The sequence below is a fragment of the Coloeus monedula genome, assembly GCF_965178545.1.
Source record: "Coloeus monedula genome assembly, chromosome: 5".
In the NCBI taxonomy this organism is placed as follows: Eukaryota; Metazoa; Chordata; class Aves; order Passeriformes; family Corvidae; genus Coloeus; species Coloeus monedula.
The window spans coordinates 39,689,527-39,761,615 of NC_138785.1; the positions used below are offsets into that span (position 1 = coordinate 39,689,527).

General features: G+C 37.6%; 2 protein-coding genes across 2 annotated transcripts; one reads left to right on the forward strand and one right to left on the reverse strand.

Annotated features, from left to right (window-relative positions):
* Positions 1-20,120: 20,120 nt before the first annotated feature.
* NEIL3 (nei like DNA glycosylase 3) lies at positions 20,121-47,633 on the forward strand (the record flags this gene model as incomplete). Its single annotated transcript, XM_082281640.1, has 11 exons — positions 20,121-20,216; positions 23,500-23,615; positions 25,589-25,723; positions 26,985-27,198; positions 28,294-28,368; positions 30,846-31,012; positions 33,949-34,121; positions 36,460-36,862; positions 38,696-38,870; positions 39,699-39,855; positions 47,574-47,633. The coding sequence occupies 11 exons, from the start codon at positions 20,121-20,123 to the stop codon at positions 47,585-47,587; spliced, it is 1,725 nt and encodes a 574-aa protein (XP_082137766.1). The 3' UTR covers positions 47,588-47,633.
* An 8,028-nt stretch (positions 47,634-55,661) lies between these two features.
* AGA (aspartylglucosaminidase) lies at positions 55,662-70,833 on the reverse strand (the record flags this gene model as incomplete). The annotated part of the gene is made up of 9 exons (XM_082281985.1): positions 55,662-56,672; positions 57,480-57,613; positions 59,691-59,798; positions 60,521-60,596; positions 62,535-62,649; positions 63,432-63,544; positions 67,908-68,020; positions 68,647-68,800; positions 70,689-70,833. The coding sequence occupies 9 exons, from the start codon at positions 70,831-70,833 to the stop codon at positions 56,572-56,574; spliced, it is 1,059 nt and encodes a 352-aa protein (XP_082138111.1). The 3' UTR covers positions 55,662-56,571.
* Positions 70,834-72,089: the final 1,256 nt, after the last annotated feature.

Consider the following 72,089-nt stretch of genomic DNA (forward strand, 5'->3'; position numbering starts at 1 on the left):
TTGAAGTTTGTGTCAGTTTTATTTTAAATTTAATGTGCTCTGGGATAGATACGATTAATGTGAAAAGTAAGTAAGATGTTAACAGCATTAAAGTCTTACTGTTCATTTTGAGGTTTCCTCCTCTTCTCCTCAGCAGCCAGGTTGACAAGTATTTTGCACAGAGAAAGGAGAACAATGAGTGCTGGTAGCATACTGACTTCACAAATTCTTTTCTCATACCCTGAGGAAAGAACAAATTTTCTTTAACTTCAGAATCAGTTGTTATCTGGCAGAAATACTTATTGCCTGTCTGTCAAAACTTCCATCAGAATGTGTCACTTTGACCAGAACACTCTTTTCTTGTCAAACTATGCTGTTGAGACAATTGCAACCTAATTGCTGAAGACATCAACCAAGACAACCCTAAGAATTTTCAGACACAGGCCAGCCTAAGAAAGCTGCTTTACGAGTCTTACAATTTATTCATAAGAATGATGGTAACCAGCCAGAATATATGATTAGAGATTTCTGCCATGGTTGCATTTTTTGTACAGTACATTCCTCTCCTAAAGAATACATTGTAAGAGGCTTGGTGCCTCTAGAATTAACAAACTTACTCGGATCTTCACAGCAGAAGTTTACTGCTGGGGTAGTAATGAATCTCTAATTTATACTCTGGCTTTGTGCAACTCTTTATGTTGACACGTCCCCAGCACTGGATGTTGGTACTGTCCATCTGAACAACCTACTCTAAAACACCACTGGAGTGGGGTTTCTGGACAATTAGAAATGTGTCATAAGAATTCAGACTTTATGGCATGGAAGGTACTTCTCTAGATGTTACTAATGACTCCAGAGTTTTAATACCAATGAATTAGATTTCAAATATATATGTAATGATCTGGTTATGATTACAGGGCAGGCAGGCATATTTTTGATAACTGTAATCTGCCCAGCATTACCAATTTGCTGGAAATCACAGTATCAGACCTCTGGCAATTCTTTGCATGTTTTCTGGCTTCCTCAGCCTGTATAGTAGTAACTTCACTGCCTTTGTGAGATTAACTACACTAAATTTACTTGTGATGTGATCATACAGTTATTTGGGCTGACAGACCTAGTAAAATAATATCAGTCTTCCCAACCAATGGCAGAAACAGCATGAGGAGGGACAGCCAACATAGCTGAATCTTCCTTGGCTGCCAGAATGGTGGGAGGTAGACCACTGGCACCTGCTGCCTGTTAGAGGAAGTAGCTTTTAATTTTGAGTCAAAGAATAACAATTTACTCCAGGATCTAAAAGTGTATACTGAGATATTCTATTCAATAATGAAACTTTTGGGAGAAGTCTATTGTGTTGATTTATCTCTTCTGATAAAGGACATCTTAATACTGAATTGTATCTTTTGTTAATATTTAAAGTGAGTCAGGCAACACCAGTGTGAATTTGCATTCATAATTCCTTTCTGAAAAGATAATTTGACATGCCCTCCTTTTTCACTTTGCTAGGTATTCAGCTTTAGCTGCAAAGATCATTTACTGTGCTAATGCCTTTCCCCTTCAAAACTGTCTGTGCTTGCCATGTCTCATGATGAATACCCATTTGTAAACAAAGTAGTGATTCATTATTATAGCTGAAGGGCATTGTTTTACCTGGATGTAAATTCATCATTTTTTAATGCATCGCAGCTTGATGCTTGATATCTCATCAAGCACTCTGAAAGCTTTGTTGACACAGATTGATGATCCAAACAATTAACTTAATAATGGCATCAGCAACTGGAGGTTAGTATTAACCAGAGAAAGAGCAGATCAAGTTCTTCCCTAGTATATGCCTAATATATCCAAATGAGATATGTTTGGGAGCTATTTATTGCAAACAATTTATTTGATCCCTTTTCTTCATTTTCTGAGATAATTTTAAGAGTCTAGCTATACTGCACTAAGTACTCTGTGGACAACAAATGGAAGCATTTTTTTTTAACAGGCTAGGGATTGTTACACATTATAAATAATTTTCCTTTCGCAGAGTAGTTTCAGAAAAGCTAATAATTTGTGAATATTTTGTTAGAGCTCAGCTGGAGATAGCTACTTCCCAGCTGTTAACTACTACACCTCACTTGAGACATGGTGTATGTATGGAGATGCGCTAACTACCATGTACGTACTTCTGGTTTGCTCTAATGTATAGTAAAATGACATTCAGTAAAACCTTTGTTCTTTGTTGTTTTTATAACTTGTCCAACTAGAAAAGCTTTCCTGTTTTGTTCTAGCACCATCTATCTCAATGTGTATCTCTATACGACCTGGGAATCCACTGATGAATATATGGCATAATTTATATTCAGACTGAACAAGTAATAATTGTCTTAATGACGATCTTCTGCTATGGATTTGATGGATTCTAGAAGACTGCAACCTCAGTATTACATCCTTTGTTATCAGTCTTTCTGACAACAACCTATCTGAAAACTCAGCATCTAACAGAATTCAAAGTAGTAACTCTTAAAACTAGGGAACTTAGTTCTGTGGTGGTTTAACAGGGAGTCTAATGTCTTGTGCCAACTGATGTAATTGTACCTGGCAAACAGTGCATGGGAACTGCCAGTTTCAAGCTGAAGACTGACAGATGAGTAGCTTTTCTTTCTGAAGTGAGCCAGGTGCTTGGAATTAGATGTAAAGGGCTTAGGTACTGCCTTGAAGCTAAGCTTTTTCATCCTCTCTTTGATAGTAATAAATGAGAGAAATTCATGAGTCAGAGGACTATAAAAGTACCCTGGATCCAAAGATGACACCTGTCACCATCTGTCTGCCTCTTTTTTTTTTTTTTTTCACTTTTTTGAAGTTTTTTACACTTTTTATAGCATGGATAATTTCTACATCCTCATCACTCCCTTCCTCTACCAGAGTTTTTTAACTCAGATTTGGAACAAATTCTTCAGATATTTCACAGCAGTTGATATGTCTTTAATGGTACAGCTAGTGGTCCCATGTTAACACAAATCCTTTTCCACTTGTACATCTGGCACCACACAAAAAGTGTGAGTGCTTAGCTAAGTAATCTTCGTACCCGTAAGAATTCAGGCGTGACTACACACAGACAACAACTTGTATTTGCCGGGTCTGTTGCATGCATCAATGATCTTGCAGTTTTATTTACTTGCAGAAGCAAAAAAACCTTATATGTTAGATGTGAAGGTACTTTTCACTGCCTTAAAAACCCCTGATTTTAATACAGTTATTAACAAATTAAACAAGCACTGGTAACTGTTTCTTGGATTAAGGTGCTGGGTATGCTCAATATAGGCTTGTTTTTGAGAGAGGCAAAAATCAGATTAAAGTAATTCTAAAGAAACAGACTGTTAGTGATGATACAAAATGCAAATAAAAATGATGATACTTCATATAGTATGCATTTTTTTTGCTTAAGTCTAATGCATTAAAAAAAAAAAAAAAATAAGCTGAGAAACGGAGGATGGTGACCAGTAAAGATCAGGGATAAAAGAAGAGGAACTACCAGAGAGCTGCATTCAGCCAGGTAAACTGGAGGTCTAGTAGTGGACCTGAAGTATGATAAACTTCAGGGAAAACAAGAATGCATACACAAGCTTGTATTTTAAATTAATTTTTCTGAAATCTTTCAGTTCTAGATTAAATTCTTTTCTACTGCTCATAGCTTCTGAAAAGCAGTGAATCTAAGTTGAATCTGAAGAGGTAAATGGGAACAAATCTTTATCCTCTTTTATAATCTAAGAGTAAGAATTAATTCAAGAAAACAGGCTTGAAGTTAAAAGAGAATATTTTTATGAAGCACATAATTAATGTGTTGAACTCCCCACCACAAGATAACGATGTGATAGCAGCAGACAGGAAAAGCATGTATTTAATGAATGTTGTTGCACTAGACAGAATATTAAAATGTATTTTCATAGACGTAAAGCAATTAGAGAATTGCTAGTCATATCTGATGTTTTGACAAAGCAAAAAAAGCAAGTAAATGAGAGTGAAATAATACTTTATCCCCTTATTCAAACATCACTGTTACTACAGCTGTTATGCAAAACAGATCATGCACCACAACTCAGATTCTGAGAACTTGAACTTTTATTGTGCATCTCTTAGTTAAGATCTCCCCTTCAACTCTACTCCTCTTCTAAGACAAATGTGTACATCTTGGATTTTATCCAGTCAGATCTACTGTGTATAGTAGTCTGGTGAAGAAGATTTGTAAATAGTGAATGGATAAGATAAAGTGGTGTCTTTGACAGGCAAAATTAATGTGATGCATGGTCTGAAATACACAACTGTTCTAAACATCAAAAAAGTACTTTCTTCAAACATTGCTCAAATTGGATTAAACAGATGTAGGACAGCTAAATATTTTGTTCACTAGCTAAATATTTTTTTCCACTAGCATATGCACATGAACCTTTTCCTTTAGTTTGAGGAAAATGCATAGTCCCTTTTAAAGAAGGTTAAGTGTGTACACAGGTGTGTGCCCAGCCCTCATCCAGCAGCCTAAGTACTGCCAATTGGGAAGATATGCTTTACAGCCTGTGCTGTAAAAAATCTCCTTTGTCCCTGAGATTTGTGTAGAAAACTGTAGATCATCTTAAAATGTTCTAAAGATATAGTGATGTCAAAGTCCCCCCCAAAAAAACCAAAGAAATTATCAATGCTATAACATTCTTAAGTCTGAGTATTCTAGCATTGACACTTGTAAAGAGATGTCAGGCAATGTGAAAAGTTAGTTAGTTTCAGCCTAATTGAAAAATCTTTCTTTTGATTTTTTTAAATGGATGTGCAATTTGTTTCAACTTTGCTGGAGTATTTGATGTTGGCCACCATCAGTTCCTTTAGAATAATAGATAAATAGACTACTTATTTGGTTTGGCATACCAATTCTTATGACAGACTAGCCTATTTTACTTCTGTAGCTTGCCCTTCTAAGATTAGTGTAGGTGGGATCATGAACTTCTCAGTAGATGCCCATTAGGAAACCTGTCTCCATCTCGGTAGATGCTCATTAGGAAACCTACCTTCTTCATTTTATAAGTAACTAGGTCTAAACAGAGATAGATGTGTCACTCATAGATTATATATAGGTTATTTTCATACTCAGTGATTTCTATTAGCACAGAAATTGAAATTTTCAATATAGGACTTCGCAGATGCAAAGCACTACATTATTTTATGCAATATATTGTTACAACTTTTAACAAGAAGTTGGAATTAAAATGTCTGCTACTAGTTTACACTGAGAAGACAGAAAATACCACTAGTACAAAACATATTATGCCATTTTATAGACAGAGCTCTAATGAAAACATTGCTAAAGCAGTAAGAGTTGCCAACTACTGATGAGACTCAGGAGAAATTCTTTAACAGATGTTTCCCACATCAAACAGATACTTATCCCTCTCTGATTACCATGATCTTGAGAATTCATGGCTTGATTCAATGATCAACACCTCTTCATCAGTCCCATAAAAATAAAAAAAAAAAATCTTGCAATAGGTTTTCCTTTCCACACAGCAGCTGATAAAATATATTATGGCTGTAAGTCCCTTACGGTGAAGTTGTACTACAGCATTCTTGTGCGCATGACATAATCAGGATCCTGTCAGCACATCGGTCATACACTGATGAATACACATCTCCTTTGCCATTTAAAAACCTACTATCCTAACAGTGACTAGTGACTACTGTACTACAAGCTGACATTATCATGCATACTTCTTTAAAATTTCAACTGCTGTCCTCCAGATTATTTATTATTATTTACTGCAAATTTAGTTCAGCAAGCTTCCCTTGACAGCTATTATTTATTATTTTTAAATGTCCCTAACATACAACACACTGAATAACATTCCATCTGGATAGCCTCTTTCTTTAGCTGGAAGTTTCATCATTAAACAATGTTTAGACAACAAGTACAGATATCAAACTCTTTCTAGAGGAGGAAGTCATCACCTAAAGGAAAAGCTTTAGCAGCTTATACCCTGACTGCAAATAGCAAGAAAACAAGCCTGGAAATATGGAGGGTCAAATGAACACTGTTTGAACACAACAGCCAGTTCTATTTGTTTCATCTTCTTTAATGTATAGAAATCTTCAAACCTAGGTCACACTAATAATATTTTGTATCTATAACATACACTTCATTCGTAAAATAACTTGCTCAGTTCACAGAACATACATCGTACATATAACACCAGTGTACAGTGAACTACACTCATTCTTACACACAGAATACCTTGAAATGAGCTGTAGCAAACAGACACTGAAAAGAAATTCTTGCCAAGGCAATGTGAGAGGTCCCTTGATTTTCCACATTATTAGAAATTTTTAGAATTACGTTTTAGCTTTTTGTCACATTTTATACTTTTTCAGTTTTCACTGATTTTCATAAGGAAAATAACACAGCTCAATTTAAGTGTTCTACTGCTTTTCATTTCCTTTAATATTTATCCTGGTAGTATGAATAATAACTCAGGTACCTGGAATGGCATGATTTATTTTTGCTATATGGCCCATGCTATAGTTTCTTGTGAATGGGATGAAAGTAACAGGCATCTTGGGCCAAGACAAATTACTTCTTAAATAGAAATAAAATCTTTATAATAATTATTTTTAACTCAATTAAAGTCTTTTGTTACTTTTCATAGGTGAGCCAGGAGTAATAATTCAATTGAAAATTGAATTTTTCAGCATAGATGTGGCATAAAAAAACCAAACCTCTTGATTATCAATAAATATTTTTTTTATAGTAAGTAATCTCACTTAGTCTGGAACACAAGAGAGAGCAAATCACTGAATAATCAGATAAATCCAGCTAAACTGTTTTTTATAATTACATCCTGGGCAACAGTGAAATTGAACATCTGAACTTAGCCCAGCAGCTTAAAACATACATTTCAAAAAACATCACCTTGCCTACGTCTTGCACATAAATCATAGAGTACCACCTTGCCTGTGCAGCCCTTACTTTCTCAATTGCTAAAAATTGCTGGCATCATTAACTGACTTCATATTATGCTATTTCTCTTTCTGCCGAACCTGTCATCACCTCATTTTCTCCTGCATCCCCTGGTTTGACAGATGCACTTGCAGTAATACTTTTCTAGTGTTTGACTTATTCAGATTCTGCTATATTGCCAGCTTCCTCCTGAGAGCGCTGCTGGATCAGGAGCCTGCTTCCTGTGCTTGCACATAGAACTGAAGCAGAGTTCCAAGCACCACAAGAACTGCAATCTTGTGTCCTACAGTTAGGCTGCTTATTTCCAACTTAACACATGCTGTGCAGATTTATCCATGATCCAACAGAAACAAATGACTTTTCCAAAGGAAATTCATGCAGCCCACATTACTGTGGTCTAGACATCTCTGTCTCATTGACAGGGACAAGGAACACGCCTTACCTATACACAGTCCACACAGAACATTGAAGTGCATTCATCACTTCCAGAAAATCAAGCAGGTTTTTATTCTGTGTTGTTTGCATGTGCCTGATTTTTAGAGCTGGTGATTATAGCTATTCTTTTGGGTACTTTACAGACCATGTATAAAATTGGCATGTAACAAATAATGAGTTTCATTTTTCTTTTAAAAATAACTTTTAAACAGGAAACTATAGTGGTGATTGCAGCATGGATAGATTGATATGGAGCCCTATCAAAATCATGCAACTGCTGATACAACATTATTTCAGTAGGGAATTTAAGGAGAATTAATCAAAAACCACCCCACTTTTCTAGAAAATCTTACAATCAAATAAGTTTTGTGACATTGTTAGATCAAACACCATTTTGTTTGAAAGCTACTCATAAAAATGTGAAGTAAATTAATCCACCTAAAAAATCTAAAAAAGTAGTCACCAGTATCAAGTTGGGGTGCCTGTAGAGGGGTCTGTCAAATGCTAGTCAGCTTTTTTAACTTCAGTACTTACTATAATTACAATTACTGTACTGATAAAAGGTATACTGATATTGAAGGGAAAATGTGCAGGCTTTGTGTCTGAAGAGTACTGCAGTTCACTCTTTTGCACAGGTAAGAACCAAACCACACTGTTTTTACTATCTTACCCCTTACCCCTTCTATAAAGGAAACCCTGTATCTCATGTAGCTGTTACTTCCCTCAAGCTGCTGAGTGTTTCATTGCAACACAAACAGTGTTTCTATGTGTGGCTCATACAAAGCATGTGCAACCACAACCCATAAAATAACCCAAACATGGCTGCAGACAAAGAGAAACCGTTCTCACAAATTACTCTTATCTTCTTAATATTTGTCTTTATTTTTAGTCTGCTTTTATTTCTAGCCTAGCTAGGATCCTAGAGTTATTTCTGTGTAATAGCTGCCAATTCAATTAATGGTCTGTCTACTCCCTCTTCCAGATCATTAATGAAGATGTTAAATAAAACCAGTTCTAACACTAATCCCAGGGTGCCTTGGCAGACATTTCTTCTCACAACATAATTCATCATACCCTTTGTTTGGAGATTGCTTGGATGATACAGCTGATGTAAAAGAATGCTGCCCACCTGCTCGGCTATGTTATCCACAGGGAACATATTACACCAATTACAAGAAAACTTCACTGACTTTATTTGCTTCTTGCTGCAATCCAGAAAATGAAGAGTGTTGAAAAGGTTCTAGAGAAGAGCTCTAAACTTTTTGATACCTGAGAGACAGTTCAGCAACCAGATCACTGGGAATGCTCTTCCTAGAAGCACATTTCTACTTTTTGAAAAGAAGACCTGATAAATTACCAGAGATAGAGATGCAAACTCTCAGGTTAAAGAAAAAAAAAAATAAGGCTCAAAACCATCAATTCCTAAAAGAAAGCAACCTATTTGATGATAGTGCTCCCAAACCAGAGTATATCAAGCTGAAAATCAGCTTCCTCTGAATCTTTGATAGCAAAATCTATTTACCTGAAGTTAAGCTGTATTTAAATTACTTTGTAGTTTGTACTTCTACAGATGGAGAATTCTCTGGATAATTTTGCACCCCAGATAATGATCTATGTAATGTTGTTACATGGTATCACCAACTTAGTGGTGGTTTTTTTAGTGGTTGAAACTCCTGGCGTAATCTCCTTACTCCTTACTGGCAAATCAGCATATAGATGGTCAAAGCAAGGTCTTTCCCCCTTTGAATAAATAAATAAAAATAAGACATTATGTGATCATTGTGAGTTTCAACAGTTTTTATTCTATTTGTATAAATAGTTTTTATAATCTCGATAGTGGAAGTTTCCCACTATTACAAAAAGATACCGGGGCCCTACATTTTAAAACAGCAGTCAGCTTAAACCCAAGATTACTGCAGCTGGTATTCTTAATGGGTAATTTCATGATTCAGATATTATTCATATTGTTTGTGGATATAAATGGCTTTATTTTATTAAGTTCTTTCAGTTTTCTTCATCAGATTCTATATAGTATTAACCAACATTAATCTTTCCCTAGTTACTCCAGTGTCTAAAACCTTTTACAGTGATGACACTTTTATTCACTGATTTATACAGCCTCTTTTTTTTTTTTTTTTTTTTAAATCAGATCTGACGTAAGATGGGCAGTAGAACAGTCTACAACTACTTATCGACAAACCTCTTTTGTCTGTGACGGGCCACACTCTAAATAAAAAAATCTCACCATTATCACCATAAATCTGCATGATGAAACTAAAGCCAAAGGCTGAAATATAGTAGAGAGAGTTCAAAATACCTGAAAGCAAAAGGAATAAATCATTCATAGTATTGCAGTGTTGCCAACACTTACACTGAAAAAGTGCATCCTAAAGCAAGGTTTTGTCCTTTTTGAACTTTCTGGTACTCCTGTCAAACCTTTGTCTCCTCATGTTCTATCAGGTTATACTCTGCCAAAGCAACCTTCTCTCCACTTCACAAATCACAGGAAACTTTTTTGCACAGAAGCCCACCTCTTACTGCTGTAGCAGTTTAATCAGCAACTGTTTTTGACAGTCCCCTGACAACAGCTCTTAGATACAGTATTTCATTATCAGGAGGGGAAAAAATAAATAAAGCATGAGTTGGCAGCATGTGCAGAATACAATTTGGAATTTGTTTGAGTAACAAAGAATTTCACACAGTATTCAAAACCACAGCAAGAGCAATATGGCGGATGAAGAGTGTAGATCTTAGACTCACGGGAAACAAGCAGATTGGAAGAAACCTCTGCTCAGCTAGTCCCACTCAAAGCAAGGCAATATTCAAAGTGCGATCAGGTTCCATAGGGTTTTTACCCCCAGAGGACTCTGGTAGGGTGGAGATTTCATATGCACTCTGGACAACCTACTCCTGGTTCTTAACCTCTTTTCATGAATTTATCTTTTTTTTTTTTTTTTAATATATATAGAAAAAGATGTCCATTCCTGAATGCATTGCGTTGCCTCTTGTCCTTTTGCTGTGAGCCTCTGAGAAGAGCCTCTGCATCCTTAACAAATTTCCTTTTTCTTAAGCAGGTGAAGACAGAAATCAGAGAAGCGTAGAAAGCCTTGCCTTTCACTTCTGCTAAGCAAACACTACTTTCTCAGCTTCTTGCCATCCAGCTTGTTCTCCAGCCTCCTAAACATGTTGGTGGAGCTCGGCTGGACTCACTTTAGTTTGTCACCGTCTTCCTGTGCTGAGAAATCCAAAGCTACACACTGGAGTACAAACTGGAGTGGTTTCCTATGATACAACAAAGCAGAACCCAGCACCTCCCGTGACGTAACTAAGCAGAACCCAGGGCTTCCTGCGGTGTAACTTAGCAGAACCCACGGCTCCCCGTGACACGGTTAAGCAGAACCCACGGCTCCCGGTGCCGTTCTCCCGCATGGCCACACGGGCGCGCTGCCGGCCCGCGATCCCCGTGCCCGCGGGCCGCCTGCAGACCCATCCTGCAGCGCTGCTTCGCCGCCACCCAAAGCCCCGGCGAGCACTTGTTGCAGGGGTTATTCCACCCCAGTAGCTGCACTTTGAAAAAGAGGCATCCTCTCGCCTCTGTACAAGCCCAGAGTTCTTTGTTTCTGACTTTCCTCACGTCTACAAAATACACTGCATCTATTCACTCTGAAACCCAGCAAATCATTTACCAATTCTGCTCTTTGAGGCCTACATTTGTTTTCTTTTTTTTTTTTTTTTTTTTTGCTTCCTTCTAATCCCTTGAGAGGAAAAAAAAAAAAAAAAAAGAAATCTTGGCTGGTCCTCCTCTGCTTTCCTGTCTTGAAAGCCAGGAATGAAATGAAAACCTCAGCTGCAGTAATGATATGCTGCTTCCTTCCAGCCAGGAGGAAAAATCTTTCTCAAATCTCCACAAGGACAGGCAGACATTCATAAAGAGCTAAAGCTTTTTATCCTACATCAAAACTCTCTCTAGCCTTTACCAAACTCAGCAAGATCTATCCTTTCCTTCCAAATTGTTACCCTTGACTAAGGCTCAAGAATAAAGTAGTGATTGTAAGCTCTTTGGGACAGTCAGGAAGATAGACATCACTTTTTGGGTAAAATGAGTACCTTGGAAGACAAAAATAGAAAAAAAGTTCATAAAATGGGACATTCACATTACTTTCATTAGCCAATTTGAGTTCTGTTTTGCATTCTTTCTTGCTGATAGGGTTGCAAGTAATAAATATATGTATGGAAGGCATCCAGTTTTGTTTTATTCACTGGCATTGTCTGAGGAGCAATGAATCATGTCAGAGATTTAAAGGGATTACTGACACAGAAGAGTGTAACCTTTCTTCCAATACAGCAGCTGTTCTGAAAAATTTCCATAATAACAGTTGCTTTTAATTATATAAAGAATTGCAAAGCCTTTTTAGCTTCATATCAATAATGCAGCTTTGATTCCAAAGTTGCTAAAGAGATAATCCTCGGCCTTTTTTGTCAGGGCCAGTTTGTGAATAGCAATGATTTAAATCCCAATGTCATCTTTTTTTTTTTTCTAAGGAAGGAAAGAATAGTCTTTATTTCCTTGGAACTTGGACTGAAAAATTACAAACAATGCTTGGAAAACATTATTCTCATAAGAGTCCTTCAAGAAATGCTACTGATGCCTAAACAGACAGACGTAAAATAAAAGTATCAGAAGTATGGAATAGATATGAGAAGAAAAAAAAATTCTAAAATATCTAGTCAAACATTACTGATAAGAATAAATCATAAATCTCTATATCTAGAATTGGCGTGTTTTACTAAAGAAGGATTATTTTTAGTAATTTTCAGGGCCCTTCCAAGTCAGTAAAAATTGCATTTCTTTATCTTCCACTCTTCCTGCTTCTCTCTGTGATTAAGTACTGGCCTCTGACTGCTTAATGCTTATTCATTCCTCATTTTCTGGGCAGATCACTAGTTTGTGAACGTAATTAGAGACCCCTGCTATCCCTTCTAAGCCTTGAATCTTCAGGCTAATTAAAATGGAGTGCTGCACATATACACACAGCTGATAAAGGCTTATAGCAAGGTACTAGGAGTCATTCTATTTGTGTCACAAAAAAAGTAAAAACTCATTGCAACTGCTAGGACAGAGCAACATTTTTGCTATGGTCCTCTTTTGTGGTTTAAGAATGGTATCCTCCAATCAAGTCCTCTCACTGAGACATTCCAAACCATGTACTACTCCCTTGCTTCTCCTTTCCCTCCCCTCCCACTCTGCAGAGAGCTGGAGAGGAGAACTGGAGGCACAAAAGGCAAAGATCATGCAGCGACTGAGATAACAATTTACTGGAAACAGTAATGAGATAAGAAAACAAACAGTAACAGCAACAATATTAAAAGCAAAAGTGTACAAGAGAGAAAGGGATTCACATGCAAAACTGCTCACCGTGGGGCTCAACCTGACCGAAGCCATGTCACCTCAACCACTCTCTCTGACTTGGCACTGGCACCATGTGAGCAGTAGGAGCCCTTCTCCCTGGAAGAGTCCTTTTCCCTCACCCCTGTCGATGACCTGAGGTGGTACAGAACAACCTGTGGGTCCCAGCCATGCCCCCTCCCAGCTACTGCAAAAATTAACCCTGTCCTGGCCAGAATCAGGACACTTTCATTGTATTTTGCCCAGCAAATACCATTTATTTTGTTCTTAGAACTTCATAAATCTTCTAATACTATCTATGCTTTTGAACGAATATTATCTTAATATTTTCCAGTACAGCATTAAAGTATAACATTTAAAGTTGAAGAAAATATGGTAAATTCTTCATCAAGATCACATTCTCCTAATTCCTCTTGTTTTTCCTTGAGGTGTTAATCTTTAACGTAAGACATCCAGGATAAGTGAATATACCTCAGAGCAGTGCACATATAAATGCAATATAGACAAGAAGGCTACAAAGAATTTTTCTGCCTCTCTCCAGGCACCATATTTCTCCTTTCATCTGTTTTAGTATGTAGATAGCCTAGAGGCGCTGCTGGACACTTTATCTTAAAGATCTTCAAGACTTTACCATTTGTATAAACTACTGCAAAATTTAAATGTTTTCATTTCTCCTCCAGACAAGTTTAGTAACTTTTACTTAATTTGGGAGGAGCCAAAATCCATCAACAAAACAAGGAAAACTACTGGCCCTGAACTGTGTCTCAAGATACAGTCAAGTTATGAGCAGTGTTCATAAATGGCCAAGAAGGTTGTTTGTACTTACCCCATGAATATCCAGCTTCAGTAAGATCTGCTGTCCCCATCCTGAGGCAGTTGCACATTGCTGTCATATTGTTTCTTCAAATAAAGTTAAACTATGACTGTAAATTAGATTATGCCGTTCTGAAAGGGTACAGGCATCTCTGCTGACTGATTCGAGTATCTAAAAGCAGAGTGTGTATCTGGGAAGGGAATAAGAACTTTTAAGGAGTTATAGTTTTCAGTACAAACTTATAAAGTGCATTTTTATTTTTTTCAAGTATCTTCCAAACATTTTATTTCTGAATTTAAGTACGGTCTAAGTCAGTTCTACTCCAATACTAATCTATAATTTAAGAATTGCAAAGGATCTTTTCTCCTTTGGGTATAATATTTTGAGAAAAAGATTCAGGAAAGAAAGTTGAAATGCATCATTTGTGTACTACAGTGAACATTTCTGAACAAATTAATATAATTTTTGATCTTTTTTTCCAGTTTTGCTTTCTAACACAAAAAACCCTCACTTAACTAAACTCCCAGCTTCACATCAACAATGAACTTGCTGAGGAGACATTCTAATCCTTCTGCCAAGTCTTTTCCTAAGAAGCTAAGTTTCTGCTGTAGCCAATTATCTCCACCTAGAATGTGCTCATAAATCAAGACTCAATACCAGTTTCTTTATACCTCATATGTAGATGGAATTGTTTAACTATCTCTACATATCTTGTGTTTGGAGTGTGCTCCAAGACATGTAGTTTCTTGTAATGTTTACATGGTCAACTCAAACAAAAACATGGTGAGGAGTGTTGTCTCACTTGGAGTGGTCTCCGCAATTCCTTCTCCTGCTGGCTTAAAATAGTCACACAAGAAGGAACATATCTAGGTTCAAAGCACTCCATATGATTTGAAGCAGCATATGGACTCAATCTTGTGTCACCAAAGGAACTGCCATTTTCACTGGGTTACTAGATACTCTGATGGAGAAAAGAAGAGGAATCTTTCAGTAAAAAATTACAATTAAAAAATAAAAAGGTAGATGGATACTGAATACTTGAGAACATAACTTATTAATGACACCATTATGACACAGATTCACTTCCAACAAGCCAAAATTAAATTCATAATCTCTAAAGCCCCTGTCACTATTAATTGCAAAATCACAGCTGTAGATCAGAATATTCTTCCAGAGGTAATTCTACTACAAAACATAAAGTTTGAGGTGGCTATGTTCAGCAGTCATATGTTGAAAATTACATTTGATAATTCCAAGCTAATCTAAATGACCTTGGTGATAGCCATAGCTCTAGTGAAACACAAAGTATGTTATGCAAAGAAAAAGCATTCTGATAAGGGGAATGGCTCAGAAAGGTGTCTTTTCTAGTCTACTGCATACTTTCTCAGGAAAGCTCTAGGATCAATTTTCTCCACTTCCCAGGGGAAGGATGCACCACTGATTGGATTGCTACAGCAGCTTAAAGAAGCTGCCACATTCTCTTTTTTGAAAAAACTGCTTTGCTTGGATTTCTAACCAAAGCAGCTGTTTCACTGCTGTGAGTCCAGACTGCAGAGAGGCATCTAGGAAACTCCATTGGCACTTCCAGACAGTACCTGGCTCAGCACACAACTGCATCATGTTCTCTGACATAACTCTCCCCTTACACTGCGTAAGGGAAACAGGGTGACTGCTTGAACGTTCGCAGCAGGGTATCCAATAGAAGGAACTACCATTGTTCCCTGTGTGGCTAATGGAGAGAGAGACCTAATGAGGCCCCTGCTCTAAATCACTGCCTGGTGAGGTGCCTACCTATTGCCACTGATTACATAGAGAGTTCAGAGTTTCCAACACCTTAGGTATATAGTACACTAATGGACCTCAATTATTACTGAATTGTAGGGAATGTGAACAGCTTGCCTGTCTCTTTTTAATCCTGACTCCTTCTTGTGGATTTAATCCTTTGGTCTGAGCAGCAGAAAACTTCAAATTTAAGAGAGATTATTTCCACTTCCCCACCCCACTCCCCCCCTACCTGAGCAAAGTCCAAGAAATTAACACAGTATGATGGTCTCTTTGGAAAGAAGTACGGTCTTCGGTGTTTGAAAGCAATCTGTATCTAATTCCTGATTGAAAATAGCCAAACTACTCTGCTGAAAACTAACATATCAAACTAGCCAAGGTTTTCAAAGGTGTTGCATTTTTCATCTCTAGGGAAATCATGGATTGCTATAGAGATAAAAAGCTATCTTTTCTAAAAGAGTGGTATCTTGTTTACAGCTGACCAGTCAGTGAGAGGTGAACTATCATACTCTTAATCACTGCTCAGGGAAATTCTGGTAATATTGTGACAATATTGAAAAAATAGTAATTTTTAAAAATATAGTTGCACACATAATTAAGCAGTTTAGGGTTTTTTGCATTCTCTGTCTGTCTAGATCTAAAGCATGTCCTCACCAGAAACTTAGAGTACAATATGTACTTGTATAAGTATTTTTCTTTCTTCTTTAGTATATGAGTTGGAACCCTAAGAATATGCTTATCTGTGACTAGTTTTCAATAGGTAGAAATTAGGAGAGAACTATTAAATCTCAACTATCCCTTTTACCTCCAAACCATTAATCCATTAATTACTCCATTTTGAACACATACTCCATGTTCAGTGAGAATGGTATATAAGTTGTAGCATTTTAGTATGGCTGCAACAACGAAATAAATGCAAGAAACTCTCATACTAAAGCTGTTATTCACAACTTGGTTAAATATTTTTATATTGATACTTCACTGCAGTTTCCAAAGAACCTCCTTGATCTCTGTCTTTACAATAACTGCAGCTGTAAAAACAAAGCCACAATAGTATGGGCTTTTTTGTAAAGGAAAGCAAGACCTCTCTACCAATAAAAGAATCCAAACACTCAGGGCATTATTTATTTTCAGATAACTGACAAAAAATAATTTAACTATGTGTTCGTATCAACTATTGCATGACCCTCAAAAATCACTGACAGACCAGGAATTTATAACCAGAACGCATTCCCTGGACAGTGACTATTTGGATTAATTGCATTAAGAGACTTAATTTTGAAGGATTTGGGAATGTTTTTACAAGGTTTAGGAAGGATTTCATTGGGATTACATGATGAGCAATTCTGAGTGTGCTTAACTGTTCACATTAACTCTCTAGGCAACCATGAAACAGATCAGTCATCTACTGATTATTAATTCTTATCCAAGATTTTGTCACCATAAAGGGCACACCTTTGCAGTTCAGTGTACACTTCAACCAGCCAGTAGAAAAAAAACCCCTATGCCTCAGCAAGGATCTCAGTGCTGATGTTCTTCAGACTGCTGGATTTGAACAGGGTGTGCTTCTACTCTGCATATTTCTCTTCTCTTGTGTTGCCTTCAGAAAAATGTAATTTTACAATTTGATCTAAAATTATATTTGTTGGTCTATATTTAAATTGATCTATATTTGCTGTATGATAATATTCCTTGACAACTCCATTTTCAAAACTCTAATAATTGCAAATTCAACTTAGGTATTTAAATTGAGCACCAATGTCCTAAGATGAAGATATTAATTCAAGGGAGAAAATATGCATAAACTAAAAAGTTTTAGCAGTTGGATGTCGGTAGCTCTACTTGCACAAATTAGCTACATCAATTTTATGCCAAATGTCCTGTTACATGAACTGGGACAACAAGGCAGAGAATCAGGGCTTCTATACAAATTCTGGAAATCTGAATAAAAAAAGAATTGCATCCTTTCCATAATTCTGAAGTTTTAGAAAGAAATGTATTTTTCTGGTTTAAATTTTTTTCTCTAATGAGATCACAACTGCAGTAATATACAAAAAACATGAGTGTCCAATTCTAAGCACACTGTTCTGTTTTATGCTGCTATCTGAAGATAAATATGCAAATGCACAAACAAATCAAGAAATGATGCCTGCAAACACCATTGGGAAAAATAGCAGCAGGAGCTGTGCACAGAGCTCCAAGAACGGGGGACAAATTTATGAACATATGTAGATTTATTCAATTTTTGTTTTAAAAATAGATTTTACCTTTCACTGCAGATAACGTGTCTTACTTGCTGTATCAATTATTGTACAGTAGAATAATCTGATTTTGTCAATGCAAAGGCAGACAGGAAGTAAAAAAATGTTATACTTGAGTGAGATTTATTTGCTTGTTTGTTTTCTGAAATTTGCACTTTTAATTACCTGTGGGAGAGATTCTTGTGGATATTGGATTTTTCAAAATCAAAATAAGGTGTGAACAACTATTGATGGAATTAACTGCCAAGAAATGTTAAATTCTAATACAGAACTCTGAAAGAAATTTAACGGAGTTTTTAATTTTTTATGTTTAAAACTTGCCTTGTAGCCTGGGAACTTCAGTGTTGAAACTCAATGGCAGCAACTGAGATTTCCTGACTCAAGGAAATACTTCCACAAAAGCAGCTAAGACTATTCTATTTGGAATGCTGTAAAACGCAGTTATATATTTCTCACTTGGCTACGCTATTAGATCACTAAAAAACTGTATCAGCAATAATATTGCCCAACAACTGTACTTCATTCGGCTGCTATCATTTAGGTACTTCTACCTAAAACCCATCCTGACTTAGAGTTCAGCACTGGTCATTTGCTTCAGAATATAGAACAGTCAGACTGGTATATTACAGTGCTATTACCTCTCTTCCCTTTGCAAATATATTATTAAATGTTTTTATTGAAGCAAAGAAACTCCCAAACGTTTGTCGACCACCAAACACTTTAATATGAATCTCACCAACAACGGATTGTACATACCTGGAATTCAACTCCAACGGAATAAAAGTGCATGAAAAAGGTGAGTTAACGCAGAGTCTCTGGTTAACATTCATGTACATAAGTGGAAAAATGGTTAGAGAACGTAATTAATGGTTACTATTGGAACTTCTGATTCTGCAGAACTAGATGTGGAATTGAAACCCCAATCTGCTGTTACACACTGCACAAACCATCTACTGAAAAATATCCAGCTATGAAATCCCTTATTATGAAAAACATTATATTTGACTGCCAAGTGACAGTAACAATTGTTTATACTTTGAAGGTACTTAGATACGAATATAGAAGCCTGAGTTATGTGTCAATTTCTAATTGCTTGAAAGAACAGTAAGGCAGAATTCTAGAGCAGCAGAAAAATCACTTTCACATGCCATTTTTGAACACTTCTGATTTCTGACTGGTGAGCTTAATTCTCTGGCTAAAAATTGCTTTTTTGTCTTGATATTAAAAGATCACAGCAAAAAACACCACTAAGAAAAAGAAAAAGGGCATTTGCAGCAAGGGTAGTACACCCTATCTTCAGCAAAAAAACGTGAATTATATTTTACTTCAGCAAACATCATTTAGCCTGCTTTATCCACTTCCCTTCATGTAAAAAAATATTCTTTTACGAAAAACACATATTGATCGAACCCAGATAGAAGAGTGGATGTGGGCTGTGTATATAAGAAATAACATTGAGAGTTTTCAACCAGTGTATTGCCTCACGAGCTGGCCATTAGGAAATGATGTCCAGTGCTCTACCTTGCAACGCAATTTCCCTCAGTTTTCTTAGAGCTCGTGGACTTATTATGCCTGTTCGTACTTCAAATGTGGCAGGGAAAGGAGCATTTTACTTCTGTAAACCTAGACTTACTGCAAAAACCTGTTAAATACCTGTGGGAGACAGAGGAGTAGAAACTCCTGCAATTAAAGGAGGCTTTGATTTACAACCCTGGAAGAGACTAGGTCTGGCTTAATTGACAAAAGGATTACAAGCTTGTATTCCTATAGTTATAAGTTAAATTGTACACTGGGTGTTTTGGTGGAGGGTTTTAAAATATAATAGTGTGATTTTATACAGTTTAAGTTAAGAAGGTAGATGGTATAATAGAGACATCTGTGTGTACGTGACATGAGACGTTATTGGTCAAGACACAGCTGCATTGCAGTGAGAAGTGCCACAGGTGATACGTCATAAATCCAAAACAAAGTGTCGTTTTAAGCGTCTATTGGATTAGAAAATTATAAATTACGATGTAACCCTAAATCTTGTGACTAGTCGCCATTACTCGGAGGTGTAAAATCTCACGCCTCGGCTGATGCGTTTGTTATTTTGAACAATAAATTCGTGTAATTGCATAGTCCCATCCCTTAAAGTTATTTTCCTCCGACACGTGAAAGCGCGGAAACGGACAAATACCGACTTTTTAAAAGGTGAAACTAATTCCTAATTGCGGATTAAGTTTTGAAAGAAGACGCATTTGCGAGTGTTTTAGACAATAACAGGGCGCTACCAGGAGCCCAGAGACTCTCATGGTAGCGCCCTGTTATTGCCCAAAACGACGGCGAGCAGCTACCACAGCGCAGAGAACAAACAGCAGCAGCGTGCCGGCTGTGTGGGGCGGGGCCCGGCGCGGCAGCACCGCCCTCAGGCGCGCGGGACATTCGAAGGGCGGGCGGAGGCGGCGCGGGGCGCTCGCGGCCATGGTGGAGGGCCCGGGCTGCGCGCTCTGCGCCGAGCGCCTGCGGGCGCGCCTGCGCCGGGGACAGCGCGTGCGGGCCGCGCGGGGCGGCGGCGCGGTGAGGGCACGGGGGCGCGGAGCCGGGGACAGGGCCGGGGGAGAGGCACGGCCCGGCGGCCGGGATAGGGCCGGGGTGGGGGAGAGGCACGGCCCGGCGGCCGGGATAGGGTGGGGTAGCCGCGTCGCGCAGCGGGGGCCTAGCCCTTTTGCGCCTGGGTGCCCGCAGTGGTGAACGGCGGCAGGTTTGAGTGAGAGCAAGCGAGCGGGCAGGAGCCCTTGGGCTGCGAGGACACGGAGCTCAGAGCAGGGTGGGTGGTGCCTCCCGTGCCGCAGCTGCCGTCGTCCGTGGGTGGTGGTGGGTGTCATCCGTCAGCACTATTTTTATTGTTCAAGTTATGAAATATTCCTGTTACCAGTATAGTAGTTCTCAGCAGGTCACGTGTGTAAAGGCGATTCTGAAACTGTAGAAACAGGAGCTTTGAGGAATGATGAGGAAAAGCTTTTAGAATCACTTGTGTTCGCTTAGGCTAAATTTCAAAATACCATGTTGCTTGATGAAATGTTAAATATAAGGAAAATTTTTACTAATTTTATTTGTTCATAATCTCCTCAGTGTTTGCATGTGCTAGATGATCTTTAAGGTCCCTTCCAAACCAAGCCATGCTATGATTCTAATCTATGTGGTACATGAGAAAGGCACATGTTGACCTGCAGAAAGGGGGCTTTTGTTTCTATAATTACTTTTTAAAGCAATTTTAATTAGACCAAGTATTTAAATAAAGAGTGTGACATCTGCTTTCAGTGTACACAGTATGTCATTTTCCTGCTAGTTTTTATCCTTTCATTGACAGCATAAAATAGTACACTAGTACAAAGCTGCTGGGACTGGTGAGACCTCGTAGCAGGCAGGGAAATCAGGGTGACAGTAAGCAGGCCTTGGCTGATGAACATGGAGGTACACTCCTCTGGTTTTGAATACAGAGCTACCTAAGGGATCTTTTTTCCATGCCTGGTTTTGCGCGTCTGTAAGAGACTGTGTGTTGTTTGTGTCCCAAGTAAGTACATTGCATGCCTCCAGGCAGAAAGTTGGGGAATTTTTACCCACTTGCAGTGTGTATAAAGCAGTGTAGGAGCTTGTAATTAAGGCACAGTAAGATAGTACTTAAGTGAAACAATTTAGGAAAGAATGTGGTTGAAGATATCTCTGTCGAAGATATGTCTTATGTTTAGTCTTTATAGATTATTATCTTTCAGGACAGATTTTTGAAGGAGTTATGCTCCTAAGGTTTCAAAAAGAAATCTCACTCTGTCAAATTGATTGGTGTTCATCACGTTATGCAGTAGAAGTCACCTCAGGGCAGACTCTAGTAATTGGAAAAATCACCATCCTAAGGGTCTTGGACTTTTTAGATTTCGCGGGGGCTGCTAACCATGGCCAAAGCCTTGGCCACTGCTGAAGATTACACTCTTAAGGAGAGTTTGTACTACGATGGCTGTAGGGGTTTGCTTGATACCAAAGTGGTATGAATTTAACTTCAAATATTTGAAAAGGCAAGTTTTCCATCTCAGTCATTTCTTGTTCTGGTTTATTTTTGACAAACCTGAATGGCTTGGAGTTAAAATAAACTTTGTTGCACAGCAACAGACTCCAACTGGAAAGCATGAACTGTTTATATGGGAGCAAAATTTTTCTTTCTTTGTATTTTGATAACAGACAAAGAAAGTGATGTTATGCAAGAAATATTTTTATTTTCCTACTTGACAGAATAATAGCCATAAAACTCTCTAAACGTATATCATTTCAAGGTAATAATACAGTGGGAGATTGCATAGAGAGTAGCTCTGAAATATCACTAACTAGCAGAAGCCTTGCTGATGTGCCAGAAATGTATGTTTCATACATATTTGCATTGAAATTGAGTGCTGTGATTGAAGCACTGATATGTGTATCTGCCTTGCAGTTAGGGCTTTGCTGAAAGTGAATCTGCTGCTCGCAGTTTTCAGCAGGCTCTGAATGGACATTGGGGTGCTAGTCAGGGGGACCTTCACAGGTTGGGAAAAATGGGCTGGTAGAAACTCAAGTTCAGCATTTGCAGGACTTGCAGAATCCTGTGGTTGTAACAGAAGAGTGTCATGGAACAGCACAGTCCTGGCTGCTGCTCAGAATGAAAATGGCTCTGCATCAAAAAAGGACCTAGGGTCCTGCAAATGCTGAGTCACTAGCATGCCCTTCCAAGGAAGAGGGACAGCCCCATGCTGGGCTCTGCAGGTTGAGGAGAGTGATTCTTACTTCTGATGAGCACTTGCAAGGCTGCACCTGGGTTTCCAACTCCCCAGTAATAACGAGATAATAACATACTAGAGTGAGTACTCTGGTATGATTAGCAGGCTGAAGCACATGGTGCACAAGGAGAAGCTGACAGAACTGGGATTTTATTGCTCTCCTCAGCTACCTGTAAGGAGGATATGGAGGAGACAGAGCTAGACTCCTGTTGGAGGTGCACAGTGGGTGAGAAGCAGCAGATGCAGGTGGCAATAGGAGAAATTCTCATTATGTATTAGGAAAAATTTTCCACCTCAACAATAGTCAAGCCATGGAAAAAGGGCCCAAAGAGACTGGAGTATCCCTCCCTGGAGCTGCTCTGAATTTGACTGGACAAGGCCTTGGGCTCCCTGTGCTAAGTGTATTCTGCTTTGACCAGGTGTTTGGATGAGATAATCTGTAGACATCCCTTACCATTTCAGTGTATTTTCATGTGCTAAGCAAAAAAATGCCACTGCTTCAATATCACAATTACCTTGTCCTCTAGTAGTGTCCTACCTGCTGCTCACCTGCTTCTGAGATTAGACTTTAAACTAGTAGGAGGAGAGAGATATCTCTGTGGGCTCAGCAGAGGCTTTTCTGTAATACACAAAGCACCATGCAAAACGCTGAATGCTTATTACTAACATTTGGAGAAGAATTTAGATCTGCAAATGGCAGAATTGACACTCTGACATGTTTTTAATATTCAAACGGTACCTGTTTATTTTACACCAGTCTGAAACTCTTATAAATTCATGACTCAAAGGAATAGGCATAAAATTCCCTGGTAAAAAAAGATGTATTGTTTCAATTAGGAAAAAAACTGAGCTAAGTTATGATAGCATTAGCAATAGTGACTGCTTCCTGGGTTAATAGTCCCATTGTTTTTGGTAGAATGCTTAAGGAGGAAATAGTTAATGTTGTCCAAGTTGGAAAATTAGTTCATAACAGCTGCTTGCTGAATGTGTACTGATGCTAGAATCAAACCAGTACAAATTCTCTTTAATCCTTGTGTGTGTGTGTACTTGTTTTTCAGACTGCTGCAAGTAAAGAGAGAATCACTGGTCATGATTTCCTTGTTGGACATGTTTACAGAGGTGTGGAGACGTTGGGAAAGGAACTTTTTATGTATTTTGATGAGAAAGCTTTGAGGTAAGAAGTGAGAAAAAGGCTTCCTATGCATTCAAACTGAGTGTATTTTGGGGGTCATCTTGTTCTTGCTAATTGCACTTCAGAGGTTTGAAAGTGTTACAGAGAAATTTCTCATCGGCCTCTCTGCAGTACAGGAGTACTAGATATAGTCACATGTTCAGATAATTTACTGCTTTACTCCAAGATTCCATATAAAGGTATCTGAAAAGGACAGTTACTTTTTGACATGCTTTGTTTCAAATAGGAAATTGCATTTTCTAGAGACAAAACAGATGTAGTGAATGCAGATCCCTGCAATATTGTGTAGCACTAAATAATTCTAAAGTCTCACCTTTTTACTTTAAAACAAGAAATCAACAACTTCTTACTACTAATACTCATTGAATAACATATACTAGGTTTAATTAGCATGCTTTTTCTATTTGTAATTAAAATGAGAAGATTTCTATTTTGCCCTATTTCAGGATATCTGAGGTAATGAAACACTTTAGAATGAAATTTTATAGATTTCTTAGGGCTTTTGAATGTAAATGTGTAGTGATGATGCATTTTTTTCCTAGTCATGAACTGAGAAGGCAGTAAGATAGCTAAATAGTTGTGATTCTTAAAGTTCCTTTAAAACAGTATACTGGAACTTGGTAAATGAAACCATCATCTATTAAATTGAATTAAAAATAACTTTCTGGAAGCATTTAGTGCATTATCATTTGTTAGCAAGATGCAAGAGTTTGGTTTAAAAAGAAATTTGTCTAGGTTTAAAAGTAAGTTTGGCTAGTTAAGTCTGTGCAATACTACTCACGGCACTTCAGAATTGAAAGTGGTTATTGAAGATAAAAGTGACTGAAGCAACTATATCACCTGAACTGACTTGTAAAAAGAGTTTTGGAAAGACACAGGCTTGTAAGTAACTCGTAGCATTAATTTTTTTTTCAAATTTTAAAGAGTTAACTTTAAGAATATGCTTAATGACATGTTGTCTTAGCCCATCTGTAAATACTTAAAATGCCTGTCTTTCCTGAAATGTAAGAAAGCTGGGCTTAAAGGAAATACAGACCTGATACTGCATTTCTTTGGTCATTTATGTAGTTTAATCTGTTAAATCTTCTTGTAACTACAAAATAATCCACTTTTTCTGATATACAGTGTATAGTAATAGGACATTCCTTCTATCTTATGGTTTTTAGGACTTGATTGTACCAGGTGAATTTGTAATAAATAAAATGTATGAGATAATAGTCAGACTTGCCCTTTGCTCAAGCAAAGCTCCTGGCAGAATATTTTATAAAATGTAAGACTTCTTAAAGCATTACTAATCTGTAAAATGAATGCTTGAAAGAGTCTGTTCTTCTACTTTGCCATCTGTGCATTTTTCAGTTTATTTCTTTTATTAATTTTTAATTGACCTGCAGGTTTTGCCTTGGTTGTAGGCAAAGAAAAGCCGAAAACAACATATGGCAAATACTAATTACTTTGTTTATGGCATTCCTGGATGTAGCTGCGATGTGATAACAGTGGTGGCAATATGGGGACTAAAGTCTTTCTTTTCATATCAGGTGCTTTCTGCCTGATTTAACAGAAAATTTTCTGGTCAAGTAGCCTCATTTCTTTTCAGCCTGCCTGAAGGTTTAAGAATCTATGTTGGAAGATCAGCATGTCAAGTGAAAAAAATTCTAAGTGCACCAGAAAATGGTGCTACTTAATGATCAGGTTTGACTTCTGTATAATGAATTATGAAGACTACTTAAAAACAGCTGTATTTTGAAGGGGTTTTTACTTGGGGAGCATTCTTTCTTCTCTGGGAATTAAGCATTGTGTAAGCAAATAGTTTGTTGCTGTGTTACTGGTAATGACTAGAATTAATGTACATACATACTGACTTGGTTAGGTAAGGTTCACAGCTTCTGAAAATAGACTGGTGTAATGCTTGGAAACCATAGTGAAGTTAAAATACCTATAAAAACTTTCTTTCCGAGGATTCACTTTGGTATGAACGGTTCCATGTGCATTAATCCTGATGGAAGCAAAGACAGAAATGGAGCACAACCAGTTTTGGAGATACAGCTTACAGAGGATACCATTTGTTTTTGCGATGTGACAGTAGAGTACAGGTAAAGCAGAAACTAACAAAACAGTGTCTTTCTTTTTACAACATTCTTTTAAGGAAAATGAAAAATCATGTACAAATTGTTGAGTGCGTGGATGCTATCAAGACAAAACTTCCTAAACATATCAGATTTATTTAAGTTTGTTAGTTTTGTATCAGCTTACATACAGTTAAAGTAGTTCTATGCCATAGTGTTATTAGGTAGTGTCAAGACTGGGAATGAAAGTTTGATATAATTCTACCCCTAAATCTGTATGCTGAAACCCATTGCTCTGTTAATTTCCATGAAAGTCTCACTTCTTAACAAGGGTGTAACAAACAACCTGCCATGATTACTGGTTTCAAATTTTTATTCTCCCAAGGCTGGGTTTTTATTTTTTTCCTTTTGGAAGCAAACTTTTATAATTGTTCTAATTTACATCAAGCAGATGTTTATGCCCATTAGCATTGTACTTCACACTGCTAATAAAAATACCAGTGAGCTTGATTTTAAAGTGATTGAGGCTCTTGAGTGGAAAGGGGCATGTAAATTCATGTAACATATATAAGCATACTTAAAATTACAAAACACAAAATGTGATGTAAGCCCAAGACTTCTTATTACTGTATTATTTTCAATGATTATGCTTAACCTAATAAAATGTATATCATAAAATCTGAATTTTTTTTGGTAACTACTATTAATAATCTACTACTACTTATATCTTTTACATAAGTATAATTAGCTCAGTTGGTTAGAGCATGGTGTTAATAATGCCAAGATTGTGGGTTTGATCCCCATATGGGCCACTCACTTAAGAGTTGGACTTCATGATCCTTGTGGGATCCTTCCAACTTAGAATATTCAGTAATTATTTGAAATGTAATATATAAATATATTTTATATATATCTATATATATACACATAAATGTCATGTTGTAACTAATGGACCATATAACCATACGGTTAGTTACGTTCAAGAGTCTGAACACATGGGCTTTCCATCTTGGAAACACTTTTAAAGCAAGGAGCTGGCAAGTATTTTTCAAAGTAATAGGAACAAAATGAGATGACTTCTTGTATGTTGGACTAGATGTGTGTATCATTGTTTTTGGAAGAGGTGTTTAATGGAATTTCTGTGCCTCTTCCTGTCACTGGTATTTTCATGGTTTCTGTTATCTGCATATAATGTTGTATTGTTATTTGTTGTGTTGTTTTTAAAACCACACTGCTACATAAGAATATATTTAAAATAAAAATGAATCAGTGTATTTTTCTCTTCCAGAAATGCAGCTGAGTGTGAGCAGAAAGTGAGGATGATGGAAAGCTTGGATGTCTGTTCTCCAAAGTTTAGCTTCTCAAGAGCAGAACATGAGATTAAGCAGCAGAACACCCGCATGTTGTGTGATGTGTTACTGGATCAAGCAGTATTACCTGGAGTGGGAAATATCATAAAAAATGAAGCACTGTTTGATAGTGGTCTTCATCCAGCTGTTAAGGTGGGTGAATGTCTCAAGATGGTTTTAAAGGACACCAAAGTATTAAGAATGTAAATACATATTAATATAATATTTTGCTATCTTCTTACCTTTGTTTTGTCATCTGTCATTTCTTAAATTATTCTTAGACACTAAATTAATGTTCTCTCATTATAACAGGAGGTTTTTGTCATGGCACTCTTTGGAGCTGATTAACTTTCATATTCTGACTATGTCTAGCATCCTGTTATGCTACCATTAAACTGACAATCCATAAATAAGGGAAAGCGAAAAGTGCTCAGGTTTTCTTTGTTCAGTTACTACCCAAAGTAGTTTATGTGGTAGAGTTGATTATTTTTGCTGCTTCTTCTTCCACTTCTTGTCCTGCTAACTGGCATCAATTGTTTTTTCGACCACTGTTTATCATACTTTTTCTGTTTTAAGATCCTTAAGTGTGTGTCTCCAAACTCTGGTTGAGAAGATATTTGCAAAACAGATTGAGATTACATAGAATGTAAATGGAAGCAGGTGAAAATCAGTAACTTAGAAGTTTTTTAAGCATAGTATTTTGAAAATTGTTCATGGGATTAATCTGGATTTTAATTTTATCTTCGATGTGGCAGAAAAAAAGAAAAATGTGATTTAAAGTTTTGAGTTCTTAAAAAATACTTGGTTGATACATCTCTCTAATAGTGATGCCTTTGGCTCACATATTCTTCTTGAATATCTCTCAGAGGAAAGAGTCTCAGGACGATAGGTCGTATTATGATCCATGAGGAAATGAGGAGGTATGTGAGACTTGCTAACTGTGATTCATGTGATCATGAACTCTTTGGTCGATACAGGGGAAGACAACTTAATTTTCTGCCACATGTTTTGCTTGGTTGAGGCAAAGCATGTTGTTTGGTGTGCAAGCAGTGAGTTATTGTAGCATAGAATGTGAACATGTGATGTTTTACTGAGATGATACATATAATATGAAGTCAGGGAATTATCACAACATGAAGAAAAGCAACTCCACATCAGTGTTCAAATTGCACCTACCTCAGAAGTCTTTTTTTGCCATTGTCCCTTAGCACCATAATGTTTTAAAAATCATTCTTGTCTTTCTTACAGGTTTGCCAGCTGACAGATGAGCATATACGTTACTTGGTGAAAATGACACGTGATTTTACCCTGCTTTTTTATAAGGTATTGGCACATATTTCTGGAAAGCTTCCAATATGTTTCTCTGGCATGTTAGCTGTTTGTGATCATCTGGTGAAAACAGTAAAAAGATGCAACAAATCAAGTGCTTCCATTAATAGGAATGTTGGTTTGTGTGCTCTTTATTACTTGTGAATTTTCAGATGATGGAAAGGTAGGAGGAATCAAGATTGTCAAAATAGGCACAGCTTGGCCCAAAAGTCTTTCACAGATGCTGCCTGAGGGTCAGTTCAGTTTTTCTGTACGTGTGCTGTTACGCCACTCTGAACATGTCAGAACTGATGTAGGTGAAGCACAAAGTTACATATAAGATAACATAAAGATTACTCTTCAAACTGGAAACTAGAGATTGTCCCAGGGAAGTATGAACATAGTTAATGTGGCTTCCTTTATAAAACTTGAAATAGCAATTATATTTGTTTGGCTAAAGAGTTTGCAACTTCTACCAACTTTTTTTTTTCCTAACCGAAATAATGGTTTTGGTTGCTAAAGTGAAATAAATAACAATTTCTCCCTACTGCTACAACTTCAGTAGGACTTAATTTCTTCTCCTGTAAATTCCGTAATTCCTGGTGCTCTTTAACTTTCCATAATAGAAGAAGAGAGAATTTGACCTAATTCTTACATGTTTTGTTTCTTTAAGCTGCATGCAGAGAAATGAACAGTAGTTGTGACATTTTTGTCTATTTCTCTTCATGTCCGTGAAAGGCAAGGAGCTAGCAGTGCTAAAAAGAATTTTTTTGGTAGGTGAGGGGGAGGGCACCTAACATTCCTAAAATCATAAAGGCTTAAACTGTAATTTGTTTAATAGTCTGCTTAAATGTCTCCCTCAACCCACTAAAGAGTACTTTAGTTTGTTGGCTAGGGAAATGTTTTTTTTCTCCAAACTTCATAGTGAAGTCTACCAGTAAAGAGACACCATCTAGTTCTGCAACAACTATAATACTCAGAAATTTAAAGGCTTTTAGACTCATAATAAACAAGTTAAACTTTCTGTTTAGCCGTTTGGAAAACTTGTGTAATCCACACTTAGCAAGGATTCACCAGGCAAGTACTTTTAAGAAGGCTAGCCTCTCTTCCCATCTTAAAAGACATAACCAAAATATGTTATTACAAGGGATAGTGCTTGAAATTTTTTTTATAGACTGTTACAGATTGTTTGCAGTAATCATACTGTATCATTACAGATGCAAAGATGAAGAATCTTGTTTGTGTAAAAAGCTGTTGCTTTTATTTGGTTTTTACATAACTGAATGGGAAAAAAAAGTCTCATAAGGAACTGACTGAAACGTTGAGGAGGCAGCTGTGAATGTTCATGGAAATATAGATTAGTAGTTCCTTCTGATTGAATTACTAGTTTGCACTGGTACAAGAATTCTCTTTCAGCAAGACTGATGAATAAGAGCACAGAAGCAGATATACTATGCTCAAAGACACCTGTGTTTTGGGAACTCCAAGGGTCCTCATACATTATGGAGCTAGAGCTATTGAACTCTGCCAGAGCTGTGCTGGTATTGCTGGGCCAGCTGTGGTATCATTTGAACTGGGCCCAAGCATTTGTGATTGTAGTGCAGAAACTCATGTGGCTCTGCAGAGTTGGCTGCACCTCTACTGGGCACTTGTTTGGCTTTTTTTTTTTTTTTGCCACTTTTTGCTGTAGTGTGTCTATGCTGACTTCATGGGTATTTTGTGAATTGTCTCATGAAATGTGCCTCTCTGTCAGCTGTCTGGAGGCTCTTTAAGTCACTGTGCCCTTGGGATTGTACTCTGCTTAATTTAATAGAACTTTCTGCCAGGATCTGGGGAGCTCATCGTAGTGCCAAGTGGCTTTTCCTGAGCCAGGTTGTCTGGCATGGCCAGGGCCAAGATGAAGTTGAGCAACTGTACTGGGCACTACCCAACATTTACAGAATCTCGGGAATATTTCTGCATTGCACAGTTCTTTACGTTTTGGGAAGGCTTATTAAGCCAGATTGTAGCATCAGGTCCGAGATGGCGCTGTGCTGTTTTTGGCTCTTTTGGGGGTGAGACAAGGTGGTGTTGTTTTTGTGGTTTATGTTTGTTTTGTTTTCTATGCTACATTGATTGGTGCTCATTAGCTCTTCAAGAGGACACCTGCAGGTGCCAGGTCAAAGACAACTGATGCTGAATCAGACCTAGCTGGTCCAGCTGAACTCAGAGAGTTCCTAGCATGTATTTGCTTGTTGCTTGCTAGAAGGTCTTTTTTTTCCTCCTTCTGTCTTTCATTTCATTATGTGGAGAATTACAGACATTGTTGTACTTGATTTGTCAATTCTCTGCATAAAATAATGTGAAATACAGCTATAGCCTTTATTAGTGTCTCTCTTAAATATCTTCATCTAGTCATTGATTTGATGGTTTATCTAGGGTTTTTTATTTTCAGACTCACATAAAATTTATACTGAGTCTCTAACTTGGATTTCAAACACGTTGTGTTTTAGTGCCGCAAAACTGGGTCTCCACTCTACAAGCACTACAGAGTGTACAAGCGCCCAGCCTGCAGGGAGTGCAGTGGCAGCATCACTGTGTGCCGTCTGGGAGACAACAACAGGATGACTTACTTCTGCTCTCGCTGTCAAAAGGCAGACCCCCAGCTTGTCAATCTTAGGTATGATGGTAACATCATAATTTTTAAGCGCCTCAAAGTGCTGTTACAGTAAGAGGACACACCCTTTGAAACAGAATGGATCTGTGTGCATTTTATAACATTTTGTAAATTAACTATGCCAGACAAAACCCAGAATATCTGGAAAAAAAAAAAAAATGTTTTGGCTGTTGGTATTTGAAATAGCTATTACTCTAATCAAACGTAGGAATTACAAAACAATTCAGAGTATTCAGATTTATTCACTGAAACTAAGCCACTGGAGAAGTTGCCCTTTGTTCTTGGTGTCATCAATATAAAGGGCTTGGATGTTTCCACACAACTGAGTTGAATATCATGAATATAATATCTTTTTGCAGGATAGCCCCATCAGTCCTGGCATATCTAGACAGCTGAGCATCTATGCAATTTTCTTCTGGATACAGAGTTACACTGAGGATAACTAAAACTTCAGTAAATTCAGAGTGCAGCAAATATTTTAGGGGTTTTGTACTTTTTTTTTCCTCCTTACTGGATTGTAAAAGCTTTTGCTATAGGTGTGCCATAGAGACACTTTCACTTCCACATAAATTGTACTAGCAGCAGCTTCTCTCCTTTTATTTCAGGAAAGCAGAAAATGCATTTGATATCACAAAGGGTCAAAAGGTAAAAGTTCCAAAAGCACCTTATTCAGACTTGGGCATCTGTTATTCTTGAAAATTTTCATCTGAGGCTTCAGAATTTTGCCTTTATACTCTCTGTCAATCTAATATAAAATGCTGTTTCACTTTGCGATTTTGCCTTGTTAGTGTGTGTGGGTGTGTGTATATATATATATATTTAGATAAGATTTATAAAATGCACAAATCCTTCTCCTACCTCCAAGCTTCTTTCAAGACTCAGTTGGCTGAAGGGGTTTTGGTTAAAGCTTAAAAATTGCCTTTGAGTGCAGATCAAATATAGAAAATTCCAGCGTGGAAGATAAATATTTCACAAGCTGATAACCCAAATCTGTTGTATTTTCAGAAAGTAATAATGAGAAATATTTTGTAGAAGTAAGGAAGACAGCAGTGTTCTGTGGAGTCAGATAACTAGAAAACAATGTAAGGAAAAAATCTCTTTCTGTGTTGTAGAACAAGTAGTGATTTGGGCTTTTGTTGTACTTTTAAATAAATAATTAAAGAGTGCTGTATTTAAGTGAAAAACATGGTAGTGATAGCTATAAAATAAAATGGTGGTTTCTTGTCTTATCCTAATGGTCAGCTCTTAGTGTTCTACTGCTCTCTTTTCAATTATGCAATAACTGTTACCATGTAAAAGGATGTGTAGCTCAAGTAATTTATCTGCCACTCCAGGCTTTTCACATTTGAAGACTGGAAGGGGTCCATGTGATGAGACTGACTTGCTGCACATCATAAAGTGTAGAATTCAACCCAGTGGTTCTTGGGTCAGGTCACATAGCTTATGATTTTGCTCATCTGAAAAAAATAAGAAAATACCCATTAGAAACTTATCCCATCAAATTCAAATGTACCATAAACTTCAAAAATAGACCTTTCTCCACATATCTCATAAAATGGGAAAGGGTGTGGGGGTAATGACAGGACAGATGAACCAGGGTAACAACATGGAATTAAACTCCCAGACATGATGCACTGAATATATATTCAGTCTAGTAATGCATTTTTGATAGCTGACTAGAACAACTGATCTAATAATGTGAAAATACCCATTTTAACTCTTACAGTTCAGCTGTTTTGGTGAATGTTACTGCAATGTCTGTTCTACCTCTTAACAGCACAGGCTCTTTGGTACATCAGCAGTTCTCATTATCCTCCTTAGTTTTCCTGTTGTGGACGATGTGGTAGGTAGCGGATATCTCTGCCATTATCCTACAAGTCTATCCTGTTACAGAAAGTGATCAATTATGGAAAAAGTGATAGGTCAAAGGTGTGTCACAACAGTGCCCAACTACAGCATTTGCATTATTAATTGAAGTGCTTAAATATTTAGGATTAATAAAAGTCTCCAAAAAGTGCACAATTCCTCAAGAAGTATGAAGGAAATGCTTGACAGCTTATCAACCATAAGTTGGTTGATATAGTACTTAAAAATATACATAAATAACTTACTGAACAGGTAAGCTCAAGTTACATTTAACATGCTGTCAGTGTTTGGATACTATGACAAGAGTAGCCTCTGGTAACAGGAAATGACTGTAAAGGAGTAACTGATTCTAAATCAGTCTGTCAACATAGGAGGTATTATAATTTACAGGAAAATAAATAAAACTAAATCTGTAGTGGTGTCTGGTGTATAGCTTTGGCTCACAAGTCACAGCTAGGTTCCTTAATTCTGAACAGGTTCCTACATTTTAAAAGGCTTCCCAGCAAATGGTGACACACAAGAGACTTTCTAACTTTTAAGGCTTTCAGTGCTTTTGGCTGTTAGGATAACAAAGTGGACTTACGGGTAACATTTAAATGAGAACAAAGAAAATTTATTTGCTAGACTGTATGATTTTCTGCCGTTCATCTTCTAAACAGTTCTTCATCCAGTAATGCATTTGTTAGCAAGTGTTGTGTACAAGGGATGGGGGGAAAGCCCTGAAACAGTCTCCCTTTCTCAACATGCTTTTTGCTGCAGTACTTGAAAATGGTAGGGAATCTGAGGGGCTGAGGCATTGTACTGGAGAGCACATCGGTTGATTATTAACTTTCTGTCAATTTCTTGTTTAAATATTTTTATTTGTATTACTTCTGCAGCACCTGGAAAGATTTGCCCTTGAGGTAAAGAAAGGAAAAATCAAACTTGAACAGTGACATGCTGTCCAAGCTCTGATAGGAGGCATAACACTGTGTGCTGCTTGTTGTCTAGCCCCATGCCTCCCTGCACAGTGGTGTAAGGCAATTTGTAGAGGGAACGTCACAAAACACTAACATCGTTCTTTTGTTTCACAGCAAACTGCCAGCTAGAAATAGCCTAATTGGCTGGGCATATGGCAGGGGGTCATGTTCTAATGAACACGTAGCTCAGAAATCTGAAGAGGAGTGGACGTGTATGCACTGCACCCTAATAAACAAGCCTTCTGCTGAAATTTGTGATGCCTGTTTGACTTCAAGACCTGAAGGTAGTAAAGGGTTGTCTGGCACCTGTATTGGGAAAGAGGGGAGGTCTGTGATTTTGATGTAGTTTTTATATAGAAGTGTCTCATTGTGAATCATATATATATAACTAGCTAATTTGAAGTCAGATTTTGAGGAAGTCTTACACAGACTATGTGGCAACTGTCTTGTCTTAAACCCTAAAAGTGTCATCTTCCAACCTGGTGTGCAGGTGGGATTCTATTGATAAGTGCCTTCAGTGATGCTTTGTTTTTATTGGGGCAAGGAGTGAGAAAAATCACCATTTGTTCAACTCCCCTTAAGATCATTCAAAGTTTGCAATGTAAGTCTGAATTAAAAATCATGAAGGGTCAGAAAATTAACTGTCATTCTTTCATGTGAACAAAAGTGGTATATTTTAGTACCATTTCCTAAAAGGATGTCATGTTTCTCAGGGGCTACTTTCTTTCCCTCCAAGTTCAGAGTAAAAATGATTCTGAACTTCTTACCTAAATTTGTTGTTTGTCTCTTGCTGGAACCTTTGATTTTGTTATCTGCATGAAATATTGCTTCATTGCTTCATTGCATTCATTTTATGAATGGAGTGATGTGTGGAAAACCCTCATCTTGCCCTAGCCATAGTCCATTTTCTCAGGTCAGGAATCAATAAAAGTATGTCTTCATGCCTTACACGACAGCTGTTGCCAACACAGGCAAATCTTGCCTAATTCTTCTGCCAAATCAGCACCCTGAGGCCTGAAAATTTTAATCTGTTCACAGAATAAGATTTCCCAACTAACATTTATCCTGGAATTAATGCTGTCAGCTGGACTTTATAATATATTATGCCATGTGGACAAATGCTTTATTTTAAGCTTTGAAACAAAATTTTGTTCCTTCTCCTGTTCTTCTAAGTTTCACTTGTTTAGTTATATGCAATTACTAAAATCAGGCCTGGAATTTGAGGATGTGTTAGACTTGATGGAATACTGTTAGGAAATTTTTTTTTTAAAGTAGGACTTATTTTTGCATCATAGGAGTAGTATTTGAGTTGTTTTTGTGGTTTTTTTTTTTCCAAATATGGTTTTGCTTACCTCTCTTTTTGCAATCCTTAAGATTCTTTCCCTTCTCACTTGGTTCAGTGTTTTTTTTATGTTGTTTCTAAAATTAACTACTGTCAGCAGAAATGTTTGAATTTTTCAGGACAGAATACTTGGTATGTAAAATTAGCTGCTGGCCCTACAGCTGCAATGATTCAGTCTGTAGTCAGATAATTATTTACCATTACATTGCAATTTCCATGCTCCTTTGTGAAGTACAAAGCCGAGTTACTACTATTCTTAAAAAGTCTGAATGCACTGGAACCAGTACGTTTCACTACTGTAACATACTGTAGTGGCAAAATGGAAGGAGCCTGGAAACAAGTAATGTTCCGAGACAACTGTAGAGATTCTTCCTTTGTTTCTGAGAGTGTGCCTTTGTGTATGTCTCAACTACCCATTGCTCTTCTGCTTAATTTCCTTTTTTTTTTGTATGGAGGGAAGATAGAGGGAGACACTCACTGGATATAGTAGAAAAGGAAGGACTCTGAACACTATGGCTTCACAGCTACCTAAAAAGCTTCACAGCTGCTTAACAAGATTACACACAGGGATGCTATAAAGTTCTTTTCACCCTTTTCTCAGGAAAGGGACTACTTACAGACTCCTCCTTATGCATTAAATGGGCATTAATAAATCATGCCCATTCTTTTGAAATTATTATTGCCCACTAGGAGGGCCTCTGATTCTGTGAAGAAACTGTTATTTATGCCACAAAGCAAATGTCTGAACTGCTTTCTTCCGAAAAGCTTCTTACAGTAAGTAAGTTTGGATGAACACAAAGTTTGGAAAGGATGGGAACCGTGAAAACACTAGAAACCCCAAAATCCAAATATTCTTTTTTGTGTCAATAGTAAAGTAATACCTCAAAAATGGATAATGTATTGCTGCTTGGAGGTACCATACTCTGTGATCTCCCATTGGTGGGGTTATAAAAGGTTATTTTGAAAAAATTAAATACTTTAATCCTTGTGTTTGGGCCAAATTCAATTTTTTTTATGCTTAATTGTCCAGTAGCTTTCTTTTATATAGTACTATTAACTGATCCTATTCAAACCATAGTAATGTTATCTTGAAACACGTTTTACGTTACTCCAAAAGTGCATGATGGTAAGAAATTTTGTACTCGATGTAATTTGTGCCAGGTTTTGAGATGGTGCTGTAAATTTACTCTTTCATTCTCCTTATGATGACTTATGAATACAGATCAGAAATACAATGTAGCATTCTATGCAGATGGATTATAACTAATAAATTTTTTCCTTAGTTCCAAAGATGGAGAGTTTTGAAGATTCTACAGCCTTTAACACCAACTTAATGAAGTACCCTTGTAACGAATTCAGAAAACCAAGCACAGAAATAAAGATCAATAGGAAAACTGCATTTGGAACTACAACTCTTGTCTTAACAGATCTTGGTAACAAAACTGTTTCGAGAAATGATACCCAGATATCTGATGGACACTCTCAGTGTGTTGTTCCAAAAAGCACTTGTAAACAGATGGAAAGCAATGCCTGTCAGTCAGGGGGAAGCAAAGACAAGGACTTCTCAACACATGTAACTGCTCTGGCTTTGTCCTTCTGTCAGCAGCCTGGGTCTTTCAAACATATACAGAAAAAACAGAAAACTGATCATATGCCTTTGGTTCACCCACGTAATACAGCAATCAGGTATGTATTCTATGCATTCTAAAATGAAAACAAGTCTTTATAATCCCATAAACCAACTTTAATCCTTAAAGATTAATTGAATACTGTGCTGTTGGGCTCAGACAGTGCTGTCTTTGGATTTCTGCCAGGGGTAACTTTTTTTAGGCTAACTATAATTCAGATTTCAAAAGCACTGAATGACCTAGGCTGTCACTAGAAAGTCCTGATTCTGGTATCTGGCCAGTACTGCTGTAAGATAAACAGCTCTTCATAGTTCAGCTATTCCTATTGAATAGGACAGTCTAGCTTTAATATATCAAGCACAGTTCTACCTGAGGAGTTGTCTAATCTTAGCACTGTAGTTGCTATCTGCTCAGAGAGATTTTGAAGTCAGTGTGAAAGATTACAAAAGCTGTCTGGATGAATATATTCTAATTAAAGTTATTTGTTAACTGCCAGTTTTCCACATTCTTCCATGACAGGAAGCTCAGTACAGTTACCTTGATGAACTTCCCATCACTGCTTTTACTCTTAACTTCCCTCCCCATTCTGTATATAACCACTTAAATGCTCTACCCGTCCTGAACTTTTACTTACAGGGCCCTGTTCAGACACATTCATTGCCTAGTTAAGAGGAAATGTGAGAATCTATGAGGGTTGTCAAGGAAAAGCTGGGCAGATATTCACAACAGTAATGGCAGTGCAAGGTAGATGTCACTTAAAATGCTAAATTATGCAGGCTGAATGTGAAATATTGATGATATGCTACAAAATTCTTGGTCATGTGTCTGTTCTGAAATACAGAAATTACTTCTTGCATTGTTGAAGCACCAGTTTTGAAACAATCTCACTGACTAGCCAGGCTAGACTGCATGAATACAATTTCTCCTTGCACTCTCAATAGGGACTGAAGAACAGAAGCTGTAGGCAGGATAATTGAGAATACAGAGGACTGCAAACAAGAAATGAGACAGTATCAATCACCATAACAGGTGGTTGTAGCAAGTCATCAACTGAAGTGCTTTTTTATAGTATTTTTTTAAACAAAACCAACAAAAAATCTGTTGGTTATTTTTATCTCCTTGTGTTTTAATGAGGTGTTGGAATAAAACTGCTGGTGTCTGCAGGACTGCAATCTTCCAGACATACAAGACAACATAAAATTTCTAAGCTGATAACTTGACCAGAATGAATTAATATTTTCTGTTTACACTAAGGTTCCACTACTGCTTTTCTGCTCTATATACATTTCAGAGCATTAATCTTTTTCATGTCACTATTTTTAAATGAAACCTTGTGTATTGCAGCTAGTCAGAAATTATCTCAATCACAAGGAAGAAGAACTTTATCCCATTCAGAGAATTATATTCCGTCCTATCAGCCTGATTACTTCTTGTCCAAATATGATTTGGAACATTACTGTAACTTTTTAGTAAAGAGGGTGAGAGTCTTTTCTGTGAAGCATACAAATGCCTTCAGCCTGTTATAATTACTGGTATTGGTCTTTTTCTCACTGAGTGAAGAATACTCCTTTAGAACATGTCAGAATTTGAGGTGGGCAGTATAGCATCAGTGGTAATATTTTATTTTGTAGATGAATTTGAGTACTTCAAAATAATTTAAAACATGGTGGGGAAAACTGGTATAGTACCTCAAGAAAAGCACACAGTCCTGTCTATTCACTACTTGAAATCATTCAGCTTTAAAGGCGCAATAGGGTGCATTAGAGAAACAAGTCTCTGTCACTGTGTGCAAAAGTACACTGGGTGAGCTATTGTAATGGTAGAAGAGAGTTCTTTGGCTGGTAATCCCTTTAAAATTATGCCAAAGTCATTTTGTAACCTGTCATTACAGCGCATCTCAAACTAATGTGACAGATGATACTCGTATGTTAAGCATGGAGCATCCTTGCTGCAGTAAACACAGCCGTCTCTGCAGCCTCAGAGTTGTGAGAAAGGATGGAGAAAACAAGGGAAGGCAATTTTATTGCTGCCCTCTACCCAGGGAAACTCGGTGTGACTACTTTCAAGTATGTATAAGACTTCGGGACCTGTTTTATAATCAGCACTTGTTCTTGTACCCTCCTTGGCCCAGTGATCTGTCAGTTGTGGACAGATACAATACATTTAAAGTATGACATAATTTTAAATATTCTTGCACACTGAATTGAGACTAAGCATAATAATAGTTATGAACTTACAGTTTTAGTTGTTTCCCTTACTGTTGAGATGGCACCTGCTTGTGCAAATGCTCTTAATCTACTTCTGTGTGATGTCAAACAGATGTGTAAGAGAAATACTGGTTTGAAGGGACGTGTACAAGTTGTTCAGATCAGCTTCTTCCTGAAAGAAAGACTATAGCAAACTAGATCTAATTGTCACCCATGTTTCTGGCTAGCTAAAATCCTGGCAGTCTCTTAAAATGATGATTCTGTAATCTGCCTGGGCAAACCCTCCCACTGCTGCACTAATAACCTAACATGACCTTCCCAGCTGCAATTGGTGGCCTCTGCTCCTTGCTATGAATGTATGTGTCTGAGAAGAATTTGACCTGAAAAGTGATCTGACAGTCATACTATCAGGTAGTTAACAGATGAATTGAAGACAGTAATGACCACAATGCCTAAATTTGAAAAAAGCTATGTGTTAACATCATTTCAAGTTACACCAGTCAAAGTGCATGCAGTTGCAGTTGATATTAAAAAAAAAATCTAAAAAGTGTTCACAAAAGAGATAAAATCGTAACTACTAGGAAGAATTTCTTCTGTGGCATTCCCTGTAGATGTGCTTCTGTTGTCAATTTTACAATAAGGAATTCACAGCCATCACATGTGCTTGAAACCTTTTCTCTTTGGCAGTGGGCTGACTTGGATTTTCCGTTTTGTAACCATGGCAAGCGATGTGTTATGAAGACTGTGTTGAAGATTGGTCCCAATAATGGAAAGAACTTTTTTGTGTGCCCTCTTGGGAAGGAAAAACAGTGTGGCTTTTTCCAATGGGCAGAAAATGGGCCAGGTATGCAGATTCTTCCATGACTCTCATGTTACAGTTACCTGTTCTTCAGGATGTCTTAAGCACACGCAACTTTCATAGTAATTTCTGTTTTGTTCTGTCTTCTTCCCTGTTCACTTGTTAACTAGTAAAAGAGCTCCAATGTAAACGACAGATCTAGAAAGGGTCATTTTACATAGTCCTATAAAAATTGAACTCTGCTTGTATGCTGCCTACAATTTTGAAATAAACATTTAGCTTGCAACATCTTGTGACATACTGTTGTATTCCTAATAAAAAATTGCACTGTTTCCTTTTTTCATATATTGTTTTAAATTGGTAAACTTTAAGTGTAAACATGTATTTACCAGAAGTGAATAAAAAGAGTATACTTTATTAAATACCACTTTGTGCTTTCTCAGAGCTTAAAAAGAAACAGTAACAGACTGTACAATTCAAATGTTACAATAGTTGATTGACCTTGCTTAGATTTGGAAAATGAAGACAAAAACCTGCCCTAAAACAAATAACATGCCTCTTCAGTTTTCTAAATTATATATTCTAAATCGACATCTTAATGTTTTCTCCTAGCTGCTACTGAACATTTTTCCCCCCAGTCCATATGTAATGCATAATAAAATCGTACTCTGAGGTGGTTAAAACTCAGTTTATGTTGGTCTTACCACTGTTTGCTGAAGCAAGGGGTAAAGTAAATAGAATATGCTGAGATATCAAATCAGAAACAGAATTCTTCAAATCTTTAGATACTACCAAGGAAAATGAGGCTAATGAAGAAATAGCCATAGCTTCATACATCATTTAATCACAAATCAGTTTTTAATTGAAAATAATGGGAAATAGTGTATATGTAGGATGAAGCAGGTTTAAAAGCACCTTGCAAGTGGTTCTTTGGTCTATGCAAATGCTTGTTTGTTTTTGTTTTTATTTAATGGGGATTGTTTGGTTTTGGTTTTTTTTTTTTTTAATGGGGAAGGACTACTTGATTTTCTTGAGGAAAATTGTTTAACTTCAGTCCAGTTTAAATATCTTCCATTCCAACTGTTTAATTCTTTTCCTAAGCAGCACAAATTCAGACACTTTTTTTTTTCCTCTTTTCAGTAGCCTTTGATACCTTTGAAACCTTTTAAAACTTTCCTTACATGTCCAAAATCTTTTCTAATCAGATTGTAGAAACTATAATCTTTATGTTGCTCAATGGCCTCTTTCCAAATAATATATCTCTTTCATGAGGTACATAACTCCACCTGAGAACAAAACAAGCAGCTTCACATGGTGAAGACTGATTTTTTTCCATTGCCATCTTTTCTATGATGCTTCTTGTTACAATGATATGTTGCTGCTAGCTTGTGCTTATACATCTAAATCTTTAAAAATGCTATCTAACTGGTTCCTCACTTGTATTTGTACAATTCATTATGGTGATAAAATGTGTGGTTATTTTTAAATTGTACATGTTTTTGGATGTCTGGCACAGGGATAAATCTTGAGTAGTTCAGTTAAACTTGAAAAATCATAAAGAAATACAACCATTTTTGATTACTTGCCTTCTATGAATGTTAAGATTTCTCTGAAGCTGGAAGTTAAATTACTTTTTGAGACTTTAACACATGAAAAATAACGGGTGGGCTTTTACATCCTTTTTCAGCTTAATAGCCAGACAAGCTGTGAGTGTCTGTTTAAATAAAATGCATATGAGTTTTAAAGTATTAACTGCTTTTATTAGCTACTGCAATCACTTCACATTTTCTGTTCTTGTATTTCTTGAATATGTTGTATGTTTGTTAAACCAAAATCTGTTTTGAAGGTGGTGTATTTGTATCCGCCTAATTTTGCTATATACATTAGTTGTGTAATGTCACAAGGTGAGAGAAGGCAGACAGGGAAATCACAAAGGGCTTATCACAGTGAACTACCCTGTGAAGGAATCTCACATGTTTACACTCAAAGTAGGAAACTAAACGAGACAGCGAATTCTAATTCACTAGATGCCTCTGCAGAGGCATCTTGACGTTACTGCTTTTGCCAACACTGCTTTCTAATTTTTTTTTTTTTTTCTTGGAGAGGATAGCACTTTTTTCTACTTGTTTTAACAATGTCTGGCTGATAGTTGGTCATAAAAAGTTTTGACCAAAAAAAGCTGGCAACAAAACTTAGCTTGGAATAGATCCCCCCCACTCAGCCTTTCAAAAAGAAACTGCAACCAAGGGTGCAAAACCAGATAAAAGTCCTGATTTTCAGCTTTTGTTCTAATAGTTTACAAATGTGTTTTTATTTTTTCACATTGATTCATCTATCACAGTGCAAGTGATGGAACACACTTCTTTCAGATTAGTATCTGGCTTACACATTTTAATGGCTTGTGTTGCACACAATCCCCTGTGAAGGCTAAAAAGAATAACAAAACCGAAGTTAAAAGGGGAAACTGTTTTTCACAAAGATTTTCTGTAATTTATATTCCTAATGAAAGCAAATATAAATCTTTTAGAAAAGAAATGTAAAGCTTTTAGAAGAATACAGCCCTTCTTAAAGGTCTTAGGGTTCTTACAGTGTTGTTACTTTGGCCTTTACGCAAACACAACCAAGAGAAATGGGATTATTACCAGTGCCTACAGGAGGCTGTTAGGAATGACATGCTCACATAAGCTCCTTTGACTGGATGATTTCTGAAGGTAGTGATGACACTTCTGTAATAAAAAGGAGACTTCCAGTAAAGCTGACTTCTAAGTACTCTTGTGTACAACTTCTAGAGAGCTTTTTTAGACATTAATACTACAACCTGATAGCATGATTCATAATAGAAACCTGTCTTTCACCTTAAGCTGAAAACACATTTTATATACCACAAAACTAATCTCAAAAAGCCCCTGAACTCAGCTGAGATACTATACAAAACAGTTTTTAGAGGATCAAATCAAGGTCACACAAATTGTGGAGTAAAACTTTTAAACTCAGAAAATACTAATGCCATATGCCATGACCAGTTTCTGCTTTATTGGTAGCACTTTTGTTACTATTACAGTTTAAGTAAGTTTAGGCAGAGTATACCTTTCAGACTGAAATGAATGTTTATTTTCCAATTTTTGCCATTCAGCTTAGAATCAACAGTTTTTATGCCTGGTTTCATGCCTTTATCCCCTTATTTAAAACAATTTTTTAACCAGCTATTTGTTAAAGACAGGCATTTTTAGCCTGTGCGTGCCATTTGATGTCAATGCGAACTCAGCAAATAGATGAATAGAATACTACTTAATTAATTCACTGAGGGACAGCTAAATTTACACTAAAAATATGCACTCAAGTCACAACTGTGACTACAGACCTTTACAATTATACAGCTATTCTGTATCCACCTTCCTCTATAAAAAGGTGTTAGTTCTCACTTGTTTTTTCTGGAATGGAAAACATAAGTAAGAGTCTTTAAGCTTGATGGTGGAAAGGGACTTTCAGAGAAGCAGAAGATGTCTTCCTTAACATCTCTATGAATGTTGATCATTAGTGACTATCTTGCACATGAAATCAAAAAGTATTGTAAGGTCTCTAACAGACTTCACAGCAGCTGCGAACATCTCTAGATGCTTTAAAATTATTTTTAATGTCTTTTCTTGTACCTTTCTGCACTTTCTGCAATTCAGCTTGCTGATGACATGCAGGGTTCAGCATCTAGTGTAACTTAATACTCTGCATGTCTGTTTTTTATTTCTCTGATGCCTGAAAGGTTGTTGATGTCCAATTTTTACTTGAATATTCAAAACATACATTCAAAATTAATTTAGAGAAGTGTGGGAATGTGCTATAATTTATCTTAGGAACAACAAAACCCAATCTAAGGAGAGAACCCAACAAATTATTTTCCATATGAAAGCTTATTAAAAATGCATCAAGCACACTTAGGGATGAGCACAATTCAGAGTGTACACAGTATTGTCTAAACATAGTGCTTTAGTTATTTAACTTCCTGAATTGCCACTGCTGTAGAAAGTGCAGGTCCCTGCAGAGTTTGTATGCTTTATGATTTTTTATTAAAAAATCAACTCTCTTTCAGTGATTAGTCATGTGATACAATCATACTGTGAAAAGGTGCTAACACTGCTCATCTTTTAATACTAAAGTTTTGGGTGAACCTTCTTAACAGAGATGACAGAGTAAAGAGAGACCTCTCAGAAGGCACCAAGCAGCAGAGCCTGACTTAAAGGTGGGATGAAACTGTGTAGTTAGGAACACTTAAGGGAAAAAAGTGAAGCAAGAGTTCCTCTCTTTTGGCAGGAGAAGGCCCATTTGACTGGTTCAGCTACATATGGAGCTGAAATCTAAGTCAGACACCAAATGCCTGTGTGGTTTTTCACTCCAACCTGTATTACCTCCATCTGCATTTTAGATCATCCAACAATTTAACTGCAATCCAACTTCTCTGTGCTCAGATTAAACAGGCTTTAATCTCAGGTTATGAGTAAATCCAACTGCAAATTTCACTAGACTATAAAATGACCTGTGTATAAGTGCTGCTGACTGGTTTGTGCTTCCTGTGGATTCCAGACAGCTCCAAAGATACAGTACTCAAATTGCCTTCCCATAGAAGCTTGAGCATCACATATTCCTCAGAGGTATTTATCCACATACCCTTGAATCTAGAAAGGATTAAATGATCATCTACCCTACCTGTCTGTAGAAAACATGGATTCAGAATTTTTTTTCTGGCTATTTTCTTTATACATAATTTCTTTTACTCTATCACAGGAATCATGACAACAGTGACAGTAATGATTTGATGTGCAAGAAGTCCTTCATAATTTGTTACAGACTAGGACACTGCAGTATAGAAAAGGAAAAGACCACCCGAAATGGGGAAAACTGGGAAACGCATTTTAAGCTTTATTCAAAAAACAATTCAGCACAACACAGAGGTCATCACCCCGGTTAAGTAGCATTTGCAAGATGCTTTTGCTCCACCTAGTTGACTTCTGAAGAGCACAATATTGGCTTAGGCTAACATTATTTCAGACCTAAGGCAATATCCATTAAGAACAACTAGAGAAAAAATGCCTAACCTCTCATAAAAATAATTCTGATTACATTTCTCAAACTATAAATAATTCTATACCAGCAAAACCCCAAAGGTTTTAATAAAAAAGAAACACATTAAAATCCAAGCATCTATTAATTTATTAAATATGTTCTAGAACTTTAGGATAATCTTAAACATAAATATGAAAATTTTGGAATGTCTTCAGAAAAACACTCAAGTTACAAGATAGAAACAGAAGCTAAAATTTAAATTTCAATTTTAAATCAAGACTACATTTGAAGAGCAACTTTGCAATATAAAAGTTAAACTCATGACTATAGTAATACTGTTGAGCCTATGAAAGTGAAAAATACATTTAACCAAAGTTCTGCTCAAGGCAAAGATGGTGGGCTGCTGGGAAATTTCTTAAGGATGGTACTTTCCCATGAAGTGGTCTTGATTATAACTGAGAAATAACATTTAAGTCAATACTTGACCTTGAAGAGGATAAAAGTAAAAAAAGCAACTAACACTAGAATGCACAAACAAGCTTAAAATCCATTTGTATGAACAAGACATTAGAAAAACAATGCACTTACTGTACACATAGAATATATAATTTATCATTTGCTTCTCTGGCAGCTCATGTTAGTTGCACTGTATTTCCCACTTCTCAGCTTCTTTCCAAAGTTCAGTCATCACTTAGTACTTCAATGCCATAGTTTCACCTAGAAATCCATGCAATGTCTCATGTTATACTTCACTAGAAAAATAGAATATACATATTTTTAATCAGTCTAAAGTAATCTAATAGGACAAGGCTTTACAGTACAAAATAAAAACCCTTCTATAAAGTAGTCTTTCAGCAAATGCATTTCTTGAAAACATGAACTGACTTCAAGTAGACCAGAACAAATATATCTAATATTATCATATCTCATTCTTTTCCTATAAATTACTCAGGATCACTATAGGTAATTTAAACCAGTGTCAGATGCTAAAAGTAGCAGCAGTGTTACACAAGAAGTTCACAACAGACAGAAGGTTTCAGAAAGTTACCATTGGAACTTTTATATCTTTGTGAGACATGGAAACACTGAAAAGGAATTAAAAGTCAAAAAAACCTACAAAAACACACCAGAAAATATGTTTTCCTTTAGCAGGGGAAATGTACTAAACATGTAGTCTTGACATTGGCTACTAAAGGTTCTTGGATTCCCACAGAGCCCAACACTGACAAAGATCAGGTGATCAAAGCAAGGTGTAACCATACAAAGCATCACTCTATAGCCTGACTTGGCATGTTTGGACACAGCTATGCAGTATAAGACATAAGCATAGAAGAAAATTTTGCCATAAAACTATTCAGATATGCAGAAATTACAGTACCTACAGAAGTTTCAACTGTTTATATTTTGCTAATTATAACTCGTTTTGATAAACCAGAATAGAAATTATTTAGTTACAGATTGAAATAGAAGGAGAAAAGCAGTTATGGGACAAAACAGAAGGTGGAATTTGGGTGGAGAATAAAACCCTGAAACTATAGTGCATATAAGGAGGCCCCCCTGCACCCCCCCCCCCAAAAAAAAAAAAAAAGTGGCATGATTATTAACCTAAAACTTTATTTAGCAAATCTCAGGTGATTTTTTTAATGTAATACATTAGGTACTACTGAACTCAGTCCCTGATAACAATTATCAACTGCAATTCAAAAATTTTTTTTCCTTTTCATTGCTCTACACAATCTACGTTTGGGTGTTACCTAGAACACATTACTTTCAAATTCAGTTTAAAGCCTTCTTCATTGCACATGATTTCATTTAATTTATTGTTATACCATGAAGGACACGAAAAAGTTCAAACACTTGAACTTTGTTCCTCAAATCTCTAGAAGCCAGATAAAGCCTATTTTTCATATATCCATTTAGCTGTATCTGTTGTGAAGTCTTAAAAATTAATATGGTATGCAGGACTGACAGCTTTAATGATAATAAATATTGGAAAAGACCATTCCTAAGATAGCACTACTAATCAAGTTACACTCTTCTATTTTGTCAAAAATGCTAGTCGTGTTAATTGCAAGGTTTCAGGTGACAATCAGCTAGCACGCTCTGCTGATTGAGACGAGTCTTTTAATGACAGTTTAGGTGATTATATTCAAGCTATATTTAGAGCTTGTTTGGGCTGCTTGATTGAAAAAATAACAGAAAAAACCACTTGTAACTGAGGTTGGGATTGTTTCCTAGGAACAAGAATGACTGTGACACACACAAAATCTGCAGCTCTTGGATTCTACTCCTTCAGTGGCAGAACTGCGGGTTCAGCCACCAACTGGCAGCAGGCTGCATCTGCTCACGATGAGTGAGTCAAGAACCAGCCATACTCAGTGTTAAGTGCTAAAAAAGCACAACTACATCAACTTTGAAAATGAAAGTATACCCTACTGAAATTATACCCAGCTTACACTAAGTATTTAAAATCAAGGGTATCTGCAATTACCTTGCTTTGCTGAAAGCTGCTGTTAGAGAATAATGTGCATATCCACTGAAAATACTGTTTCCTAAATGTTGTAAATAATAAAAGGATTTTGCATTGCAAACAGACAGTAAGGTCAAAAGAAATGACCTTCAATTCTCCTTTATGTCCATTCACATATAATTGTGCCACCATGATAAATACATTATAGTAATGGTAATTAACTATAATTTCTTTGCAGGCCCTACCAGATGACCCTGACTCTCTTCTCTGGTACAAAAGCAAGCCCAGCAATTTGGTGGGGTCAGCTAGAACTTTAATTTTTCCAGAAGTTTTGCAAGACTCTTCATAAAGGTGTGAGTTTAAGGATGTCAAGATTCAGGACAATAATGTACTCAGATTGCAGAAGAAAACAAAACAATTCCCACTTATTCCCTGCAATAAGAATGAATGAATGTAGCTGTTTCAGTTATACAATATCCTGAAACATAAATTTCATGTACTTGGCCATATGATTAACACAGATGGCAGTTAACAGTCTCTCACCTAAATCAGCGTGCAGTATATCATCCACTTTTCTCTTCAGGCTGTAACACTGCTTTACCAGATAGCTCACCCTGAAACATCATTTCCGAACACATGCTTCTGTAACCCTGTTAAGTAAGGCTAAAGTAAACATTCTTGAATGTAAGAAAGATTTACTGATCATTAATTAATTACTGAGATTACAATTATATCTGTTAAATTGTTCTCCTGTGGACAGGCTGCTAACATTGCCAGAACATCATTACAAATATTGAAATTTGTTAACAGTGTAAATTCCACACACAGTATGGCAGACCTGAAACTGCAACTGCATAAAGAAAAGGGTCGTGCCTAGGCTGGTAATCTCACATATTTGGTTTGAGAATAAAATTTACTCATTCCATAACAAAAGAATGCCTAGCTTGTAATTCTGTGGCATGAGATATGTATGCTGTTAGTCATTCACTATTAAGTCATAAGACTATCAGGAACAGACAGTTGTTAAAATGAAAATGTCAAATGGGAAGTTTAAGAACCACACTGACAGAAAATTCTTTTTGTCAGAAATCTACATTTATTCTTTACTCACCAGAAAGTTGCAATATAAAATTATTAATGCCTTATTAGTGAACCACTCAGGAACTTGGACTGTTTTCTGAGCTCTGCTGGTATTCAAGGAATGCTTACCAGATGCTTACCACACACTACCTGTGGGGAGGAAAGGGTTAAAACCAGCAGATTTGGTGAGGAGGGGGGAATAGTTTGTGACCTTGAAGCTGGGATTGCTAAAAACATAAGTGTGGGAAAAAATATGTCCATTAATATTATATCTCGTGTGGTTTATCCTCTGCCTGTTTAAGTGGAATTGCTGTGGAGACACAACACACACTCACAGATGTGCACAAAGCCTTTTGCAGCAGTGAGGCAGGCAGAGACCCTCCTGCTGCCCACTAGGATGAGCTAAGCCCAACAGAGCCTGTGTCCCTGTGTGTCTCTGCTGCTCTGCATTGTGAACAAGGTAATTAAATAAATCTCCTCTTTGCATTTTACCTGTGGCTTGGTTGTTGCCTTGGTTACCCGTATGCGTTGATTCGCATATTACCTAACCAGCACTGACAGGAACAGACATGGGTCAGGACGTGTATCCTTGTGCAGTCTTCCATCTTCCTAAAGAAGCAGATCTTCACATGCTATCTTCCTCATCATCTCACGTTTCTTACTGAAACTGTTCCACCTAGTATAAATGAGGTGCTACTTATTAAAGGAAAACGGGGAAGAAAAGATTCTTTGGCCTCCGCGTTCTAGGATAATTAGACAGGTTACTATTTGAACATGGATTTTCATGTGCCACACACAACAGCACAGTCATTAGAAGAAATGCAACAAGCCACAGATACACAAACTTCCTGCCTGCTGAGCAGCACTCAGTATGCCAGCAGGTCTGTCCAACAAGGCCTTGGGCTTAAAAGAGACTGACGAGAGCTTGAGGGCCTGTTACTGTACTAGCACTGGGAGCTAATGGTTTCATGCAATCCCACTAACAAAATCACATACAGATGTGGGATAGCTACAAAGATAGAAAATAGCACCTCTTACAAGTACTGAGGTCGTCATAAAGCTTTAAATGTTGGACTCCGGTATCTAGGTTGCTTTTGGAATTTCCCAAGAAAAGGCAACTTTTGCCTTTCTGGAGCCCTCTAAACTGAGACTAAAGGCTTCAGTAGTATTGTATTGTCCATGGATTTTGTTATTTGCTGTGAGAAATACTTTTACTTATGTGAGATGGTCTGTTGGATGACCACATTGCCTCAACTTCCAGTATGCATTTGAAATTTTTCCCAAAAGCCATACCTGGAAAAATCACAGCTACAATGCAGAACATAATGGTTAAGTTCAACACTGATTGGCATAATATGAATAGCTGCCTGACCAAAGTGCAAAAATGATAATTATAAATGACAGTTGGAATATTTATCTGGCATTAGCACTTATATTTCTCATAGTGAGGCACTACATTATTGTTATAAAAGTACAACTTTATGCAAGATCAAACTTCTATTCCCAAGTCTGAAAGAGTCTTGATTTTTCAAATTAAGTTACAGGGTTATGGCTCTATTCTTGAGTGTGCCTGCAGATGTTATCTTAGCTCCACTGAGCATACTGGTGATTGTCTCTTCCCTAAAACTCTTTGTGATTCAGTAACCAGACATCCCTGTGACAGAACTCCCCAAGAATCCAATCTCATAGTCTGTCCAAACACAGCGGTGTTAACACAAAGCACATCTCACAGTGACTTTCAATTAAATAGCCAGTCAAGGAGACTGAATTCATAGAGCTCACATTTTCATAAGGCATTGTAGTAGCAGCAGCTGTTCTGAAGTATAATATTAAGTTGTAAAGCCTCCTCAGTCAGCAGAAATTCAAATTCGCATTTTAACAAAGAGAAGGTGATCTGAAAGTTATGTGGGGACTCTGTACTTTCCCATCCTGAAAATGGGAAACCTATGGTAGATAATGAAGTATTTACATGACAGAAAAGAGAATAAGGGAAACATGACAATAACCTGTTGATAAAAAAGCTCTCTCAAATAGTTAGAATCCTGGATTCCAATCCTGATTTTTCATACCTTATTACTGAATTTTACTGGGGGAAAAACTGTAGATGGGCCTCTAGCCTGAGGGGTGAATCATGAAACCTGCAGAGAGAGAGGCACCTTACTTCAGTCTGAAGGAAAATTTTGAAGAGTCTTCTTTTGCCAAACTAAGAATGTGCTGTCACCAGCTGAATTATTTCCTGTGCTCCTCAGTGCCTTACTATGTATTCCTGCATTCTACCTTTTGTTGGTATTAGCAGCTGTGTGGCCCTAAAGTAAAACCGAACAGCTCGCTTACATTCTGAAAAAGAAAAAAAACTACCTGTTTTTACCCAGATAGCAAGCTGATCCATTTTGTGGAGCTGCACAGTTACCAGAACCAACTGCAAAACCAAAAAGAGAACACATACTGCAGGATGTGGGTAGTACCACCACCCCTTCTGAGTAGCAAAATCTTTCTCCAGCTGAAACCATCCTTGAGAGATGGACAAATCTTAAAATACAACCTTGTCTTCAGCCCTTCACTACTAATTGTTATTAACACACTATTGTTCCTCGTCCAATACAGCTGCTTTTGGTGCATTTTATTAGCACTGCTGTTAACTATGATTCTTGGAGCTCAAATGCTTACAAGAATGATGATGGTATGATATGTATACCTGATGCATGCTCCTGCAGCAAACCCTGGAGCCTTTTGTTGCTGCTCTTAGATCACTTAATGAACCCCACAGCAGAGCCAATGGAATGGGGTGCAGACAACTGCTATTCTCAGTGCAAAGTGCAGATGGAGGTCAGAGAGGCTAAACTGTTGAATCTGGAAAAGCATGCACCAGTCTGCCAGTCCTGGTACAGGAACAGTAACCTGCAGCAAAGAGACACAGCAGGCAGGGAGAAGTAGCACTGCAGAAATGAGCTAAAGGCTGGTAACACCCTTAAGCTCATGCGGCAAAGGGATGTTGCCGCTAAAGACCCATTTTTGGGGCTAGCACTTTCACTAAGCACGAACAAAAACTGTCATAACTGTGCTACAACAGCTGAAAAGTGAGATCACAGGACTTTTCATGTTGGCAGATTTGTAAGAATGGGTACAGTTGGAATGTCAATAGCTACAGTTCATTAACACTGCAGCTACTCCAACGTAATTTATTTTTACTCTATAACATACAAATTAGTCTTCAGTAACAACCAGATTAGCAAAACACACTTGACTGCATATGAATTAAACTTGTTTATAATATAGTTTTAAAGGGTGGATGGAAGAAGTAATATTTTGCTGCATCTATTACTGTAAATCCTTCAGAAAAAACCCCACATAGCTAAAGAAATGATTACACAAGTGGGAAACTGTCAGTTCTACAGTGCTACTCAATGCTCAGGAAAAATGTTGCAGATAAAAATATTAATTTATGGGATGTTTCAGTTACTTTATACTTCTCTATGTATCAGCCTGCCAACCCAACCACAAATCTCACAGATGATCCATGATAATTTGTCTTGGAATTTTTCTTGCAACAATGTCTATCCAGACATTGCATTGAGCTAGCAGCATAATCGTTTTTATTTTCAAATAGCCTGTCACACTGTATTTAATAAATAACCACATATACCACCAAGCATCTACTTATGAACAATAAGCATTCATGATCTCGCTAAGTATAATTCTAAATCTGTACTACTGCGATACTATAATCTACTGCTTCAGTAATCATTCTACCTTTAAAAGGTCATAGAATATAGAACTGAATCCTCCCTGCCAAATACTACTTGACAAAGTAATAATACAACACAGTCTACATCAGGCAGGAAGTATACTTCAAAAAGAAAATAAAGCAACAGTTGAAATTGGATGGGTATACTGTCAAGAAAGCTTGTTATGACAGGTCTGCTGACAGCAAAAAAAGTAAAATTAACATAAAGAAAACATTTATAAACTGGCAAATTACACATTTGAAGAAAACAAAGTAGCATTAATAGTGGCAGAACAGGAAAAACACCACTGGGATTCTTCTGATTATAGAGGAAAAAGCCTTTGGGACATCTATAACAATCTCTCTGTAATTGTATTGGAAAAATAAGAAGTTTGAGTTCTTCACATCTGTACATAAGAATATTCAAAAAAACAAGGTCACTGGATTTCTTGCTAAATAGAATTTCTTATTTTTCTGGATCTTTGAATGATAAATGTTTAGAAATTATATCAAAATAATAACATAGCAACAAACAGAATTAGAGTCAAAATGTATTTCAGAGTCCATCTGGCAAGTATGCAAACAGTGAAAACATGAAACGTCCTGTTCATCTAACATGACAGGTTTTTTTTCTATCCAGAGCACCAGAATCACCATTTCTAACCAATAAAACCCCCTGACATTTACAATACAATTGCTTTTGTAAACCTCTACCTGGAAAAACTATAATCAAAATTTCTTGTAAATATTTTTCCCAATCTTATTAGGAAAAAGGAAGAAAAGTCACCAGTAACAGGGATTCCCTGAACTGGCACCCTTTGACGTTGCTATTGCTTTTATTTCACAGACCACCACCTGTCACTGTAAAGGTATGAACTAATCACACCAAGACAGCACTGCACCAACAGCTGTATTTACTTACATTGATTCCAACCATCAGGGGAAAAAAGAAAATAAAAATACAGCTAAGGTTGTTAAATGCACAAACATAAATGTTTCCTCCTGACTTAGCAGCTTAAACAATAATAACAGTATTAGACACAAAATCCTGAGATTCAGTCACTTCTGTTCCACGAACATTTCAGGTTTTGCTGTAAATTTAATGGAATTTATGTGGAGGAATGAACAGACTCCCCAGTGAAAACATTTGTACTTCAGTGCTTAATATATACCATACCTGCTGTATATTAGAGCTGGAGTAAATTTAATTGTGTAACTGATGTTTCTTCATGCACACAGACTAGATAATAGCACAGAAATCCTGCACACAGTCTGTTTTAAAACAAGAATGAACAGCACTGTTAATGAGTTACAACAGTCATGTGATAAACTAAACTCAAACAAATGCTGAAAGATTCACTTCAGTTTATACAGTATTACTTGTAGATTCCATCTAAAAATCAGTCTTGAATTCTCTAACACTCTGAATTATTCCTGACTGAGGCAGCTACAAATGAAAGAACGTGTTTCAGTGGTAACCTACAAATGGTGAAATGACAGGGAAGCCTTCTTCAGTAAGTGCATATGAAACATTGCCAGGGTAAACACAGATTGCTTTATTAAAAAACAATTTGATACCATGCAAAAAGCAGAGTATAGTTCACTTTTAGTCAGACCATTGAGCTAAGATTCTTTTTATGTCTACATTACATGAAAAATTAATCTGGTAAGAAGTTTTAGAAACAGAAAAAAACCCAGCTAAACAGAAGCTAATGAACTTAAAAAAGTTCCACAGCTTTACCAGACAGGATGCATTCAATTTTACCACTAAATCACAAATACGCATATTCTGTGTAGTAGAAGTTGAATAGTAAAAACTGAAATAGAAAACAGTGAGATAGCTTTTTGCAATCCCAGCAGAAATTGTCATAGTTTTTGCTTACTTTTGACAGGAGTTTGTACTTGATACTTATCTTTCTTAAAAAAAATTCATGTGTCTGCACACCATTAACAACCTTTATAGAAATATTTTAAGACAAGATATCAAGCATGTTGTTTTTCTAATTCTGAATTCTGTTCATAACATCAGAATGGTACATTCTTAATATTATGATTTAAAATATTGTCGAGTTAATAACATATCAAAATAATTTACATAAACTCTTTTATTTATAACTAGTTCATCATCACAAAGCAACCCACATTATCAAACCACGTTATTAGTACCTATGTCTCATGGAGACAATTAATTTTCATAGAATAATAGAATCAATAAAGTTGGAAAAGACCTCCAAGATCACCAAGTCCAACCTTTCACCAAACATGACCATGCCAACAAAACCGTGTAACTAAGTGGACTGGACTGCATCCAGTCTTTTATGGAACACTTCCAGAGATAGTGACTCCACCGTCTATCTTCCTGGGCAGCCTATTCCAATGCTTGACCACACTTCCAGTGAAGAAACTCCTCCTGATGTCCAACCTGAACTTCCCTTGGCACAGCTTGAGGCCGTTTCCCCTTGTCCCATCACTGGGTGCCTGGGTAAAGAGGCCACCCCCTACCTTGCTACAACCTCTTTTCAGGCAGTTGTAGAGAGCAATTTGGGCCCCCAAGCCTCCTTTTCTCCAGGCTGCACAACCCCAGCTCCCTCAGCCACTCCTAGGATTTACTCTTTAGGTCCTTCACTCGCTCTGTTGCTCTTCTCTGGACACGCTCCAGACCCTCAATGTCTTTCTTGTACTGAGGGGCCCAGAACTGGACACAGCACTCGAGGTGTGGCCTCACCAGTGCCGAGTACAGGGGAACAATCACTGCTCGGGTCCCACTGCCAACACCGTTCCTGATACAAGCCAGGATGCCATTGGCCTTCTTGGCCACCGGGGCACTGCTGGATCATGTCCAGCTGGCTGTCAACGAGCACAGACAAGCTGACTATGCAGGAAGTTAGCAGTGTTAACAGTGACTGCACGGTGTACTGTTATAGGGCAATCACAACCTTTACTGGCATACGCTAGCTGGTACAGTGACATAAGCACTCTAGAAAGCAAGCTATGGATGTTCCCAAACCTCTTTCAGAAATGAATCCTGGAGGATTCAGCTGCAGCAATTTGAGACATTACCACTCAGCTCCCAGGACTGAACCTTCTACGTTCATAATCCACAATGCAACCTTCAAAGTAACAATCACCTGGATTTTACCAATCTTCGTGTGATTGACTGCCTGAGTTATCTGAAAATAGAGCAGCCATGGCAGAAGGCTTGTAGGTAGGACAGGTAGAAAACTTACCTTAAGCCATTAGAGATATATTCAGTAGGAGTTTCTCTGACAAAAGCTTGCTGTGGCCTGCAGTGAACACTGTGCTACAACATGCTCTGAGGATCCAGTGACAGAAGTGAATAAATCACTTTCTTGATGCAGTTCAATAGCAGGCCATTAAAGATAGCTATTCTAGTTTGAATGGTTTATTTCCATCTTTTAAAGATATCAATTTGAAACAGAAAGCAACAATCAATGTAAGGCACAGTACACAAGCATCTAAACAACTTTACTAATGCATTAAGGTGTGCTTTTATTACCCAATGATTTTATTTAAGTGGACAGAGAATTAAAGTGACAAGACACACTCTTTTTACTTCCTCCCCCCTTTTGCCATTTCCTAGCTCAAGTTTAGCAAAGATTCCATCAAATGATCAGCAAGCTGTCAATTTAAGAGAATGATCAAACAGATCTTCAAATACCTGTGGAATAATCCTCATGATGCTAAAGTTCTGTTACAAATGAATTCCGGTGTTTCTAGACACAAAGTGACAAAACCCAAAGCTGTAGGTACTGTCACACTCTAGGCATTCAACTGCTCCTTTGCAGAGGTAAATGTGCTATAGGACAGGGTGAGTGCACAGCATACTGGTGACAAGGAAATCACTGTGATTATGATTCATAACTTATCTTCCCCTACAAAAAACAGATGACAGGAAGATCTCCAATTGTCTTCACATCCAGTCAGAGTTAACCAAAATTCCTTGAAGGTCTGTACTACCAGGGATGCTTGCATGTACTCTCAATTCTCAGATGTTGTGGAACAAGTTCGAATGGTCCATAAGGACTTCTTACCTCTTCATTAAAGGCTCTCTACTACTCTTTAACCCCCCTTCCTTGCTTGTCAGCATTTTCATGCAATTTTCTTTTCAGGAGAAAAGAAAACCTGGACTAAATCTTAGAAAGACAATTAAATATTCTCAATGTAAGTCTTGTGTAGAGTCATAGTTCCACTTCCAGCCTGTTATTCCAGATGTCAGACAAATATATTTTTAAATGGCAATGCGAAGGGCCTGTTCAATGGTTACTATTCATCACTTCTGGCTACTCAGTTCTTAGGAAAACAAGCAGACCACAAGAGCCATTAGATGCTTGAAACAACCATTTTAAGAAGTAAGTGTGCCCTAAGGACAAGTGTCCTCTTCTAGGTTGAGATGTTAATAGGACAAAAGAAATTAAATGCAATCTACTACTTGCTCAGTTGGTCGACTTAGCAAGGGGCTTGAAACCATGAAGTGAAACTGAGTGAATCCTGGAATTTTATTACATGCAGCACCTAGGAAAGAAAGAAAGAAAAAATTCTAATCTGTTACATTTGGGATTAGTGTATCTGTCATTGTATTTTATCATCTAAAGATCCAGTTACTGATTCTACTACAGTGGTATAATTATTCTTTTACAATCTGTTTAACCCAAGACATCTTGAAAGTATTTAATTTTTAGGTTAAAATACAGTACTACTGACCGCTGTAGTGCAATTAATGTCCTTATACTACAATTCAAAACAGTAACACAAGTCAGGAAAATCTCTCTTTCAATCCTCATTAATTTAATGAGTTCCTTCAACACTAATCTCTTAAACACAGAACTATAGGAAGTAAGAGATCAAAGAATAAGGAAAGCAGTCTACCTAAATAATCCACATTGATTAGCAAATTGTACTTCCTACTGATCTAAGAGTTCACTAATGAGATGCCAGGTGCAATGACTACTCTTAGATTGCTTTGAAGCTATGCTTAACATTCAAATACTCCCTCCCTTATGCCATATCTAGGGAAGGCAAAGCAGTCTTTTTTTAAAACCTTCAAATGAATCATATATAGTCCAGGAAAACAAATGAAGGTTGTAAATATTTTTAGGTTTTGCCAAGACTTCCATAAATTTTGTGAAAGTCTAAGACATAAAAATGCAAAATTAAATTATCTCCAGTTTGCACTAGGACACAGCTGCCCTGCTAACCAGCATTCCATACTATGAATGGTCAGTACTTCTGCAGTCTTCTTCTTTAAAATCTACATACAGTTTTGTACATCTGTGATCTCATAAGAGTCAAGCACCTTTGTCTGAAAAACAGAATACATACCATAACTTCCAGTTGTATTTGCACAAATGATAGCACCAAAGAACTTTGGAGCATACTTCTGGATTCTGGAAATAACTTTCTGACAGGCTACTGTTGGGTCTGTTCCCATCCTCATATATTCCACAGCTTGATAACTAAAGAAAAGACAACCCCATACCCAGAAAATAGGCATACTCAGGTTATATAATTTAAAATACCACTGAAGAGACCCTGTTCCTTGACCAGTGGAAACACATGATAAATAATTTTTAGGCCAACTTCATATGGGCAATTATTACTCAAGTTCTACATAAAAAGCAATTAAAAACAATACTAAAAAGGACTACAAGATGTCATCTATACCATCTATCATTCTATGGCAGGTCAAGTCAAGACGGAATGGTGATCATTTGCAGTAGAAGCAGCTAAGCAAAAGATCAGTTAAAGAACTGTAAGGAGCAGCGGCTTAGAGGACTCAGTAGCTTCTATTTTTCATTATATTATTAAGTTTGACACTAGAAGTAATTGCTAGTTTTCAAAAAGGCTAAAGCCAAGATAATTTTTTGAGAAAAACTCAGTATTACATTATTGATAAATTACTGATTTCAGTAAGCATTAAAAAAAATCTTTCAGAAAAAAATTAAGTTTCTGAAAACATAAAAATTGACGTATTTTCTTTATTTTATGAATATAAAGGTACCATGTTTTGATCAGGAATTTGAACCGCTTTCAAACTTTTTACAGTGATGAAAAAAAGTCTTATTCTAAGAGTAATCAAAATGAATTTCCTTTATATCTAAAGGAATTGCTTGAGATGAACTCTTTGCATTTCCAAAATGTCCTGAGAGGTAAAAAATTACTTACTTTGCCATTTTCTTTCAGAACCTGAAGATTAAATAACAACTCAAGACGTAACTTATAAGCAAACAACATTCGATCACTTTGATGAAAGATGCATATACCGAGACCAACTCTCTTACACTAAGACATCTACAGATTGCATCAATTAAATATGTTATCAAAGTACCACAGAAAAGAACATATCTTCTATTTTCAGACTCCCTATTATCTTTGATTTATTCTAACAATCAAATAGGTTCAAATTATCTAAAGATAACTATCTGCATTTAAAGCTGTATTTCACAGGGGTCTCTTCACTATCAAAAACTCAACAAGAAGTTACCTCTTCAAAGAAGGCATACAGAAAATATTAGCAATTTTTCCCCTTTCTTTGACACTTCCTTCACTTCTGGGAGGTTATTTCTAGTCTTTGTTTTTTTCATGTGGGAATATCTAAATATCATGGAATTAGTAAAAATCTTTATCTATGAGGAATCAGTAATTAACCACCTAGTCTGGTGGTTAACCCACTGGTGCCGACGTGAAATGTTGTAAGCATTACAGACAAACACTTCAGGCTGCTTAAGTGCAATCTAAGCTTTTACTGACTAACCTTATAGTGGAGATAAATTCACTACTAGTCTTGGTATGTTATATGATGAGATAGATAATTCATGAAGTTGTCAACTGCCTTGTATTGGAAAGACTGGCTTGGAACAGCTTGAAATTCACTGATGACATCTGTAATAAATATGCAACAGCTACCAGGCTTTCTTGGCTGCCAGAGTTTCAGAAAAGTCGCCTGAGCAATATGAAGGCCACTTCTTTATTATCCTTCAAGCATCAGTGCCCATTATGTTCATCATGGATTTCCATAATTCATTCATGCTGAGATCGACACACAAAGATGCTCATGAAGAGAACCATGTCCTACAGAGTTTATGCAACCACGGTGACAACACTAAAGCACCTCTTTCAGTTTCAAATTACATGCAATTACAAAGGATTGCTGCAGTGACACCTCCTGAGTGAGCTGAGACCCACACCTCATCCTTTCTACAATTTATGATACTTTCCCACAACAAAATTCTTTGGAGAAGAAAGCTAACTAGTTCTGCTAAAAAGCATACAGGTTGGAAGTATAGTCATTACATGCTGCCTGTTTGCTCACAGCTTGGCAGTATTAAGGGAGCTGTCATCAAGATATTTAAGTCCCTTCTTTTAAGACAGATCATAAGAATAACTTGATTCTGCTACTGTTCTTTCCCCTTCCAATCCTTCCACTGCCACTTCAGCAGCCACTAAGTCAGACCATATTTTTAATCAATTTCTTCATTTGCTGAGTCCACATTTTGCTGCAGAAATCTAGCAAAGTCTGCCCTAAGGACAAACCTGGGTAAGAAGCGCATCATGATGTCACCATCCCCCGTGGCTGCAGCTCCTCCAGCTGTACTATCTGCATAGGATCCCGCTCCAGCTATCGGAGAATCTCCAACACGTCTGTGGTGAACAATGAAAAATAAAAACCAAACTTTGTCATCCTTACTGCCTCCAGCTGGCTTAGTATTAAACCCACAGGAGAGCAGAACAGGTAAAAAGGTCAACCCACTGCAGTCAAAAGTATTGTCTTTAAACTACCAGTAAAAGTGATCTGTGATAACCTGACTGACCTGAGGCTTAATCCACCTCCAATGCACAACTGTCTGTTATTATACTGACTATAGTTAAGCCAGTGAGGTTTACCCTGTGGGTAACACTAAGCAGCTGGGGACATTAATATGTTCAGTAACTTGTTACTAAATCCAGAAGTTGTCTGACTTGGCTGACAGACAGTAATCCTAACTGTGTAGAAACAGTATCTCAAAGGCGAAACACAAACCTGGGGCTCTGATTTTATGTACATTTCTTAGGAGACTGTGCACCTCTCCAAAATGCTTATTTGTCTCTGGTGCCTTGCCTTTCAAGTTGTCTCACAACTGTGCCAGTTGTTTGTGTCTCTGTATGGTGAATTAAGAAAACTGAAAAACAAGCATTTCCTCAAATTAGAACACACAGTCTTGCAACTAAATCAGCTTCTCAGTATTAGATCTATGGCAAGTGCACAAAAACAAGCAAAGCTGTTTTGTGATCTAAAGGTTAATGTTTTACACCCCAATGACAAGTTTAACATAGGAAACAAGGTGGAGAAAAGAGCTTTTTTGTAAAAATCAAGAGATACTAACCCTGGAATTTTGTGGATTGCACCATTAGTAGACGTCCCAGAAGCAACGGTTCCACTCACACCGATTACAACCATACCTACGATTTTCAACAGGGAAAAATCACATTCAGAAATACTACTAACGAATTTATTTAATTGGCACTATGCTTATCAAACAGAACCACAATGCCCAGACTATTCAAACTACTGATATCCTGAAGTACAAGAGTGGTACTCTTTAGGAAAACAAGTTCTTTTTAAAAGAGACTTGGAAACTTTTAGGATATATTACAAGAGCTCAAAAAGCAATGTGAAACAGTAAGTGCCACACTGTTCAGAGCTATATGTTGCTGCTGCCCAAGCAGCCACTGCCTCCTGATACACACCTTTGCTAACCAGTAGAGAACAAGTACCTGGTGTCACCACACCAAGCACCAATATCATCAGAACAACAAAGTTTGGAAATTATAAACAATGCTTGAAGGAAATTTAAAAAAAAGTCAGATGCATGTGCTTATATTTGGCAGAAGATGATATACTGCCTACCACAGTAACTAGAATTATACAACGGGCAACCAAATGTATGGATGTGTCTACCCCTTGCTAATTTTGTGTGTAAGAAAGCCACTGCCTCATACTAAAGAAGTTTAGATTGTCACTTGGAATCAGATTTGGGATCAGCTGCTTCTCCATTGAGTAACACTTTACCTCCATAGAGCAGGAGAGGGCATGAATTGCTGCTAGCATAAAAGTCCAGTACAAACTGAGAGCCAAGAAGCAGAATTTGATGAGCTGAATTCTGTTTCTCTGACCTAAGCACAGAAAAGACCTCTTCTCACAGAAAAGCTTCCTGACCAGCAAAAAGACTGGAAGGGCATTAGTTCCTACCAATGTCCTAAATGCATGCTGAATGAAGACTCTTAAAACGTGCTACTCACAGAGATATTTCATATGTAAAACAGTGGGGTGGGAGAACTTGAAATACTAACACAAAATACCATCATTTACTACAAAACAGCTTAGGACTACTTAATGGTAGATGAGTTCTTGAATTGTATTTAGCAGATTCCTCTCTCCTGACACTCCACATTTCTGAGTTTTCCAGCACTTACTGAAGACTGTTTACCCCAGTAAGTAAGCTAGCTATCAACTTAAGAATTTGGTAGTTCACCTGACTTTTGTAGACCATTAATTGATTATTAGTAGGATGAACTAGAAACAAAGGAGAAAGAGTCACACTTGAAACAAGTTGTTAATTCTTGGTATTGTAAAGACCATCAGACAGAAAGTTCTGGATTGCTAAACTGAGAAAAATCCAAACTAAACCAAAAAGTGCAAGTTTCAAGACTACAAAATATAAAGCTTTGAAAGACATGAATCTGTAACTGCTCTAGTCCTTTGTCTGATCTGCTCATTAATCAACTTATAGGCTTAGCAATTAACTGTCCTCAATTAGTAAACTCTCAGAAGTTTTTGGGACTACTACTGCTAACCTGTTTTAAGCATATTAGTTTCTGTAGAAATTTACTGATTTAGAAAAAAGCCAGAATAAATGAAAAATGAAAGCAAACTTTGTTTCATAAGCTTAAGAAGTGTGACAAATACTGCTTTTAGTTGGCAACAAGACTAATAGTTTATTCATTTCTCCTACCACTGCAAGGCCTTTTAAGTTGGTCTGACAGCAACAACATAATCAAGATAAACATAATTATTTTTAACTTAATCAGTTTTTAAAGCATCCACAGCTGCCCAAGCAATTACGCCAAGGTATCTGTGGGAAAAGCAGTAGGACAATGAACAACAGCTAAGGGCAAAAAATGAAGCAAGTGGCTGTATGGTCAGTGAACTGGAAAAAAACCAAAAACAAATCCTGCTTTTAGGCACTCCATCCTAACACATAAGTAACAGAATCTTGAAATCACTACAAACAGGAAATAATTCCTATATGAAATACTTTCCTTTAAATCAGAATGACTTAGTCATTAGAGGAATGAGAGAAAACAAAGATCAGCATCAGAGTTACCAAAAGTTGTTACCAATAGTATCATGGTTACGAATGCTTCTTTTTGAGCTGGTCTGTTCTTCTTTGTAAGTTACTTCTTCAGGCCGTTTATATGGTCCACAGGATTTTGAAGAGTCTGGCACCACATTCTGTAATTAGTTTGTGACTTGAATGAATAATATAGCATGTTCAATACAGATAAATTTAAAAATACTCCAATCAATACCTATGATCTACCATACAGGCATAAGATGCCCAGTACTTAAACCATAGAGATGTACTGAGATCCCACAAATTGTTTTGCTTAATGAATAAAGATTGATACTTGGTATTATACAGCAAAAAGATTTTCCTACTTGAAAAGTTATGTTGTTCAAATTAAAGACTCTCCTTTTCTCAACTGACCGGTCAAAAAAACCCCAAAACCAGTGTACAAACATGTAAAAATCTGTAACACCTGAAGCAAAAAAAAAAACCCCATCCAAACAAGCCAAACAGGTAAGTTTAATGGACATCTGCACTAACCTGATGTATTCACAGGTCTGCAAAAAGCCTGTCAGCTAACTATTTAAAGACCTTAATTGCTACTGTAAGGTTTTCTTTCAGAAATTTATACATGCATCAAAAAATACATGCACTGCTTTGTTTATTTTGGTAAGTCCTGCCCCAATTAAGAACTAAAAAATACCTCCCACACCAAAATACTACTTCAGCAAGGTCAAAACCAGCAGGATCTAAGAAATAAGAACCAGACACATACACTCCCAAGTCTAGCAAGTGCTTAGTAATACCAAGTTTTTCTGTTTAATAAGCAAAACTTCTTTTTCTTCACATGTAAAGTGTAACTTCAATATAAGCTGAAAGGAAGAGGCAGTGCTGCATTACTGACTTTCTAAACCCCCCCCCTTTCACAGCCATCAATTCACTGTACCTTCCAGTAGTTTGGCTGACAGCTTTGATTAAGCCACTCTGAATACAGTGAAAGGGATTTCTGGGTAGTTAAATCTTCATATGGAAACCCCATTCTTACAGCAAACAGGGAAGCTTGAAAAGCAAGAATAAAAAAGAAACATTGATTTATTCACAATTTTATGTATTTTATGATAATGCATTCATGTTGTTTTTTTTAGAAATCAAGAAATTCTACATCCTTTGTGGAGATCAGAAATACATCTTCAGGGAGCAGTATCAGCCATTAGAGTGATGTAGAACTGCAGGAGCCAACTCTCACTTCACAGGCATTAACATAAAAGTTTTCCCATTGAAAGAGAAACAAATTCAACTCTGTTAATCAACTGGATGCAAATAAAAGTGTGGAGCAAGAATGGCCTAGGCTGTGTGGGTCACAGAAATAAGTAAGTCATATAAATATATTTTCCTTAAAAAGCTAGTTTTCTTATTAAATATAAGTAACATAGAAGCACAAAGTTTGCCATTAAAACTCTGACAATTGAAGACAATCCACCAGTTTACGTAACATTTCACTTCTTCCTTGCAGCTTTAAAAGCGACTGCATCCTTGTTTTGAAAATTAATGTAGTACATGCCAAAAGAAAAAGAAATGTGAAAGAAATACCAACACAAGCAATGAAAGAATGCTACATTTCTAAGAATGACTTTTATGATTAGGCAAAGGGAAAAGAAAAAAGATCAACTCTTCTTTCATCTTTTAGCTGTAGATACCTTTGATATTACCCAGTAACAGATAGTGTTGCTAGGTTCAGATGCTTGAATTTTTATTATCAACCCTTGATAATAATGTCACACACAGCTGAACAAACTTATCGAGTCCAAGAATTAAGAGAAGCCTTCAAATATTTCTGGACTGCTTTTCTATGTTTTTCTTAAAAACTGACACAATTAAAGTACCTTAGCACTCAGAGGAAAAGAAAACTGACAGCTTCAATAAATAGATACTTTTTTTCCCCCTTACAGAACAAGCAGGCATGATTTGGGGTTTTTTTCGTTTGCATTTTTTTTGCAAGATAAGACTGTGCTTGTGCATGTTTGTCAGGAATACTTTTATAATTTTTGAAACATTGTTTCTATTTCAAGAAGTGAGTTCCTCATTTTTACACTCTGAACTGTTTACTTGGATTATTGGTCTATTACAAGAACAAGAAGAGAAAAAGGTCACCATGATTATGAAGCTTTCCCATCTGCTGGAGACAAACAAGAAAATTTCTTGGCAATAACCAAAACAGGTTTTTTTCTTCACTTGTAATCATCCTGCACTGAATATTCCTCACCAGACTCTCTACACTGAGATATGTATCCTTTATTGCTAGTTTTCTAAGACTTCCCCAAAAAAATTAAGGCAACAAATGGAGAAAGCAGTTCTTTTAACAATGCAAGAACTGATGAGTGTGGTTATCTGTATCTGTTCAACAAAAGCTACACCACTGTCAAGAAGCAGACCCAGGGAACTGGGTCAGCTGGTCAGCCTCACCTTGATCGCTGAGAAAATGGAACAAATAACCCTGGAAATAATTTCTGAGCACATGAAGGACAAGCACGTGATTAGGAACAGTCATCATGGCTTTGCAAAAGGGAAGTCCTGCTTCATCACCCTGATAACCCTCTATGATGAAACAGCTCAGTAGATGAGGGGAGAGCAGTGGCCATTGTGTACCTTGACTTCTGTAAGGCTCTTGACACTGGCTCCCATAAGATGCCCAAAGAGCAAGTTGATGAAGTATGGACTGGATGAGCAGACAGTGAGGACTGAAAACCGGCTTAAGGGCTTAGCTCAGAGGGTTGTGATCAGTGGTAGGAAGTGCAGTTGGAGCCAGTAACTAGCAGTGTCTCACTGGGGTCAATACAGTGTCCATAAAACAACCTGGCCAGACAAGGTTTGGTTCTGATGGGCAGCAAGGTTGAGTGACAGCCAGCAACATGCCCTTGCATCAAAGGCAGGTAACAGTGCAAGCTGGGCTCCAGCATTATGAGAGTGCTGCCAGCAGGTCAAAGGAGTCATCTTTTCTTTTACTCAGCCCTGGCAAGGCCACACAATGGAGTACTGGGTCGAGTTCTGGGCTTCTCACTACAGGAGAGACATGGACACGCTGGAGACAGCCTAGCAAAGGACCACAAAGATGACTAAGGGACTGGAACATCTCTCCAACGAGAAAAGGCTGAGAGAGCTGGGACTGTTCAGCCTGGAGAAAAGAAGGCTCAGGGGGGATGTCATCAATGTATATAAATATCTCAAGGGAGTATGTAGAGAACAGATTCAGTGTGATTTCAGTGCTGCTCAGTGATAGAACCAAAGGCAATGGGCACAGACTGAAACATGAGGTTCCCTCTGAAGAACAAGAAACACCTTGAGTGTGATCAGTGGCACAGATTGTAGAGTCTCCATCTCTGGAGATATTCAAAAACACCTGGACAGAGTCCTGGGCATCCAGATGTAGGTGGCCCTACTGGAGCAGGGGGGCTGAACCAGAAGACCTCAAGTCCTTATCAACATCAACTATTCTGTGATTCTGCAACACATCCTCTTCTTTAAGTTGTCTATGTACCAAAGGTTTTAAAATACCTAAATTTCAATTTTTTGAGTCAGAATAAACAGAACAGGCTATTCAGGTGTAATTGCATTCTAACAGGTTGAAAAATTGTTTTTAACATCAGAAACAAAATTTTTGTATTACTTTCACTAAAGTTTTACACATAGGAATGATGTACAGGACATAAATTTTAAAATTATGAACTCATTGAAATTAATGCCTGCCACAGCTTGTCTCTTCTTTTCTAGTGTCAACCACTCATAAAAATGCAACTTTAGAAGACATGCAGACTTCCCTGGATTATATCTCTAAGTATATTCAAATAAAAGTGTAGTTTAGTTATTGGGAGAAAAATATGGAATAACCTCAGCAATTTTGCATCTTGAATAAAAAAATGCCTGCAGAGATCCCATGCATTTATATGAAAAGGTTCTACTATTCTAGCTAGCTTTTCCTGTAAATATTTCTATTTAGAAAATAAACTGCTTGTTCTCTCACGTGCCAGTTTGAAGGTTTAAATGTATTTCTTTTTATTCACCATTTCTTTCACCCAAGTTCCAATTTCCAAAAAAAATACATTTCTTCAAAAGAGATAGTTTTTCTCAATTTCTCCACTGCTTTCATTAATTTATTAACATTAAACACCATCTCCAAATTTTATTCAGATAAATCTTCAGCTTTCCCATCTTTCTTTTGCTATTAGTGCCAGACATTTTCTTCTGAGGAAGCTATCACTGACAGTAAGGGCTCAGCATAACAACCTTGTCCACGTGCCTCCACTAGGCAAGGAGATGTCTACTTAGGTTGGAAGATATATTTTAAATCAGCACTTTAATCCTTCTGTTTCTTCATTTTCCTTATCTTTTCTGCTCATTCTACTGATTAAAATTTCAAAATACTGTGGTAACTAGCAATGACAGGCAAATGAGTATTAGGAGTATTTCTCCCTCCACTATTTAACACCTGACCAATTTCCTTTTCTGCACTACCTGTGAAGTATCTCTAAGCAAAGCCACTTGCAATCACGGTTAACTGCCTTAAATTAAACAGAATCTGCAGGTTTCTCTGTTCAGGCCTTCTGTCAAACTGTATCCTCACCTCCCAAAATTGTTCCCTTTTACTCCACCAAAAAATTGCTCTTGCACTTACTTCTGTACATGCTAATTCCTTCAAGAATCTTCTACCTTTTCTCATCAATTTCAAAGCACTTGAATCACCATTAATGCTCAGATGTCATTTTCCACACTTATCTCCATATTTCTTTCTGAGCAGGTACAGGCTCAGAGCAGGCTTCTTAAAAGACAAGAAGCCTGTTCACCACTCACATACCTCTGGGGAATGTACATCTCTTTTTGAAACTGGTTTAATTTTACTAACAGCAGCCTGTATTCAAAAAGTTCAACTAAGCCTCCAATTTGTTATTGCTCTTTTGTTGTGCCTGGGAGTACAGCCTTTAATGGGCTTTTTTACATTTAAGTTCTCACTAATACTTTTAAACTATGAAAAACACTAATCACGCCCAATATATACTAAAATATTAACTCTAGTGTCTATTAATTCTGCAATTCCTTTGAAAAAATTACTTCATGGATTTAAATGCTACATTCACATCTAACAGTTTCTATAGTGTCTTTTAATAAATCATCTTTGATAACTTGGATACTGGTAATATTAGCAAAGCCTTAGGATTACAAGTCAATATTTGCAGTTAAGCTGGTCTAAAAATAAACCTATTTCATACACACAGAATGACAGAATAAACACTTTTGAATTACTTGAGTAGATTGATTTGATTGTCAAGGAATTCTTCCACCTATATTACCCAGATTAAAACATGGTAATTCTAACAGGAAGTGTTTTAAAATAAGGGTTTGACTTGGAAACAGTTAAAGGAGTAATTACCTGACTCTCCCACTAGTAATGTATGCTTAGTGTACTCAATGACCTTTCGTGCTACACCAATTGCATTTTTCACACGCCTGAGATCTGCAACAGCCCCGACTTCCATAGTGTTGCTGGAAACAAGGAATATTTAAAACTTATTAAAACTATGAAAATAACTGCACATTTTTTAGTAGACAAAAATCTGTTCTCACCTAAATCAAAAAGCGTGGTCCTTCAACATTAATGCTTTAATTGGTCTGTGCCACAGACAGATGGCATCACACTAGTAGGGAAAGACTGCCTACATATATTGTTTCCTTTCACAGGCATGGAGATGTTGCTCAAGAAACAATACCTCCATTCACAGTAATATTTTCAGTAGAGTAACTATGTTATTACATAAACTCATAACATGAACCACACATTTGCAATTACTTTTTAATCAGGACAGCTTTAAACAGCAAATAAATTATTGAAAACAATTGCTCCAAAAGTGAAATATTTATGGACTGAATGTAAAGGGAAAGCTAACAATGCTGAAAACCATCTGTTTTGCAACTGCTATACCTAGAACTGGATTACTGCACTACAAGTGAAGAGCCATTTCCTATTCTTCCACCAATCAGGTATGTTATTTTTCCTAGTTCCACAAGTTAGCTTGTCCCATAGTCAGCCCCAAAGCAACAAGATCTTATAACAACCCTTAGGTGCGCTAAAAATTACAGGGATCATTTTTATCTCCGTGCAGTTTCCTTACCCATCCATAATCATTGCATCCAGAGTTGTTTCTCCACTTTCATCTGGGCTTCCTCCATATCCCACACTCCCATCACACTGATCGATCTCACACTGACCACAGCCTCTCTCGACCGCGTCCAGCTCCGAACCTCCCAACTCTAATACTCTCCAAGCTGTAATCAACACAAATAATTAAATGTCACCAGGGAAGAGTTTTCACTACTGTTTTAAAGATGGACGTGATGCAGGTGCACTACATAAGTGGATAAAAACCAGCAAACTATAACTTACCGATTATAAAGCCAAAATATAAATATAACCAAAAGAATGTAAAACATTACTTTTCTCAATATTCTTTTTCTTGCATACCTGATTAGTGTTTCTGACTGAGAAACAGAGCTTTTCTTCTGACTGAGATATTATTTACTAACAATCATCACAAGTTCTCTGTATCAAATAACCTTCTCTGCCCAGAACCAATCATTACTTTATAACTGCTTTTTTAAAGCCTTCTGGGAGAACAAAGAGGGAAAACCAAATCTTTCATCTCAAAAAAAAAGCAAAAAAAAAGGCCAAAAAAAAAGATGCCCTCAAAAGCTTTTATGAGAAAATTGTGTCCAACTGCAGAATAAAAAGGTCTAAACCTACATCAACAACTAAGTAAGCACAAAACCAAAGTGAAAATTATATATAAGAAATTAGATCTCCACGTTCCCCTGTTCAACCCTTAGTTTTCTATTCCTCAGGATCTAGATCATGGTGCAGTTTTGTAAGACAATGTCAAACGACGTGCCTTGAATACACTGAGTCTGAAGGCATTGCACATACGACATTTCACAAGGTTGGACCTCAGACAAGATCTTCTGAGGTGCCTGAGCTTGCTGGCAGTCTCAGTCCTACTTATTCCTATTTGTGCTGGCTCTGGCACTCTGTCACCTGACAGACCCAGCACATGGGAGGCAGCAGTTGCACACAGCCCAGCTCTTTCTGGCTGAAGTAAATCAGCTCAAGAAGTAAACCACTGTCTCAACCACCTCAAGAAGCCTCATCATCACAGATGATGCGTGCAACTGCACGAAGTTACTTGCAATAAAGACTTAATACCAGCATCCAACTCCACACATGCTTGCCTCTATTACAAACTTCAGTGTGAGGAGTACTACTCTAATTCCTATTACCTTTATTGCCTTGAGTAGTCTTAGCACAGGCTTTCAGAAGCTGCAAAGCAAGAGCCTTGCAATTTTCATGAGTGTATTTCACTTATGACCAATAGAAGGCTTTACTGATAACTCATTTCACAAGCAAGAATGCTGTAGTAAGGAATTATTTACAACTCAGCTCCAATAAAATAATCTGCAAGTCTTTTAAAATTACTATTCACAGCTAATTTATGTTGCCATAGGAAAATCTGTTTTGACTGTCAACAATGCATCACAAAACATGAGTTTCAAAAAAATAATTTAACTACTTAAATCTTTAGGGGGAAAGAATAAATCTCAAAAAAAAAAAGCCTTTAAAAGACACTGCAAAAAAACCACGGGAGTGCAAACCACATTACTAGCAAAACTATGTCTTTAATCTAGCTTTCCCACAGTTAATAACTCCACTCTTTAGTTTTAGGGGGTTTTGGTTGTTTTTTTTTAACGTTATCTCCCAATGTGGGAAGTTAAACCATTTGCTTGCAGGCTCTCAGAGGCAGAGAGAAGGAAGGGCGAGCTCCGGCGCTTGGCCCTTCCCATAGGAAGGGTAACCCTTTCCAAGCAGGCCGAGGCACCTCCCGCTGTCTCCCCGCCGGCAGCGGGGCTGGCTCCGAGCCGTGACGGGGGAGCAGCAGCCCGGGCCCTCCACAGCCAGAGCCGCTTGGCACCCGGGTCACAGCCCGCTCCTTCTGCCCACATATCAGCCCGGTCACGCCTGACAGACTCATTTTTCCTAAAGCAGCACCAACACCCAGATCCACCTGGCGGCCCCTCAGCAGCAGGGCACTGCCGGAGGGCACCGAGCCGCGCGGCACAGCAGCGCCCCACCCGCCCCGCTCCAGCTCGGGGCCCGCCGGGACACCTGTCTCTGCGGCCGTCCTAAACGCCCAGGTGTTGATGACTACAGGCAGGGCGGCCGCTGAGGCGGTGCCCGCCGGCGTCAACACGGCGAATGAGAAGAACGCGACCACCACCCAGTGCCGGCCCCCGTCCCATCCCGCCGCCATGGCCGCCCAGGCCGGCCCCGCTCGGCCGCCTCCAACCAGGCGGCTCTGGCGGCGCAGGCGCGCTCGGCCTGGCCGTGACTGCGCTGCCCGCGGGCGGTGCGAACGTGGCCGGGCCCGCGGCTGAGCGTGGTCGGGGGTGGAGCTCTGCAGCCCCGTGTCGTGGCAAGGAAAGCTACGCCGTCAGCAAAGGCTGAGGCCCACGCCCACAAATAGGATTTGAGTTTCACAGAATCATAGAATGATTTGGGTTGGAAGGGTCCTTAAAGATCAGCTAGTTCCAACCCCCCTGCCATAGGCAGGGACACCTTCCAGTAGACCAAATTGTTCAGAGACCCATCCAACCTGGTCTTGAACACTTCCAGGAATGAGGCATCAACAGCTTCCCTGAGCAGCCTGTTCCACCCTCGCAGTAACGAATTCTTTCCTAATATGTAATCTAAGCCTACTCGCTTTCAAATTGAACGCGTTCCCCTTGTCCTGCCACTACGTGCACTTCTAAACAGCCTTGCCTCATCTTTCCAGTAAGTTTCCTTCAGCTCCTGGAAAGCTGCAATTAGGTCACCCGGAAGCCTTTGCTTTTCCAGGCTGAACAACCCCAATTATTTCAACTTTTCCTCATAGGAAAGGTGCTCCATCCCTCTGATCAAGTTAGTGTGGCCTTGCTCTGACAGGTCAATGTCCCTCCTCTGTTGGGGTCCCAGAGAGGTGGATGCAGTGCTTGAGGTGGGATCTCACCAGAGCACAGCAGAGGGGCAGAATCACCTCACTTGACCTGCTGGCCATGCTGTTTTTGATGCAGCTTTCTTATTGAGTCTGGGTGTCTGTTACATCCAGCCTGCTTGTGCGGGGCCCCCAGCTGCCGATGAGATCGCCAGCAGTGCTGAGTGCAGGAGCTGAACTGTGGTGGTGTGAGGGGGCTGTGCAGCAAGCAGGGCTGTAGGATGGGGATAATCTCCACCTAAACTTATGAGATCCACTTGCAGCATCTTCATGTGCTACCTTGCTAACATGGATGTCTTTCTCAAAAGTGCCTTATGGCACAGGGACATTTCTGTGAAGGGCATGTTTTGGGACCTACTACAGCCAAATAGTTTATGGGAAAATTTGTGAAAAGCCTTGCTTTACAGAAACCATAAAATGTATAACAAGTCATTTCTTAATGCTGCCCCTGGCATCCAAGGTTTTCATTATAAACAATTACCAATAGTTTAAAGCCATTTGACCCTTGTCGTAGCAGTCTGACAGTTTCCAGGTCC